General features: G+C 32.5%; 1 protein-coding gene across 1 annotated transcript; it reads left to right on the top strand.

Moving 5' to 3' along the window:
• Window positions 1–41860: 41860 nt before the first annotated feature.
• On the top strand, window positions 41861–67383 carry LOC129952010 (zinc finger protein 235-like). Its single transcript, XM_056064422.1, has 7 exons — window positions 41861–42880; window positions 59702–59984; window positions 60113–60469; window positions 60786–60955; window positions 66086–66251; window positions 66383–66466; window positions 66580–67383. Exons 1-7 carry the CDS (start codon window positions 42689–42691, stop codon window positions 66774–66776), a joined length of 1449 nt encoding a protein of 482 aa, XP_055920397.1. The 5' UTR covers window positions 41861–42688; the 3' UTR covers window positions 66777–67383.
• Window positions 67384–72089: the final 4706 nt, after the last annotated feature.

Here is a 72089-nt window from a genome sequence, read left to right as displayed (position 1 = left end):
CGTTTTATTTAGGTGGCACAGGCATGGATTGATCTCAAGAACTCTGGAAGGACAGTCCTGCGCACTAGCCTTCACGTCACGGGTACTACTGAAATCTTACAAGTTACTATAAGCAACTTACCTGCACTTAATATGGTTAGAGAAAAGCTATGGTTTCATTTGTTTTTTAAGATAATCGAAGCCATTAATGACCAATTATCACAGACGGAAATAATTTTGACATTAGAAAAAAAAAAAGTGACCAGGAGGTCCAGAAAGTCAACCTTACATCAAGAAGAATACCATTAGAAATATTATACAGCTAAGCTTCTATGGTTTGCGTTTGAGTATTCTTAATAGGTTTTCTCATACGCTGGAAGAACCCTTGCGTATCTTTTCTGTTCCTGTAGGCTCATTCCTAGAATTAGGAAAACATAATTTTCTCAGCAATCCTAAAAAACTTGAATCTTCTTCTCCCTCAAATTATCGACTGATCACACAAACATCCCTTCTTAAAAAGCCTAGTACCTCAACTGGAGATTGGGTTCCAACCACAGTGGAAAGTTGTTTAGGGCAGCAAACGAGACAGGTGGGGAGAGGAGTTTCCACTAAGGCACCTCCCCTTATCCACACGGCAGCGGAGGAATTCCCATAGGTTGTGCAGTTAGGGTAGCTTTCTGGCCACGTAAAAGGGAAGCACCAACAAGACTCGGATAAGGACGGATTTACTGTTGACAACCAACGCAAACGAATAAAGGACAACGAACTTCGGATATGCACGTGAAATGTTAGGTCCCTTAACCACGTGCCGCCGAAGAATTAGCGGAGGCAAGGGCTAGACCGATATAAAGCAGATATCACCGCCATCCAGGAAATACGATGGGATGGGCCGGGCAAAAAGAGGATGAAAAACTGCGATATTTACTATGGTGACTGCTACCACGGAAACCAACAGTGCTTATTTGGATGCGGCTTCGTCATTGGAGCCAGACTTAGGCAAGAAGTCTTGATCTATAGGTACATCAATGAGCGCCTCATGACCATACGCATTAAGGCTAAATTTGGCAACATAAGCCTGATATGCGCGCACGCCCGCACAGAAGAGAAAAACGACAACACCAAAGATATGTTCTTCGAGCTCTTAGACAAAACGTATGAGCAGTGCCCTAGCTACAATATTAAAATAGTCCTGGGCGATTTTAATGCCAAGCTAGGAAGGAAAGACATCTTTGGTGGAATAATCGTTAAGAACAGCCTGGACGACAACACTTCCTACAGTGGATTCAGGCTCATAGATTTTGCTGCGGGGCGAAACGTCATGGTAGCCAGTACGCGTTTTCCACACCTCAACATCCACAAAAGAACTTGAACTTCTCCAGATCAATCTACCGTCAACCAGATTGACCATATTGCGATCGACGCCAGACACCCTTCCACCATGGATGTCCGAACTTTCCGAGGAGATAACATCGACTCGGACCACTACCTCGTTGTAGCCAAGGTAGCACTTCGGATTTCCAGACCCAAGGCAAAACAGGGAGGTGCTGGTAGAAGGTACAACGTCGAACGGCTACAATCGCAAGAGATTGCCAAATTCTTTTCCGACCGAGTTACAAGTAACCTCTCTCGAAGTTCTCTGCCGCCAACACAATGTATCGAAAAATAGTGGCAACATTGCCAAGATGCAAACAGAGAAGCCGCCTCTGATGTGCTGGGTTTCAAACAGCCACCAACAAGGAACCCCTGGTTTGATGAGGAATGTTGGCAGGCAAATGCAGCCAAACAACAGGCACGCAAAGTGGCGCTGCATAAAAGGACGAGAGCTGCTCATGAGCTCTATGAGCAGAAGAGGCGAGAGGAACGCCAACTTGTCAGAAGGCAAAAGAGAGGGCATGAGAAGCGTGCGGTCGAAGATGTTGAGAGGTATAAAAGCAGGATTGGGGTTCGAAAGTTTTATGAACAGGTGAAACGAAATTCACAGACACATAAACCTAGAACCGAGGGCTGCAAAGACGAAAGTGGAAACATCATAGTGGAACCGCAGTTAATGCTGAGGATATGGAAGGACCACTTCTGCAGACTGTATAACGGCGATGAAGAACTGAATTCCGTTGTCAGGCAGGATGATCCGTTCAATAAAGACGCCGAAGCCAACAATCCCGTCCTCCCGACTTAGACGAAGTAAAGATTGCCATATCTAAGTTGAAGTCTAATAAAGCCGCCAGAGCGGATGGCTTGAATGCCGAGCTTTTTAAAGCAGCTGGATATAAGTTGGTTAGAAGCATGCACCAACTTATCTGTAAGATATGGTCGGAAGAAAGCATGCCCGATGAATGGAACCTCAGTATTGTTTGCCCGATCCTGAAAAAATGGGTCCCTCTAAACTGCACCAACTATTGAGGAATCAGTCTACTTAATCGTCAACCACCTGATAGGTCCTTATCAGTGTGGTTTAAGACCAGGAAAGTCCACAGTTGATCAAATATTCACATTACGGCAGATCCTGGAAAAACCAATTACATCAAATCGACACCCACCATCTTTTCATCGATTTCAAGGCCGCATATGAAAGCATCTACAGGGACGAGCTGTATAGAGCCATGTCTAGTTTTGGCATCCCTGCCAAACTCGTCCGTTTGTGCAGGATAACCATGGAGAATTCACGCTGCTCCATAAAGGTGGGAAACAACTTAACAGAACTTTTCGATGTCAAAAAAGGTTTAACACAAGGTGATACGCTGCCATGTGATTTTTTTTAACATCGTCCTTGAAAGAATAGTGCAGAGCTCAAACGTCAACACTAGGGACACTATCTTTCAAAAGTCTGTCCAATTACTGGCATATGCTGATTACATTGACATAATCGGAAGAACTCAGGATGATGTCAATGGGGCTTTTGTGAGTATTGAGGCAGAGGCGGCAAAAATGGGTTTAACGGTTAATTAGGGCAAAAAAAAGTACATGCTGTCGTCTAGAAAGGACATACAACACCGACGTCTTAGTCAAAACGTCACAATCGACAGACGTAACTTTGAGGTAGTCAAGGACTTCGTCTACCTAGGCTCCGCTGTAGAGCGCATGGAAACCAATGCTCCGGCCCGGAAAGTCTTGGAATCCACACCCACAGGACAGCGCAGTAGAGGAAGACCGCGGATCAGGTGGTGCGCACAAGTGGATTGTGACCTCACCCAACTTGGAGCGCGAAACTGGAGACATCTAGCTAGGGACCAAGCTAGATGGAGAAGTTTGTTGGGTAAGACCCTAGTTCAGCGTAGAGCCATTTTAAGTAAGTAAGTAAGAAGAAGTCAAAAAGTGATTCGTGAACACCTCCAAAGATGAAGAACTTTTTCGACGTGGCATCCGTATTTTGTGGAAATTTGAATAATACATGTGTTAGCACTTTTTTTCAATAAAGGTTCAAAATGGCGAAAGCAAAGTTCTATACACATTGTAGGTAAGTTTGAAAACTAAAAAAGGATTTCTTTACCATCGTTACTCTTATAATCACCAAGCAACCATTCAAGCGAATTCCAAAGAAAAAACACCCTTTACCTTTAAAAAAGACAGATGAAAACACCATCTGAAAAGATGGCCTAAAGCTAGATGTAGTGCAGCCGCTTCTGATGCAACTACCTTATTTTCATAATGCACAACAGATTGAAGATTGATTGAAGGCTATTAAACTTAGTAATTATTTATAAAATGCGAGCTCATTTCGCTGGAAGCCTGGAAGGAGAGACTTATCGTTGGCTTCCATCTTCGCCGGCCGGCCACTTGCGCCGCGTCGAGGCTCCACTATATATACTTGGTCGGTTGTCCGATGTCCGTCCATTCGACTCTATAGGGCTTGTCTTATTTCGAAGCAGCTTCTGTGTTGTGTGCTCCATTTTAATGTCTTGTCGTTCGTTTGTCTCCTCGTCATCATCATCGTCGTCGTCGTAGTCATCGTCCTCAAAAGATGTTCCTCAACAACCTACTCTTGTAGATAGCCACTGTTAGTAAGTGTATACCTGTTGTGGTTGATGTTGTTGTTGTTGTTATTATTATTGTTAGGAGGAAAATGGGTTTTTGGTATAAGGCTGCTGCTGCTGCCTTGGATCCCCGTCTCAGTGGGTAATTATTGTAATTTGTATCTGTAGAACGAAATGAATTAAGGGAATTACATGCAAACATAGAAAGAACGATAAAAAGTTAAAAATAATAATAACAACAACAAAAAAGATAAAAAAATCTTTTATTTTTTTTTGAGTAAAACAAAAAGTACGGATAGAGGTTGAAGTATCCAGAAGATTGTCTGTACTTTGTTTAATTTACTTTTGGAGGTATTCGTATATAAGATCGGTGCTATTTTCTGAATGGAACGGATGCTTAAACCATCAATGGCGGCCGGCAGCAGCGAGCCAGCTACCAGCAGCGATTTGAACTCACAGATTTTTATTTGGTCATTGTCATGGTCAAAAATAATAAACATTTACTTCTTTATTTTTTGAAATGTGTGTTTTTTTTACTTTTTTATGAAAGAAAATAATTGGAGAGTCGATTATCTTTTGGGGGGATTGTGTGTTAAGTGTTTGCTATATACCCGTCATGGAATACAACAACAACAACAACTGGAATTAAGTTCTTTATATTATGGTCAATTTTCGGTTATAAGTATTTACTTGTTCGCATTTATTTTTCTATAAGCATTATGAATGAAATTATGCGTAGAAATTATGAATGATTCGGTATACATCCGGTATTGGTGAAGTTATTTACCTAAGTAACTATCTGGAAGTATTTTTATATGAATTATTAGAACACAACATACATTTACAGAGAATAGAAAAGCTTTATCTTTTTCATACTTTTTCACTCATACATTAAATTAAATTTCAAATAAGTTATTAGTAACTAAGTTAATTTAAACATACCTCAAATATTAAGCTTTGGCCTTGGCGTTAGACCTGATTATTTTTGTAAGCTTACAATAAATTATTTCCTTTCTACTTAAATACTAATAGATAGAGATTTGAAAGCAAAATTGTATAGTCAAAGAAAGAGTACTTTTAATGTACTTTATCTTAACGCCTACGACTCTGGGCCTACAGTTTTAAGCCGAATCAGAACGGCATATTTGAGAATGCACTTTTTATGACAGGAATTATTTTTACAGAATTTGTCAATTCCTCGTAGTATGCAGTCTCCCTGAATAGGCAGGGATTACAAGTGAAGGCGTTTACAAGTGCGATATTTTAAATCTTTTATATAGAGCATCTAAAAGAGTGTTGAAACAACCGTTTAAAATTAATATGAAATACACATGGGCCTTGGGTAAGATAAGATAGGATATAAGACTCTCATGAACTGAAACCTTAATTCTACAAATTCCACTCTACCTAGCAACTAATTAAGGGCAAAAAGCTGAGTATCAGCCAGAATAACAGAGGTTTAAAGACTAATACAAAAAAGTGATACTATCCAGTAAAGTGTGTTGGATGATTTTTTTAAGAAAACATGTTACTTGGAGCAGTGAATAAAAGTTTTACCTTGACGGTCCGTTGGTAATTTCTATAAAGGATGATTTTGTAAAAATATCATATCTGTACATCAGGTGTAATAATTTGAGACGGTATAACTTACTATGGCACAACCGACTTTTAGTTTTTGTCCAGAATAATGAACGGGAACGGTCATTTTTAAAAACTAAAAGCTCTTTTGAACTTGTGCCTTAGATTTTATAAAAAGACAATATCCCCATTCATACTTCGAGGGTTATTAACTTCCCATAGGAAGTTATTGTAATGGGTCCGATTTGCCCAATTGAAAATTTTGACATTTATTGACGTTTCAAGGTCCTTAGAGTCGAAATAAAAGCTTTTAGAAAGACGTCTGTGCGTGCGTGTGTACGTATGTTCGTACGTCCGAAAGTTCGCTACGTTTTTTTCGTCGTCCATAGCTTAAGAACCAGTAGAGATATCGATTTCACATACATTTTGTTATACAGATAATAAAGCAGAAAGATGCAGAAAGGGCTCTCAAGAAAATTGAGTGGGTGGTTTTTTTACCATATCATTTTAATTAATCCTCAATATCTTACGAACCAAAAACGCTAGAGACTTGAATTAAATTTTAAATTCATAAAAACTGAAAAAAACTTTGTCACTTCCAAAATTTTAAGACTAAAATATGATTTCATCTGTAAAACAATTTTGTGCAACGAAGAATAATGTTTTTGACATCTGATAAAATTTTGAGAAAAATCGAATTGACAGTTTTTTTTACAAAAAATTAAAAACCTAAAAAAAATGTATAAAAGTTGGTAAAAATTGATTTTCGACTCAAATATCTTTTAAAAACTTTAAGATATTGGCTTTTATTTACTTTTATCTTTCAAAAAATATTGTTGTCAACATTCAGTAAAATTAAAAACCGTAAAAAAATTAACAAAAGTTGGTAAAAAATGATTTTCGACTCAAATATCTTTTCAAAAATTTGAGATAATAGCTTTTTACTAATTTCACTTATAAAAAATATTGTTTTCAACATTAGGACAAAGTTTGAGAAAAATCGAATTGACAGTTTTTTTTAAATAAAACCTAAACAAAATTAAGAAAACTTGCTAAAAATTTACTTTCGGCTCAAATAGCTTTTCAAAAATTAAAAATATTGGCTTCAAACTTATTTTTTTTTTCCACAAAAAATATTGTTTCGATGTTCAGTAATTTTTATAACGAAATCCAACAGTCCGTTTTTTCATAAAAAATAGTACGCAAATTTGCTAAAAATTGATACGAGTACTTATAGATAAACTTTTAAGCAAGACAAATCGACAGACGGAATGGGAAGTTATTCTTGTGGTCCCAGCCTTTTTTTTGAAGTTGAATTCAATCAGAAGACGTGTAACTTTAACCATGGCGCCATATTCACCGCATTTTAACTTAATTGAAAACGTTTGGACATGGCTTTATTGTACAGTTAAGGACAAAGACAACTTAATCGGAGTTTTCCGCGATCCCTGAGTCCAAAATGCCTGTGATTATTTAAAAAAAAATTAATGTTTCTATTCCAAACCACCTTATAGAGGGTGTATCCCTAAATGGCTAACATAGTCATAGTTTATTTTTTGATCTTGGAGAAGTCCAACGCTCGTTTCCATTTTGCCCTTTATTTTTTTTAAATTTGTAATGGTGAAATACGTTCCTATTCATAGGTATAGTAAACGTTTGTAGGTATAAAACTTCCACCAGTTATAAGAAACGTTCGTCTGCTCGCACGTAATGGCCGTGTTTGAGACAAAAATTGCATCAACTTTACCGAAAACTTAAATAGGAAGGAAAACCGCTTTGAGTGTATTGTATCGACTTACTGATTTCTTTCGACAGACGTACACGTGTCCTCATTGGTCCTGCAGAGGTCTCCTTAAACGCCTTTTTTTGTGTGCGGCCGCATTCTTCTGACCGACGTGATTAAAACAAATCTTTGGATCACAGATCAAAAAGCGGGAGTATAAACTTATTGAACAAAACAAAATAAGTTTACGAGTATAACCCACTGCAATTTAATTTTAAGAAATGTGATTTTAAAAGAACAATCTTTTGTTAAGATAAGACTAAGATATCCACAAACATTGGTTTTCGGGATTCTTTTTTTATTTGTCCAGATATCATTGACTCACTTAGATCTCAAGGGTCTATTGTGATACCACTAATAAGGTTACTCATGGGAGAGTAATAAACTTAAACAAACCATTTTGTAGTTTTAATGAAGTTAAAAAAACATTTTGTGTCAATCGTTGCCAGTTCACTGGTATTATCGAAGAAGGGATTACCGAGAAAGTTATTCTTTATAATGGAGAGTGCTTGACATATACATGGAAGGAGTTGGACTGTTTCCTCTTCCTCCTCGTTCATGAAGCTTCTACATAAGTCATTTGTGTGGACCCCTAGCCTCAGAGCATGTCTTCCAATGAGTCAGTGTCCTGTTATTACTCCAATTGTAGAGCTTATACTTTGTCTGCTCAGGGATATCAAGCCTTTTGACCGTTTTTAAGTCTATGCTTGGCCAAGTTTACTTGGTTGCTAGGCAGGTGGTACTCTGTGTCCATCTAGCATTTGTTGATTCTAGAGCATATTGTTTGAGTAGATATTTTCATGTAGCAAGTGGAGTTCCTATGTTATGTTTTTGTCTAACATTGGGCAGAAGTGTTCCGTTTTTATTTGTTTATAGAAGGCTCCCGGAAATTACGCCAGAATTTTTTTTTGAAAAAACGCCAGAAAATGTTTTCTGCTTCAAATTGGAAAAAGAAGCAGATTTTTACAAAAAAAGAAAAGAGCAAAATATTTTCACTAAATGTAAACTTGCAAAGTGTCTGCTACGATTTCCCGGCAGCATGGACATTTGTAATTTTCGTTTGAATCTGCAACTGCTTGAGCTTGCAACTTGAAGTTGCACTCCGAGTATATTTTCATATGTCTGCACGGCAACAACACAACGTTGCATGTTTTTTTTTCACAACGTCAAGTCTCAATGATGATTTCGCGAAAGCAACTAAACAATAATTCTTCAACATATCATAGAGACAAAGAATGTGTAGTAAAACGGTTTTTTTTATTACAACAATTTATACAAAATACAGTTTTCTTGCGTTTTTTCCTAAACATGAAAAGGAAAAAACTCCAGAAGTTTTATTTCTGGCTTTCTTTCCAAATATTTTTGTTTGCCTTTTTTCATTTCTGTAAATGGAAAAAACGCCTGAAAATTTTTAGGAAAAAATGCCTGAAATTACGAAATTTTGCCAGAAAAATTTGGGATTTTTTCCTAGGAAAAAAAGCCAGAATTTTTTGGCGTTTTATCCAAAAAAAATTCTGGCGTAATTTCTTCTGGCAGTAATTTCCGGGAGCCGTTAGAAGAAGATCAATTGAATTCATAATTTCATAATATTATTTGTTATAAATTAAAATAAAAAAAACTCCATATTATCTCGGTTCAAAATCTTTTGAGTTCTAGGAATTCTAGATCTCTGTTGAATGGCATTAGTTCTAATGTGTTTTTCGCTATTTTTGCTGGCTCTGACTCAAAATTGTGCAAAAAAAAAGTCGCGAACATTACAAACGTTAATATGTATAGAGTCCATCCAATCCTTTGATGTTATAAATATGTAAAGTAAAATAAATCGCACAAAAATTTATATGTAATGGGTTTAAATGCTTATGTTAACTTAACACTTTATTAAACTGTCAGCGTCCACAACATTTTACATTATGCAGCTTCTATTTATGACTTTTGGTAAACCGCCCATGTTTATGTATTATAAAAAAATATTTAATTATTCCCCATAAAATGTCATTGTTTTCTGATTATTTTTTAAAGAAATGAAAACATTGATAAATAGGAGTCTAGGGATTCTAATAAATCGAAGTTCTATCTTAAACTGAAATCTTAATCAGAGTTCTAACGCTTAAGAACTTGATGAAGAAATGAGTTGGAACTTAATCGAGTTCTAATTCATAATAAAACAAGCTTTAGAGACTAGAACTTTGTAAAGAAATGGGCCATAAGTAAAACAATGCTTTGAAACGAAATACGAGGCAGAGTCTTTTTCTTACCTCATGAAATGCCTGAGGAGTTTATTTAACTGAATTACCTGTACGAGTATGTGTTCAGACTCAGAAATACCCGTTTTCAACACTATTTTTATATTTTTTACTTCCCATAGAAGGTTATTGTAATCATTCCGATTTGTCGAATCAAACTTAAATCGAAGATTTTTAGATAGATGTCTGGTATGCGTGTGCACGTACCTTAGTACCTATATCCGTACGTTCTGAATTCAATTTTTCAAGAACCATCAGTTGAGATAAATTTTTATGAAAAAACTGACAATTTTTTTTACTGAATGTAGAAAACAATATTTTCTATAAGGTTGAAATAGTTTGAAACCAATAAATTAATTTTTTAAAAAGATATTTGAGTCGAAAAGTAATTTTTACCAAGTTTAAGCAATAGTTTTGTTTGTGTTTTTAATTTTTGTAAGAAAAACTGCCATTTTGATAGTTCTCAAAATCTTACAAGATGTGAAAAACGTTATTCTTCATTCCATAAAATTATTTTGGAGGTAAAATCATTTTTTTTATTTGTTATTTATAAAAAACGTTACCTAATTGAATTTGTTTTCACAATTATATTGGTTGCAATATGTAATATAAAATTTGGTTCTTGAAATATTTTGTGTTTCGACATTTTTACATTTTTTAAATTGCAATGGTAAAAAAACACCCACTTGACATATGGATGACGAAAAAAGGCTCCCCGGACGTCAAGACGTACGTACGATCGTTCGTTCACACGCACACACAGTCACCTCTCTAAAAATCTTTCATTTAAACTGTAGGAGTTTTGAAACGTCGGGAAATAGTTAAATTTTCAATTCGACAAATCCGACCGATTACAATATAAAATCGGAGTGCGGGGAGTTCATCTAGTTCGAGATGATTCGAATTTTGTTTTCAAAAGCTAAAGTTTTTGGAAAGAATAGAAATATAAAAAGTCTACAAGTATTTATTCAGCAAACCGGAAGCCGATTTTGAAAACTACGAATAATAAATTTCTACAACCTAAAAAATATTTAAAAATCTTTTTGGATGCTGTTAACTACAATTTATCAGATTAAATTTGTTTGATTCAGCAACAGTGTTTGCTAAAGTAAGGGACCTCAGAAATACCCGTTTTCAACATTAAAATCATTTTTTTAATATATTTAAACAAAACTTAAGATTTCGCAATAGGATCCAAAATAACTTTTAAACCGTTCAGCGTGTTTCTGTTAAGATCTATTCTTGCATAAATGCTAATGAGGATTTTTTGAAAAATAATCAATGTACAGTACATTTTTAAACGCAATATCGAAATCTTTCCAAAATGCTGACATGATAGATTGATTTTGAAATCGGATTCGAACTAAAGCCTTAGTAATTTTTAACTTCCCATTGGAAGTTATTGTAATGGGTCCGATTTGTCAAATGTTGACATTTCTCGACGTTTCAAGGTCCCTAGAGTCAAAATAAGAGAATTTTTAGAAAGATCCCTGTGCGTGTCTACGTACGTTCGCAACGTTTTTTCGTCGTTCATAGGTCAAAAACCAGAAGATATATCGAGTTCAAATAAATTTTGTTATACAGATAATAAGACAGAAAGATGCAGAAAGGGCTCTCAAGAAAATTGCGTGGGTGGTTTTTTTACCATAGCAGTTTAAAAAAAAAGTTGAACATTTTGGTTAACCCTAAATATCTTACGAACCAAAAAAATCCATTTAACGGTTTTTTTATAATTCAAAAAAACTGAAAGAAAAATTTTTCACCTCCAAAATTTTACGACTAAAATATGATTTCACCTCCAAAACAATTTTGTGCAATGAAAACTAATTTTTTTGACATCTGATAAAATTTTGAGAAAAATCGAATTGACATTTTTTTGTATAAAAAATAAAAATCTAAAAAAAAAAAGTTGGTAAAAATTGAATATCGATTCAAATATCTTTTCAAAAACTTGAAATTAAGGCTTCAAACTTATTGTATCTTATAAGTAATTTTGTTTTCAACATTCTGTAAAATGTTGAGAAAAATCGAATAGACATTTTTTTTACAAAAAATAAAGACCTTTAATAAAATTAATAAAAGTTGGTAAAAATTGATTTTCGACTAAAATATCTTTTCCAAACTTTGAGATATTGGCTTTAATTTACTTTTATCTTTCAAAAAAATATTGTTGTTAACATTCAGTAAAATTTTGAAAAAATCAAATTGACAGTTTTTGTACAAAAAATTAAAAACCAAAAAAAAAATTAACAAATGTTGTTAAAAAATGATTTTCCACTAAAATATCTTTTCAAAAATTTGAGATAATAGCTTCTAATTAATTTTTGCTTATAAGAAATATTGTTTTCAGCGTTAGGACAAATTGTGAGAAAAATCGAATTCACAGTTTTTTTTACAAAAAAAATTAAAACCTGACAAAAAAAGTATAAAAGTTGGTAAAAATTGATTTTCGACTCAAATATCATTTCAAAAATGAAAAATATTGGCTTCAAACTTATTTTATTTCACAGAAAATATTGTTTTTGATATTCAGTAATTTTTATATAAAAATCCAAAAGTCCGTTTTTTCATAAAAAATAAAATCTACAAAAAATAGTACGCAAATTTGGTAAAAATTGCATATAAAACACTTTTAAGCAAGACAAATCGACAGACGGGATGGGAAGTCATCAGTGTGGGTCGCATCTCAGCCTCTTTTTTTTATTGCCACCTTCTTTACCTTTTTAACAATTCTTCAGGAATATTTAATTTGAAATAATGAAGATGAATTTTGTTGATACATTGAATTTTATCAGTCTCTAGATTATTTGTATATACTCTCTTAGAAAGACTGAATAGATCCAGTTTAAGAACCTCACGATTATTTAAGGTAAGGTCGTTTTCGGAACTGTTAATATTTGTTTAGCAGCTTTTCATGGCTAATACAAAATAATCATCATAGAAGTGAAAGTAGGAGCTCTAATGAATTAGATCTTTTGGTGTTCACTACTCACTCTTTTATGTGTATTTTTATGTATGACTTTCATAGGTCAAAAAAATTTAGAAAATACATATTCTACAACAACTTTGAAAAAAAGTTAGTCTTAGACTTGGCTTCAAGCAATCATATATTAAAGTAAAGCCCATCATGTCTTAAGAAATATTTCCACATTCAAAAAATCTACACCACTCGGGAACTAGAAAAATACCAAATTTTATTTCGGAAAGACCCGTCCGATTAAAATCTAATACAAAACTATCTTTCGTTAAAAGGTCATATGAGTTCTCAGAATTAATTTAAATTGAAAAAACCAAAATAGATACTTGGGTACTTTAAAAAAATATTATAAATACGTTACGTGTTCCTTCATCAAATTTAGATAGTTATACATAATTAAAATTGATAATTCTTGAAAATGTTTTTGATTTCATTGCGATATGGAAAATTTATGAAATTTCCGGTTTTTAAAATTAACTAGTTCTCGAATTGTTCTTTATCTGTATCTTGGAAATTTTACACGTGTGCTTATATTTTACATCAACAAAAATAAATTATAGCAAACAATAACGATCAATATTGCTTAATTTGTTTAATTGTCTTATCAACAAAAGATTTTGGGCTGAGATAAAAAGCTTAACTTTTGAAGTTGGGTTTCTTCTTCTGATAGCTGTTATCTCAATTTGAATAGATATTTTTTTCATTATCCATAGAAAATATAGCTTAAGTCGCATTAATTTCCCAGAAGTTCTATTTCAGTTCCCAAAATTACCTCAAGTGTATGACTGCTTAAGACTGATAAACCAACAACTAAAATATGTATGCTTTTCTGATGCATATCTTTACTGAAAACAGTGGGTTTTCAGCCAAGTTTTAGGTAATCTTAAGTAAAACATAAATCGTTGGATATTCCGCCTTGAAGAGGTCAACTTTTCGACATAATTTTTTAAGGGTCAAGAAGACCTGCTATCTTGATTTTGCATTTATGTTCAGAAATTCGATATATTCGTTATATACTGTGAACAATTTTCTGTTCATATTAGATGCACTTAACTTAAAGCCTCAAAATTGGAACAGAATTGTAACAGCTCGATCATGATTGAACAATTTTATTTCAAAGAAGATCAAAAGCATATATTTTTTTTAAAATGTTCAATAAAATAAAAATATCAAAAATCTTATGTAATAAAATAAACATTCCCACCGATTCGATACAAAAATTCACAAGACTAACAATATGTCTTCAAGTTCAAAATATTTACACCCATTGTGTCCATAATTTTAAGAAAATATTTTCTCTAGTGTCCCAGTAGCCGGCCAAGAAAAAACAACATCTGGAATTCCCACACAGTTGTTATTGGGCGACATAGCATCACATTTGGTGAAGTGTCATTCGAAAACGATTATCATCATCTTTGTGGACCATCTTCAGCTCCATCCAAGAAAACAACATTCCATCAGCACCCAAACCCGTCATAGGCACTTGAGGTTGACTCTTTACCATCTTCCTCTCTCGTCCAGGCTGTCGAACCTTAATCAAGGAAAAAATAAATAATGATAGATGCCACAATAAAAGAAGAATGAGAAACCAATTGGACAATACCTGCTGTTGCATCAATCACAAATAAGAATCTCACGGATCTATAACCAACCACGAGTATAGGTACCTACGAGTATAAGTTGTGTTACAAACAATTTATGCACAACCACTAACAACCAAATGGTTCCTTAATCCTAATTATAATCCCTGTGTTCTCTAACCTCAAGTGGAATTGCACCCTAAACGAAATCGAAGAGCTGAGCTGTTTCGAAAAAAGGAGAAACTATGAAAAAAGGCTAAACAAAACAGGAAGGACTTTTCATTTTTGGCGCTAAATCGTGAATCACCTTCCCTCATATAGACACGCAAGAGGAACAGGAGGCATGAGTGTCCTGGCCGGTTGACTCAATATATGCGCAATCAACCAAATGCTATCCTTTTGTGTATAATAAGGATTTCGAAACAGAGGTTCTTCTCTTCCTTATTGACGTTGTCGTCGTCAGCGTCTTCTTCTTCCAGTGAGTCGTTCCTTTTCTTGGTATGTTGTGTATGTTTTGTTGTTGTTAAGAATTTCGTTTAACGACTTCTTTCCTGCTGACCCTTATCACCCTTGATCAGGTTGAAGAAGAAGAGTGGTTTCACTGCCAGTGCCAGAACAGGTGCCATTACCTGTGCTGTTGTTCTTCTTCTGCTGCTTTATTTCTGTGTATGTGGAGAGGGATTAAGGCACTTCTTCTGCCACCTTATATCAATTTTGTTCCTCCAGAGGATCGCATCGCAATAATGCTGCATGCAATATTCACCTGCTATCAAAAAGGTATATTTTATTGGCCAAGAAAAAGGAAGAATTACGTCTTAGACCGTTCTTATGCAGAGAATGCTCATTTTTTCAGGACTCTACTGTAGATCCTTTGTTCAATTCCGCGCCTTTTTTCCCCTTTTATGATGAGTATAAGAATCATCGCAGGATTGTAACGATTTTTCTTTGTTGTTGTTGAGACAAGTGTAATAGGGTCTTTTCGGGGCTGAAAAATGTTGATAGGGGGAAACATTTCTTAAGCGACGACTGTGTAACAAGTGCGCGCGCAAAATTATTCAAGGGTGACTTCCTACTAGGGTTTGCGCCAAGGAACAACAACAGCTAGGGATGTTTCTAGAAGATGTAACGGTTGGATTTTTTGAATATATTTAGGGTGCGCAGCGACGACAACGGGAAATAATTTGCATATTAGGGAATCTTCCCATAGAACGAAAGGGTTTCGGAAGTTATGTGATAATTAAATGTGTGACCATGTAAATCACTCTGATTTAATTTCATGCTCAATATGCCATGAAGGTGGACGGTTACTTTTAACTGTCAGTAGTTTTAATTAATTTTAGTCACAATTTATAACATTGAATAAAGTTTCTGTTATGAAGTGTAACGTTTTCAAAAAATTGATTTTCTTAGATAAAAATTGAACAATGGCCCGGATTTGAAGTTTGACGACATTTTAAGAAGTTGGATACGGCGGCAGCGCTTTCAAGACTAACATTTTGTTTATAGCTAAAAAGATGGAACCAATTGAGCAATGCCAATACCAACCCAGTTCTTAAACGTTTTAAAAATAACTATTGTAAAAGCCTTAAAGATGTTTGTAGTTACGATTTAAAATCTTCTTTTATTTAAGGAATTAGATAACCGTGTCGTGATGATAAGTGTTCTCGTTGAAATAGAGTTCTCGGAGTAAATCGTTTTCAATGTTCAGAAGAGAAAGTTTCGATAGACGGTTTTGTCTCATCCTGTTTCGAAGCCTATATTTATGGTTTTCATTTTTGAAAATGAGCGTTCTCCAGTACTTTTGTTACCATCAAAACCAAATACATTCTCAATGCAATTTTGAGGTTTGGGAATGTAGCTCTGAAATTTTGATTTGCGAGAATTTTGTAGAAAAATAGTTCCGGCGATTGATTTGTTCCATAGTCTTGTTCCGTTTTGCATGAGTCAATAAAAGAAACAAATCGAACCAACTCATTACTTAGACTAGGCTCTAAATCATCCGGATACACTTTCCCCAATTCCTTTGTTGCAGCGTGTGCAAATCTAGAACGTACAGCTACATAGGCATGCAATCTTTCAGCAAAAGAAACGGATAACTGGTCAATCACTGGGATGAAGGCGGATACTTTGTATTTTTCCTTGACTTACAGATTTGCGTCTTCTGCTTTCCCGTAATCGAGCGGATTCAGCCTCACATTTCTATTTCGGGTGTAAGTGCGTACATATTCATCAGTATGGGATATTTTTTTGGCTGCTTCCTCGTATTTATCAAAATCATTTTGTTTGGATTCCACCATTGATTTCAATGATTCTAGTGCAGTCATTGCCAATTCAAGAATCATTTTCGGGTCTTGCAACATCTTGTTTGTAGCATTGAATCCCTCCAAGATATCGTTCCAAAATTTTACAAACAAAGCGGTTTCTTCACGATATCTTTTTGCTCGTTATTGGAAGATATGCTGGTTAGAGCTTCTTCAACTTCCGAATAGCCGTTGACTAAGGCTTTCGTAGTTTCAGCTCGACAAGACCAACGAGTGTCGCTGAGCTTTTTCAAGAATAAAAACTGGCTGCTTTTCATTTTTCCAAGCCTCTATTGCGGGGGTCCCCCGTTTGTGGAGGCCCCCGTTTGTGGACGCCCCGGGGCTTTTGGAACTTAAGATGAACTTTCACATTTGGACAAATTTTAAATTTATTTAATTTAATTTTTTCCAATCAGCTAACGCATCAACTTTTGTGTATTATTTTTTTTATTATGCATTTTATCTATTTCTTGTTGGTCCTACAAAATTTTGCAAATCCGTATTAATTATCAAAACACTACCAATCAGAATAAAACCTAAAAGTTTCTTATTAAGTCATCCGAAAAAGATATTTTTTTTTTGACAGGAGGAAATCTTCAAAAGACACTTGGCAGGCACCAAGTAGTGTGGGATTTTTAACCACTAAAACCACCTCTTCATCAGGACCAATCTTGAAGGATCGACTTCCGATTTTTCTTTCTTAACTTTGTACAATCACTTTGGGGGAAGTTTAAACTTTTAATACTTTCCCATGTTTTTTTTAGACCATAAGCTCATGAAGCTTGGTTCTTCTTAATCTCCGAACATGGTTTCTTATATTCAAGACGGACTCCATTTCAGAATTAGTATGACGTTGCAGTCTCTGGTTGTGCGATACAGCGTATTTTTTAACAACTTCTGTAACCATTTCTATTTGTAAGTCACGATGTAGATCGGTATTTCTTATGTACCAAGGTACATTAACTATTCCACGAAGGACTTTTTTTTGGAATTTTTGGATGATTTCGGTATTTGTTTTCTTTGTACAGCCCCATAATTGGATTCCATAGGTCCAAACAGGCTTTATAGTACTTGATTATACATAATTATTTTGTTTTGGATTGATAAATCAGAGTTGTTACCAAGTAACCAATACATTTCTCTAAATTTCAAGTTTAGTTCTTCTCTTTTCTTTTTGATGTGCTCTTTACATTTTAGCCTTGCATCCAAAGTCATTTCAAGGTATTTGGCCGTATTGGCGTAAGGTACAGCTTGATTATTAATGATTATTGGAATATTGTTTATCTTTTTATTCGTAAAGTTTATATGTGAAGATTTTGTTTTATTGAGTTTGATACGCCATTATTCGGTCCAAGCTCTCACTGTGTCGACGGCATTGCCTTAGAGACACATTTGTCGGGTACCAAAATTGCGGTATCATCTGCAAAAGGAGCCATTATGGTGTGATTACCAACTGGAATATCCCTTGTGTATAGTAAATACAGGGTAGGACCTAGGACACTTCCTTGTGGTACACCGGCTTGTAATTTCTTCAATTCCGAGTTTTCTTGATCGTACCTTATTCTAAACAATCGGTCTGAGATGTACGATTTTAATATTTCAAAGTATTGCCTGGGAATATCCCTTTGCAGTTTGTACTCAAGTTCCTCATGCCAAACCTTGTCAAAAGCTTGATCAACACCCAAGAAAATAGATGAGCACACTTGTTTTTCTTCTAATGGCTTTTCTATTACATCCGATATTTTATGAACTTGGTCTATCGTGGAATGTTTATTTCTAAAGCCAAACTGATGGTTTGGGATTAACCTTCTTTCTTCTATGATTTTGCTAAGTCTCTTCAGAAGCAGTTTTTCAAAAAAATTTGCCATAATTGGTATAAGCGATATTGGTCTGTAAGCTGTCACTTCTGTAGGTGGTTTACCTTGCTTTGGTATGACAATTACTTCAACGGGACATACCATGCATGCTTAAGGTATGCATTTATTATATATTGGAGTTTTATGGAGGCTTTCAATGGCATTTCTTTCATAACCTGAGCAGTAATTAGATCGTAACCTGGTCATTTTTTATTTGGGAGTTGATGTAAACACATACTTTTTATTTCTTTAAGTCTTAGGTACAATTGGTATTTCACTTTCATCTATCTTATCAACAAACTGTTAGTTATTTTCAGCGGCGTTTAATGAGTATGGCTTAAAAACATTCGCAAGATTGTCAGCGAAAAGTTTAGCTTTTTCTTTCGGGTTACCGATCCATTTCCTATCTTGAGATTCCAAGGGCGAGTTTTGTAACTGTGGTCTTTTCAGGCGCTTGGATGCTTTCCATAGCGAAAAATCGGTTGAAGCATCAGTCGTTAAATTATTTAGGAATGTACTAAGTGAACCATTTTTGAATTTGTAAATTTGTTTTTTAAGATTGTTGCTTATACGGTTAAACGTTGTTTTATCATCCGGAAATCTACTATTTTGAAAAAGATAATGATACAAAAATTAAATCATTTTTCTAAAATTATTCAAAAAATAGTTAAAAATTCAAACGATTTGTTTTTTTCAAAAACTAATATCGTTGCTCAACAATTAAAACGATCTTTGAGTTTCCAAAGCTTTCTGTGTTATTAACTTCCGTCGAACGACTTTTAATACAAAAATGTAAACAGATAATAATTTAGAAAGGAATCTCAAAACTTGAGTCGCTGGTTTTTGGTCAATAGCGCCTTGAATTTATAATAAATTTTGGAATACCAAACTAATATAATTTAAAAAAAAATAATTTCAGTTTTTTTATAAATCAAAGAACTGATACAAAAATAATTGCCACCTCGAATATTTTACGAACCAAAAATGTGTTGGACATCTGCTGAGAAAAACCGAATTGTCAGTTTTTCTTATAAAAAATAAAAACCTGAAAAAACATTATTAGAAGTTAGAAAAAATTGATTTTCGACCATTTATATACCATTTTAAAAATTAAAAAAATATGTATCAAACTAATTTCATCTTATATTATTGTTTTCAACATTTAGCCAATTTTTTATAAAAATCCAAGAGCCAGTTTTTTCACAAAAATTAAAATCTACTAAAAATAGTATGCAGAATTGGTAAAAATTGATATTTTGCTCTCGATATTTCTTGAATGAATAAAGATACTTGAAAATGATTTCATTTTGCTAGAAAAGTCTAATCTGTATTTGTTTATAAAAAACATAGAAACTTTCAAGAAAAGCTTCTAAAACTGGTAAAAATTGATTTCGACTAAAAATCTGGTTAAAAAACTAGATTTTGAAATCAAAGTTTTCATCAGATTGTTGGGAATTTTTAGTTATTTTTAATGGAATACTTCAACTGACAAAACAGGAAAACTTATAAACCTTTTAAGCAAAACAAATCAACAGATGGGATGGGAAATTATCAGTGTGGGTTGCGTCCCACCATCTAACATTTTTCCTTCAGTTTTTATTTAAATCAGATCAATTCACGAAATGGATAAAAAATGAATTAATATACTCAAAATTATTCCCGGTTTTTTTTTAAACATATAATTTTAAAAATTTTCCATTTTATTAAGTTGAAAATAGTTCTATTCTGAATTTTGCTAAATTTTGTTTTAAATTTTTCTGTCATATTTTTAATTTTATCAATTTTCAAATATAAAAGCCGGACTACTGCAGATCGATTTTTTTTCTCTCACAGTACTTTAAAATGATTTTTAGGTAATATCTAACCATTTTTCCGCACTTTTTGAGACACCTCGGCCAAAACATGAGTCGAGTTGATTAAGTATGCATTAGTCTTCAGAGACTATTCCCGTAAACACGATCTTTTGCACTGTCAAATGGCATGATCTTCGTGGCTAATTGACGCGAATTGGAAAATTCTTAAGCAATTAAGGCATAATTGGTTGTGTAAAGGGTGGTGCCCCGTCTTACAGCAACCGCAAAATTCTCCGAATCGATTTTATGACCTGTCATTTGCATATTAGAAGAAATGACACCTTTTGCGCAAACGAAGCAGTCACTTTGTCTGGACCCAACGAAACCGAAAGGCGTATTCAGACTTTTAATTATCAGTGTTACAAACTTAATATAAAGACCAGGTTTTGAAAACCGGCTAAAAATGTTCTTTAATGTTCTGTTAAGAAGGCTGACAAAATTTATATTTACATATTTTATGAAAGCATTTACTTATGAAAGCATTTCTAGATCCCAACAGTTTTCTAAATACGCTATGTTTAAGAGCTAAATCACAATAGTTAAGAGGGTTCTTGGTGCATATCACACAGAAATCTTAGAAATTGTGTTGAAACGTAGTTTTTTCCAAAAATAAAACGTTTTGCTCTTGTTGGAATTTCTATAAAAAAGCGCTACAAAAATGTAGTTGCAAAAATACAGAAAATATGAACGTTTGCCAGAAAATGTGATCTGTTTCAAACCAAACCTGATATGAAGAATTTCATCGCTTTTTTACGTATTTTTTTCATCGTCAATTTTTGTTAGTCTGTTATTACTAACGTTATCAATTTGCTTACTCGATGATTGGAGCTGATGCTAGAAGACGAATTCTGATATAAAAGTTTAGAGTGATTCTTTTAAAATTATTTTAATGTCAAAGGTCAACAAAACTTAAAAGTTGTGAGAGAAAAATGTTTGGTTCTTGAAGTAAAAGAAATAGGTGAATTTAAGTACATAATTTTTCTAAACAAAAAACAAAGTTAAATAAACAAATAAATTGGGAAGAAACTTTAGTGTGGCACTCACAAATTACACTTTGCAGAATCTCTTTTCACTTCAGCTGCAATTAGATGAAAAACTTGTAAATTCAATTTAAAGATATGAATCATTTATCATGTTTTTAAATTAGTGTGACTTTGTCTGTTTTTGGGACAATTATATTCTTTAAATACTTGTTTAAATCTCAGTTCTAAATCATACAAAGCAAATTCACTTCAAAAAGTAGATTTCCTTAATTTTTTTGTGGTCTTAAAATCTTTTGTATTTGATAGAAAATTATTTTTTTAAGAAAAAAAAAACATTTCAAGAAAAGGTTCTTCTTAAGAGCCTGAGTAATTGCTCTTTCTCTCAGAAAGGATCTTATGAAAATAATTGAAAGCATTTCTAAGGTTTTACAAATTCTATGTTTTGTAAAAAAAAGTGTTTTGCTTTTGAATGGATATCGTTAAACTACTAACAAATCTTTAGATGAAATATTTACTTATACAACTTAAATGTCTAAGCTTTACGACCTCGATCTTCCAAGTGTCAAAAGTTGCTGAATTTGCATTTCGTGATCGGAAAAGGTTCGAATTTCGATTCATATTACGTTCTTGGCCATCAACACTTACCATGCAACAGCAATATTTTTGACTGAACAGTTAGTGTGGATAGTGGTGACGCAATGCACAGGCTGCATTAGTATAGCACTTTCACTCTTAAAATTTGTTCACAAATTTTTCGATTGCTTGCGTAGTCAGTCGATTATGATGGCCATAGTAATCGTAAGGTAGGTAAGTTCAGGCACTTCATTTGAAGGCAACTGCATTCTTTGAACGCAAAATAATGCTGAGGCAGCTAGTTAACTCCCGATAGGAAGTTATTGTAATGGTTCCGATTTGTCGAATTGAAAATTTTGACATTTCTCGACGTTTCAAGGTCCCTAGAGTCGAAATAAAAGATTTATAGAAAGATGCCTGTGCGTGCGTGACGTTCATAGCTCAAGAGCCAGTAGAGATATCGGCTTTAAATAAATTTTGTTATATAGATAATAATGCAGAAAGATGTAGAAAGGGCTCTCAAAAAAACTGCTTAAGTTTACCATAGCAGTTAACAAAAAAAATTAGTTAACCCTAAATATCTCACGAACCAATAACGCTAGCGACTTGAATTAAATTGTATTTTATATATTGCAGCGTGATACCAAATCAGTACATTTTTGAAAAAAATACAATCAACAGTTTTTGTATGAATCAAAAAAACTGAAAAAAAATTGTCACCTAGTAAATTCAACGAATACAAAATAATTTTACTCAAAACCAACAAAAAATAATGTTTTTAACATCTGGTAAAATTTTGGGAAAATTACTTTTTCTCGGTGTTTTTATTTTATAAAAAATAAAACCCTAAACAAAAACATTACTCAAAGTTGGTATCAATTGAATTTCAACTCAAATATCTTTTGAAAACTTAAGTTTATGGCTTCCAATTTTATATTATAAGAAATATTTTTTTCAACAATATTCAGAAAAATTGTGAGAAAAATCGAATTGACAGTAAAAGTTGAATTTTGACTCAAAACCTTTTCAAAACTTTGAGATATTGGCCTTATACTACTTTTATCTTTTATAAAATATTGTTGTCAGCATTCAGTATAATTTTGAGAAAATAGAAATTGACACATTTTTACAAAAAATAAAAACCTAAAAAAAGACTATTAGAACTTGGTAAAAAACTACTTTCGACTCAAATAGCTTTTCAAAAATAAAAAATATTGTCTACAAACTTTTTTTCCCAGAATTTGATTTCACAGAAAATATTGTTTTCGATATTCAGTAGTTATTTGTATAAAAATCCATCAGTCCGTTTTTTTCCTAAGAAAATAAAATCTACAAAAAATAGTACCCAAATTTTGTAAGACTTGATGTTCGGTTCTTGAAATCTTCTAAATTAATTTCATTCATCCAATATATAAAAACTTAAGAAATGCTACTAAAATTGGTTAAAATTTGTTTTCGACTAAAAATCTATTTAACAAAACAATATTTTCAAACTAAACTATTTACTTATATCAATAATATTGTTGGTAACTTAAAAATGTTTAAGAATAACTCAACCGAAACCTACGAACTTTTAAGCAAGACAAATCGAAAGACGGGATGGGAAGTTATCAGTGTGGGTCGCATCCCATCCTCTTTTCTTTTTTTTGGAAAACAATTATTTCAAAGTTTGAACTTTACTTTACTATAGTTTTATTGTAGTTTGTACCGACAACATTATTATTTAAAGTCTATGATGAGTTAGTTGTGTTTTATTATGTAAAGAAAAATTAATTATTCCATATCCAATCTATAAGTACAGAGTTTTAAAGCCCTGCTTTCAGTTAAACGAAAAAAAAAATTAAACATGCTGTAAGTTGCATAATAACTTCAAATGTCCATAAAACGGCGTTACTAAGGTATTAAGTATAAAACAAGTCCCGAAAGCGTTGAACTCATAAAAGTAAATACCAAAAACATTTATAACTTAAGTTTTATTTGAGTTAAATGACTTGAAAGTGACTCAACTTAAGTCAAATTTGATAACTATTGGATCGATTCCGAAGAAAAACCTTGGCCACAGAAACATTTTTGTTAATAACAAGAACAACTATAAAATTATAAGAGACCAATGTAACTTAAACTCATAAACCATGTCGAAAACAGATACTTCTCATATAATCCATAAAGCTGCAAATTTAACTGAAGTTAACAAACCTTATTAAGATAAATCTGCTGAGAACTAAATCTCCCACACATTTCTTGAACAAAAGAATCTTTTCATATCATAACTGTTGTTTACGATATTATCCAACCAAACTGTCAGCTTCCATCTAAACAGCAACAACAAAGCCGTATTATATCTTCTTTCTTTTCCGGAAACCATAAGAGATTATTATACTCCACATATTCTATCTAACTTCAGAATCTTGTACCTCAGAGTCATTAAAAAAGCAATACCAGTGCACCAAGAACACCATCAGCCATCAAAAGCCAGAACCGAACCAACCAAACAAGCATTAAATGCCAAAACAAGCATTGAGCAGACGTAATGATGAACTTGAATTAAGTATCATTGACCGACCGCACGAAATGTCAAACAGTTGGTATCTTATTTCCCAGCCATACGAAGCGACGGACTACGACGACGACAACGACGGACGGCCCCAACGACTTGTTCTAGTAGGTCTAGGTACTCAGTCAGATGGTTCTTCATGGAGTTCCTCTCACTTTGTCGTCTGTCCACCAACGCATGGTTACTCCAAGAATAATCATCTGACGTCTATGAGAGAAAATACTCACTCAGCACCTTGTCCCGTGATTTTCATTCAGATTGTTCAATCTTCGGAGCCGCACATCACATAACATCAGATGCGGTGATGCACAGCGCAAAGACCTCTCTAGCTGTAGCTCTAGCTCTGGTTCTGGTTGGCTTAGACGAACTTGAAAACAGGTAAATCTATTTCCTATTCTATCTTCTCAACACACACACACCCAATAGAGCACAAATATGGACGACTGGTAGAAACTCACACACTTATCCAAATCAAAGTACAAAATCACGGCCAACCAATCATGGTCGCGGGATTGAGGTCTTCAAATCTGGTTCGGTCGCCAATGAGGGTCTTTATTGTGTGGCTTTGTTTAGACTTTTAGAGTGAGCTCAAGCAGGTAAGGTAAGTCAGCCGTCTTTATCCAAGCCCAGACTTTAAGAAGGTAAACCCGCAAAAGATTCATGTTTTTTTTTTGCTTTGCTCTTTCTTGGAAGCAAAATGGTAAAACACGACTTCATAAATGGATGGGGGCGTAGCTTATCGGAAGTCTCGTGTGGGAACAATCTTTTTGTGGACTATGGAGTTTCTGAAGCGTAAAATTGTTGGTATTGTTGTTTACTTGTTGTTGTTTTTTGTTTGTTGGTTGATGACCGGCCAATGGAGTCTTAATTGGTTGGGAAAGGTATACGAGTATAATGTGAGCAGCGATTGTTGGTTTTGATTTTGTTCGGCTCGTCGCGGCTTGACGATTAAAATGAAAGTCATGCTCTGTTGTTAGTTTGGTGTTAAAGAGGTAATTTTTGAATTTTAAAATTTTTAGCTAACGTGATTATATAAAGCTGGGAAAAAGTGTTACAAATAAAGCTGCTTCTAATTATACGCACGTGTAGGTAGATATACCTTTCGACTTAAGTCTCATTTGCTTTCCGGAAATATAGCTTTAGGAATATATATTTTTGGTAGTTTTGTATTACAAAACCACTCTTAATTTGGATTAAGGTTCAAAGCTCCCAATTTTGTAGGAATAATTGTGAAAATATCCAAATTTGACTTTTTTCTTGTATAAGCTGAATTAAATGTTTTCACACGGATACTTTTGAAATTTAAAAGAACTTTCTTACTTTGATGACAGTTTTTAAGAGATCGTGAAAATATGTTTTTAATCGTTTCTACGAGTAATAGAAAAATAAGCGGATTTGAGTATTCGGAATCCGATAAGGGTACAGAGAAAATATCCAACTTTATTTTGCAAAAAAACAAAAACATTAGCGTCCAAAATTTTGAGAACCATGTCAAAAAACTATGCAATCAAATAAAATAAGAGGGTTTTCTTTTGCAAATATGATACAAATGAAATGAATTTTTAGTTGAACTTCAAAAACTATGTGAGTTGAACTAGTTGAACTTGAGAAAATATGCGTACCATTTTTGTGGTTATATTTTATAGGACAACATTTATCAAGATCTTACGTTGAAAAATGCATTTGCAAAAGTTAAAAATGCTTCTATCAAAAAGAAGGCTAAAAGTAAGACGTCTTGGACACACTTTTTGGTCATCAGGAATTTGTTTTTGATTTTTGATGCATCACTCATATGATTCTCATTTTGACATCAAAATCATTCACTATCATTTTCGATCGCTCAGCCCTGACCAACATCTTAAAGAAAGCACTTGTTAATGAATTTTAGTTATCCACTCTCAAAATCTGCTGCCGGCTCTTAGACTAAAATTTGTTCACAATTTCACATTTCAAGGGTAATTAAAAAAAAGAGGATTCAAATCCAGTCTGTCGAATTGTCTTGCTTAAAAGTTTTTCAGGTTTTCGTGTTTTGTTAAGAAAGTTATCAATTAAATTATTTTTTTAAATTTTGAAATCACCAATAATATTTTGCATGTGATGATAGTTTGATTTCAAAATCGAGATTTTTATTTAAAAACCAATTTTTACCAATTTAAGTAGCATTTATTAAAAGTTTTCGTTTCTTAAATAAACAAATACAAATTGGATGAATTAAATGAATTTAAAGTCAATACCTTCTATTTTTCAGCAGAATCGAGAACCGAACATCAATTTTTAATAAATTTCCGTACTATTTTTTGTACATTTATTTTTGTACGAAAAAACTGACAGTTTGATTTTAATAACAAATTTACGGAATGTTCACAACAATAATTCTTCTAAAATAAAATTAGTTCAAGGCCAATGTTTCAAATTTTTGAAAAGTAATTTGAATCGAAATTCAATTTTTTCTAATTTTTTGTTTTAGGCTTTTATTTTTTGTAAGCTGTTAATTCGATTTTTCTCAAAATTTGACCGAATGTTAGAAACAATACTTCTTATGAGATAAAATAAATTTGAATTAATTGTCAAAAAGATATTTTTGGCGAAATTCAATTTTTACCAACTTTGAGTTATTTCTTTTTAGGATTTTATTTTTTACAAGAAAAACTGTGGATTCGTTTTTTCTTAAAATTATGCCATATGTCAAAAACGTTATTCTTAGTTGCACAAAATTATTTTGTAGATCAAGTCTTTTTTTGGTCGTAAAATTTTTAAGGTGACAAATATTTGTTTTCAGTTTTTTATTTATAAAAAAAAACAGTAATTGGATTTTTTGTTTTAATATATATATGTTTGGTACCACGTTACAATATGAAATTTAATTCAAGTCGTATTATTTCGTGAGATATTTAGGGTCAACCAAAAGTTGCACCTTTTTTTAAATTGCTAAATGAAAAAAAAACAACCGACGGAATTTTCTTGAGAGCCCATTCTGCATCTTTCTGCAAGTTTTTAAAAACGTACAAGAAAAATGTATATTACTTGTTTTTTATTCAAGAAAACATTTAAGTTTAGAAAATTAAAACATCGATTAACTTTATACATGATAGAAGCTAGTAGAATATGATAACAGGGTCTGAAAGTGGATTCAATACAGTAAATTGAATTCAATTAAGGACTTATACAAATTCTTTTACAACCTTTCCACACAGACAACCAGCATCAACCCTCACTTCATGTTTCTGTCTTAAAAGAAAGTGATGGCTGCGATTTATCGGATTTGTTGAATTTTGAAATTGTTGGCTTTCATTTCGTCAGGTTTGTGATTATTTTATTTATGGTCAATTTTGCTGCCCTGGAAGATTGCCAACACCAATATTTTTTCAATGAAAAACAATTTAATCTTTAAAAATCTTTTTAAAACGGAATCTTTTCAAATTCTAGAGAAATAAAGAAGCTGCTTCTGGAACAGAGAAGAGCTTGAAGGAAATGGCAAGCTGCTGAAAACCTTTTAAAAAATCAATGAGTTCAAAACTGATTTACTTAGTGGATTTCTGAAAAATCCGGCGAAAAAGGCTTCTATAAAAAATTTTAATTGAAAACAGCAAATTGTCTTAAATACTCCAGACACAAAAACCCACACATTCTATATCTTCAATATTACAGTAATAATAATTTTTAATATTTTGGAATTTTATGTAATGATGAAAAATAATAATTTAAGTTGGCAATGGCGTTGCCGTCTGCCTGATTGACGTGATCAAATATTTTTTTTTAAATATACAAATATATAATAAATTAAATTACGTTATAATTTAATTTCAAACATCTTGACTTGATAATAATAACATTTTTCACTTAAAAAAAAGAAAAGAAAATAGAGTAAAATAAATACGATATTATAAAAAAAATTAAATATTACAAAAACATGACATTAGTTTTTTTTTTTACTATACAAATTCAGTTAAAATGTTATGTCTATAGGTGTATGTATTCTCAATGAATTTGAATAGAGAGAATGAATAGAGTAAACCAGTTCTCACCATTTAGGATGTTCTTCATTTGTTCCATAGTCAATGATAACTTTCCGAAGTGAGATAGTCTCAGATCCTTGTAGATAGGACATATTGCCAGGAAATGGAATGTGTCTTCTTTGATTCGAAGATTGCATATAGTGCAGAGATTTGTCGATGATTTTTTGAACGGTGCGCCATTCAAATTTAACATCTCACATCTCGCTCTGCAAATCAGAGATACCGCTTTTATGCTATATCGATCATTAAAATAGTTTTTATGCATAAGGTCATAGTTTAACTCAGGGTATATCAGCCTGTTATTTGAAGATATGGCTTTTTCTCTGCTTTCATTTCTGTGACTAATATCAGATAATTCCAACACTTTATAAAGTTGTTGTTTCAACATTCCAGGATGACCATAATTGTATATTAAGACTTAAATCATGTTTCGCTTAAAATTCCCAGATATTTATAGTGTGTTACTATTTCAATCTCACTACCATCAAAGAACCATTTTTCCGTTGATAATACATAGTTTTATTTCTCAGTTTCGAACAATCATTATTTTTGACTTATCTAGGTTTACTTTCAAGTTCCAGGTTTTGCAAAAACTGTTCATTTTATTTATCATTAGCTGTAGACTATGTGGGGTTTCCGCTAATAGTAAAATATCATCTGCGTATAATAATGCCTTTATGACTTGTCCTGCTATTCTTATGCCTACAGGAAGATGTGCACTTATATCGTTTATAAATAACGCGAAAAGTGTGGCACTCAGAAGACATCCTTGTTTCACTCCAGACTTGGTTTCAAACCAGTTGGATACATTTTTGCCGTCCCACACTTTTTGACGTGTATTTGTATATAAACTTTTAAGAACTTTAAGCATTTTGTTGACATTCCTAGCTGTGACAATTTATAGAAAAGCGCATTTCGGTCTATACAATCAAAAGCAGCTCTAAAATCTACAAAGAATATGTAAAGTTTCCTATTTTGCCTTAGGAAGAACTGAGCTATGGTTGTTAATGTAAAAATGTTATCTACTGTAGAATAGCCTTTGGGAAAGCCCCTGGTATTCACTAGTATTTTGTTGTTTTCTACCCAAGTGTTGATTCTATTCAAAAGAATAGAGCAGAATAGTTTTGCGGTCGAGTTCATGAAAGAGATACCTCGATAGTTGCTCGGTGCATTGACATCACTTTTTTTGTATATTGGATATACAATGGCATCTCTGAAATCTTGAGGTATATATCTCCCAGTCTAAAAATGGAATTAAATGTAGCTAGCATTTTATTTGAGAAGACCGGTGGAGTATTTTTGTAAAATTCATTTCCAATGCGGTCTGGGCCTGGTGCTTTATTGTTTTTTGAATTAAGAAGTGACAGTTTGAGTTCACTCATAACTATTTCGGCGTCAAGAAGATTATTTGTTATATATGGTTCAGCAAATTGAATGCTTTTTCTTATGTCATTGGGATTAAGTAATAATTTGAAATACTCGGCTAGTTTTGATGCGGATACATGGATACCACAGACAAAGTCGGTACCCTTAAATATCTTTATTTTTTCCCAAAAACTTTTACTGTTGGTTGCGGTTGATAGTTCTGCTTCTAGGGACCTGAAATAATTTTCGCGTTTGTTTATACATAGAAGTTTATAGTTTCGATTGGTATCTATATATTGTTTGTTTACATTTTTATTTGGGCTTGTGGAATCTCGAATTCTTCTAAGAAGGGTAAATGAAAGTTTTCTTGCTTCAAAACATTCTTGGTCAAACCATTTTTGTCGAAATTTTTGATTATTTGATCGCGTTTGAAGTGGAGAAACTTTTTTGATGCAGTTATTTAGTAATCTTATCTCTTCTGTGGAATTGAGTTGTGTTGTAGTGGAATTATATGTGGACTCTATCTCATTTGTTAGTTTTTTACATATGCATTTCTTTGTGTTTCTTTCCAAACAAATTTTGGTGGCAAGGTTAAAGTGCAGTATTGTGATTTAAAATCCAAATCTGCATCTACTTCAAGAGGCATGTGGTGTGAAAAGATTTGGGTTCCTACTTTAAAAGAAGAAATTATTGCGTTCCATTCTCCTGATATTGCACAAATGTCTATAACAGATTTCGTGAGTAGTTCAATTAAAATTTTTTGATAGGAACGAGGAATGTCAAATTCCTCTCAAAATGCCCAGCAATAAGATAGAGGAAAGAAGACTTATCTCGAACAATCAGTTTTGTTTTAGGAATAAACGTTTCACTATAGTTTGAGTACATCGAATTAAGGATGTGTTGGAAAAGGTATTTGAAGAAAAAGAAATGCTCGGCTATATTCTCAGATGTTGCTAAAGCCTTTGACAAAATTTGCCACTTGGACTTAAGCGAAACACTGAAATATTTTATTACGAACCGACTCCTTAGAGTACGGTACGACCAAATTTACGGACCTAAAGAAAATAGAAGCCAGTGTACCAAAAGGAAGTGTGCTAGGACCAAAATTTATTATTTTTTTTATTAAAGAGGTATTTCTTTCCCAATGTTACTTCAATATTGATGCCAGACAGATCCGTCCCAAGACCTATACAAATGTTGTAGAATGCAGTGTATAAAGTAGATAAGTGTTTAGATGTCAAAATGGCGTACCAGGCTAAACGAAACAAAGTCGACGTATATACATTTTGTATATAAAAACATTAATAATATTCCAATTTCTTTAAACAGTACAGAAGTACATTACTGCAATACTGCCAAATACTCTGGAATGACTTTACATACAAAGTTTAAATGGAAAGAGTATCTAAAATTGAAGAAGACATAAGACTATACTGGTTTATAGGAAAGAACTCTGACTTTCTATTCAGAACAAACTACTGTGATACAATGTAGTCCTGAATTATTTTTGGACTTATGGCTTCTTATTTTGTGGCTGTACACACCAAACAATGGTGAACCTATCCAAAAAGTCTAAAAGAAAGTCCTTCGTGGAATAATAAGAGCAACTTGGTATATAAGAGAAAGTGATTTAAATCATGGCATTCACATTAAAATGGTTACAGAGGTGGTTAAAAAACGCTAGTCATACAAACACTAAATTATCAAAACGTTATCAAATGTAAGAAACAATGGGCCATATGCAAAAAAATGAGTTCAAGCTCTTTATTCACTTTTCTGAGAACTTTCTTAGAGTGGTATGCAAACACATTATAGAGGCGAAGATCGATCTCAAGCTGTGATTCGAACTCAAAGTGTTGAGATCTATCTCTGGACGTCTATGTGAGAAAGTTCTCGTTTTGATATGCAAAAGATGAGAAAATGCTCGATTGCATGAGTTCGATGTCACAAATTTTTGAAGATGGGTTTTCTCTTACTCAGTTGATAAACAACTATCAAAATGGAAGAGTTTCTGAATAATTTCGATGCAAATCGTGTTTATAAAAATAGAAGATGTCCAATTGTTAAAGGTTTTCGAAAATTGTATAGATTTAGTGAAACAGGTGAGGTGACTCATCAAGAATAAATGTTGATTTTTCTGTTTTGTGTAGCAGATCCTGGGTTTCAATGCGGTGTTGGTAAAGACATTGGTGTCAATGAATCAACGATATCTAGAGCGTTACAGCAAGTCGCAACAAAAATTGTAAGCCGTTTAACTGATTGGATCATAATCCCGCACAGTTCTGAAGAAATAGAAGAGGCGCAAAGGTAATGGAGCGGTAAGTATGAGTTTCCTTACGCCATTGGTGCTCTGGATTGTAGACATGTGACACTTTTTTAGTAATTTTTTGTTTTCACTTATGTACCCCCGATTTTTTTTTAACTGCTTCTATGATCTTAAAAATAGCATCTTTTTTCTTACCTTTAAAACTGGTAACTGCGACTTTTAAATTAAAAGTTTATTTAGTTTCAGTTACTAGAAATTAAATAAGATTGTCAACATTATTGTTTATAATTACACTTTCATTTTCGCTTTCAGAAGACATTTTTCCTTCTTGACTCTGCTGACCGCACAGAAATTACTGATTTAACTAGTACAAGTGCATACAATGAGTTTTGAGATCGTTCTCGTATCACTGAGTCAGAACTGTAGAGAGTGAACTCGTTTTTTTGCATATAAAACTGAGTCCGAGTTCAAATCTGCTCTCTCTCGATCTCTCATGCGAGTTCAAGCTCGTCAGCTCTGACTCTGAGAACTTTCTCATCTTTTAGCATATGACCAAATGTTCGGAGATTAAGAAAAACCAAGCCTCGTGAGCTGATTATCTAAAAGCTGTGGTAACACATTTCAACAATAGACTTTACCTAGAGTGAATTTTAAATTAAGATAGAAGATGCATTTGTCAATATTTCATAGATTCGATCTTTTAATAGGTAATTTCCAAAAGAATTTCTTCTATATTCTTATTTTTAAGATTTCTTATGTACTCTATCTACACTAATATCTACACTAGTCTACACTAATATTATAAAGAGGAAAGATTTGTATGTTCCGAATAAACTCAAAAAATATTAGACCGATTTTAATAATTCTTTTTTCATTAGAAAGCTACATTATGACTGAGTAACATAGGCTATATTTAGTATCAGTGGACTTATATCCTCAAAACTGCTTCAGATGTACTTATGTACCGGCCGTTGAAATAATGTTTTTCCCAGGGACAAACTTTTTCCATTGCTGGTATCGACTTAAGAAAAGAGTGCTTTTCCCACGGGCTTGTATGTGGCACTTTTTCGAGTAGGATCTCCTGAAAATCAAAACGTTTTGTTGACACCTACAAATACCACAGCAAACGTAATGTATAGGGAGGCTTTAGGATAAGCATAACATTTTTTCTATTTTTGTGATTCATGGTCGTTTTAATTAGCTTGCTTATAACTTAAATATCTGAACCTATTTATGTCTACCCGTGCGAAGCCGGGACTAGTATCATATATCCATGATTGGTATTATATTAAATCGGTCGAAAACTAAAAAAATTAACAAACAAAAATCGTAGAAAGATCACATTTTTGTTTGGTAATAGAGTTCCAAGCTCGAAAAATCGAATGCTTCCACTTGAGAACAAGGAAGACAGCAGATTTCATTTTTGAAAAGTTAAACATTGTAAGTAAATGCCTAAAGAATTAAACCTCAAAGACAAGAATTAATTTCTTATACACTTTCGTAAAACAACAAAATTAAAATAATCCATACATTAGATTATTACAATGTTTCACTTAAGATTATATATTTGAAATAGAAATATAGCCTTGAATTTTGTATTGATTTTTATGTTTTTAATTGGCAACATACGTCTGTACATATGTCTGCGACGACTGCGTAAATACATTTTATTTAGACGAAGGTGTTTCAAATGTTAATTCTTTCAGAAAGTCTAACTATAGTTAACATAATACCTGAAAACAGGTATCAACCGTACATGTCACTTTGTCACTTAAAAACATTTGCAATTGAATTTATCACTTTATTTTATCTGCATTCAATTATAATTGTGGTTTGATTATAGAAAGCCTACTACCTACATAACATACTTACATTTTATATATATCGAATATCTAGAATACCGTTGCGTTGGTCTTCTACTTGTCCTATATATATATTTGTTTTATTGTAAGCATATTGGAAAAAAAGAAACCAATTAAAATAAGAAAAGCTTAGCCTTGTACAAGAAACACCTAATTGAATTTGCCACTTTTGACAGGTTAACATTTCCTTTAACGCTGGTGATACCACAACTACTGACATGTCTAACAACCCCAACAACACAATCACATTATCTATTTATGTTAAGTTCTATAAAATAATTATGCATTCAGTATTCTAGAGGTACTTTATATGCTACGAGTATATTATAGGCTTTAGACAATAACTCTTACCTTTCCATAGCGATTTTAATGTGTTTATTATGTTTTGATTTCCTTGGTTTTTATTAAATTTTATGGAAAGCATTGGTATAACTTAATATCGTTTGTAAATTGTGTTTTATTTTAAAATTTTAGTACTTTGCAAACATGATAAAGACCAAAGAATTTATTGAGTTTAAAAGCCTGATTGAAACTTAACTTGTCTTGTTAAATTCGAAAAATGTAAGCCAAATTTAATTTGTTGGTTTGTTGGTGCATTTCGTCAGTTCAAATTAAAAAGAATTGACAGAATAGGATATTGATAAAAAGAGAGGGGCCTGCCTGACGTTGTGTGGGTTTATATAAATAGGAATCTTTTCTAGAAGAAATGGTGAGTCTATGGTACCGACCAGCTGTTTTGGCATTGAGTGAAACCCAAGAGGGTGAAGATTCCGATCCTGCTGAATTTTTTATTCATGGGTATTGCTTAGTGCCATTATTCTTCTCACACCATGGTCTCGCCATATATATTAGGAATGATATTGCATATCAACTTTTACTACAATACGGTCATTGTACCAACTCCCTTTTTAATTTCATGTGGTTAAAACTTTCCGTGAATAAGCACATCATTCACTATTGTTTTCTTTATCGGAGCCCAAACCTGGACAGAGTTTCAACTTCTCAGGAATTTGATGCTCTGTCTGACTCCATACAAAGAATTGTCTCCCTGTATCCTCACACTGAAATCGTTATTACGGGCGATTTCAATGTTCACAATTCTTCGTGGCTTCGCCATTCGGGCCATACAACGCCCGAAGGAATGTGTGCTGAGATATTTGCTGAGTTTAACCATCTTACTCAGCTTGTCAATGAGCCTACTCGTATATCAGATGTTAACGGCCGAGCAGAAAATACCATTGACTTGTTTCTCACTTCTGATCCTGATAAGTACACAATCAGTGTATTGACGCCTCAAGGCACATAGGACCATAGTGTTATATCTGCTAATTTCTCGTGTCAAACAAATCCAGTTAAAGAAAGAGCTCCAAAGAGAACCGTTTGGCAGTACGATAAAGCCAACTGGGACGGTCTCAATAATTTCTTCAGGATCTTTAACTGGTCGCTATGCTTCCTCGGTAGCGACGTAGACTCCAGTGCAGATATGATTTCTAGTATGATTCATTTGGGAATGGAAACGTTTATCCCGAATGGGGTTAAAAGTATTAAACCCAAGGTTAAATCATGGTTCGATTCGAGCTGCAAAGAGGTTATCAAGGAGAAAGAGGTGAGAAAACCGGAAAAAGTTCAAGCAAGCCAGGAAGGCCTGCAACGCCTATATTCGAAGGACCAAATTTTTACATGACCAAAAATTGCGGCGAAAAATACTGCAATGTCCCAAAGGCAGTAAGAATTTTTGGTCATTTGTAAAAAACATGAGGAATTCTTCCTCTTCCTCGGTTCCTACGCTTGTTGTCAATGACATTCCTTTAGTTAGCTCTATTGATAAAGCCAACTTATTTGCAAATCAGTTCGCCGAAAACTTTACCTTACCAGATAGTCATGACTCCCCCAGTTCTTGAACGCGTAAATGATTCTATGGGACCAATCTTTGTTCGTACTCGAACTGTGGCGAGAGTTCTTAAAGATCTCAACATTCATAAATCCGATGGCCCAGATGGTATCCCCGCTATTATTCTGAAGAGGTTTTCTTCCACGCTAGCAAAACCACTGCGTAAGCTTTTCCATCTATCCTATTCTTCTGGGCTCGTACCGAGTAGTTGGAAAACTGCATTTGTTCAGCCAATTCCAAAAAAAGGCGGATCTTCTTCTCCCACAAATTACTGACCGATAGCACTAACGTCCCTTCTTTCTAAGGTCATGGAAACGCTGATTAATTATCAGCTTAAGAAATATCTTGAGGAACGGAAGCTTCTTAATGACCGGCAATACGGCTTTCGTAGCAATAGGTCCACTGGTGATCTCATGGTTTATCTCACCGAACAGTGGAACAGATCTTTACATCGTTTTGGAGAAAGTAAGATTATTGCACTTGATATTTCAAAGGCATTTGATAAAGTCTGGCATCTTGCTCTCTTATCGAAAATGCGTGCTTTCGGTATCGACGTATCTCTTCTTCGTTGGATTAGAAATTTTCTTTCGAACCGTTGAATACAAGTTGTTTTGGACGGATTCAAGTTCCGTTTTGTCTCCGACCCTCTTCCTCATTTTTATAAATGATCTCCTGTCTGCTACTTCTAATCCAATACATTGTTTCGCTGACGATAGCACTCTTAGCTTTTCATATTCGTTTCCAAACTCACAACCCTCCTCTTCGGATGTGGAACTGCAACGGCTAAATATGATTAGCTCATTAAATTCCGACCTACACAGCATTGTACAATGGGGAATAGAAATCGTGTGGAATTTAATGCTTCGAAAACGCAATGCTGTCTTGCATCGTTAAAGCGAGATAAACCGTCTTTGCCACTATCAATGAGTGGCACTTGCATCAACGAAACGGAAAATCTTGACATCCTCGGAATGTGCATCAGCATTCAGCAACCACCTTTTGTGGAGCGATCACATACGCGATGTTGCCAAAAATGCCGCAAGATGTCTATGTTTTTTGAGACGTTGCAAGAAATTTGTCTCTCCGTCTGATCTGAATACAATCTACAAAACCTATTTACGTCCGAAACTTAAATATAACTCTCATCTCTGGGCTGGTTCTCCAGTAACTTATTTAAAGCTCTTGTAGGTACAGTATTTAAAAAAGAGCTTTTAAAATGATTGTTGGCATTAACATCATCTACTCGTTTACATCACTCGAACATCGACGCAAGGTTTCTTGCCTCACCCTTTTTTACCATTATTTTAACGGACTATGCTCTAGTAAAATAATTAGTTGCATTCCTCCCCTAAACAATTTAACCGTTATACCCGCGCTTCTAGGAATGCCCATAAGTTTACCCTTGAGCCCAACTTCCACCGTACTATGAAATACAGAGATTCATTTTTTAGCCGTACTACGCGAATGTGGAATGCCTTGCCATGCTCTATCTTTTCATGTCATTGCAATGTTCAGGAATTCAAAACCAATGTACACCGACACCTCCTATCCAACCTTTCTCTCTTTTCCTATTGCTCACACTGTGGCTTTGGCATATTAAAGGTATACAAAACCCTTTTAGTGTTCGCTAATTATAGAAAAAAAGAGGTTTAGTTTTAAAGTTTATAAATTAGTAGAGGCGTCTTGCATTTTGTCAATGTATTCTAGATATAAGAATTTACAAAGATATAAAAATCTGCATTGAGCTTGCTGATAGTTTGAGAAGTCAACACTGGGCCTGGTTTTTAAATATGTTTTAGACAATACATTTTCGACATTTCGAAGAGTTCGTAGATTTTTATTATAACAGAGAGAAGTATAAGACACATTTTTGCTATGCTAGTGACTTTATTTAGAAACCTTATCTCAACTACTTACAATCACTGGAAATTAAAAAAAAAACGTTGGATCTAGTAAATTAATGTATTTTTTAACAAAATAAGCACTAAAAAGCCAACAGTTGCAGCTACAAAAACAAAAGAATCAAATAATTTAAAATCTATACATTTAATTTCTTTCAATATTTAAGGTCTTTCCCCCTAACTTTAGAATTATTTTTTTCTCAAAAATTATCTCAGGTACAAACTTAAGGTTCGCGCTACAGGTGTGCATTTGATCAGCTCAAATTTTTGAGATTAGAATGTTTTGATTACTAAACAAAGTGTCTGCAAAAGTAAAGGACATTTACATTTTAATTTATTGCACTCTTGTTACAAGCCAAACTTAAAACTTAAAAACAACAATTTAAACTAAAGTTATAAAATTTTAAAAATAAATTTTACAAAATAAGCAGGAACTTATCGAAATTTCGTTAAAGAAAGAAGATATTGGCATAAATTTAGTTGGAGGGCAAATTGTAAAAACCCTACGATAAACGAATTCGATCCTTTTTATTTGAGTAGTTTAATAGGCGGACCAAACTTGAGAAGCATATTCAAGAATCGTCAAGAATAAGTGAGACGAAAAGAAATTTCGTTACTCTTTGGGTCAGAGAACTCTTTTGACTAGATTTTTATAAATCCAAGTGCTACATTGCCTTTATTGCTAATGTTTCTATGTGGCAGCAAAAGTTGAGTTTTATCACAAATGATACCATAATCACGGGAAAAAGTAACTATAAGCACAAAGTAACACAGTTCCAGCTTTAGGAAAATAGGAAAGGATAAAAGAGGAGATACCGATGCACAATCGTCTTAAAGTTTTCAATATCAAAATGACAGGGAAAAACAGAGTTGAGTAAAGCATTCCACATTCTCGATGTGCGGTTAAAAAAAGAATATCTTTACTTCACAGTAAGTCCAGAATTGAGCTCAAGGTTTAACTGATGTGCATTTCTAGAAGTACGAGTATTACGGCTGAATTGTTTGGAGGGGTAATGTAACTTGCTAACTCGACAAACACTGTTTATAAAAATATTGGTAGAGTAACGAAAGGCATGAAACATTGCGGCTGTGTTCGAGTGAAGTAATGGTTACATTTTTAAACCGTCTAAATATTAATGGCTAAAATAAATAACAGTGATCCTAGATTCTTTGCGGCACATTGGAAAGTGCATGAATAGAAAGAAACGATCTAAAACGGTTAATATACTTTTTCATAATAAATAAGAGTTCAGCCAGTTTATGAAGAGAGGAGAAAATTCTACGTTTTTAACTCTTAACTTAAAAATAGTGATTTTGTGAGACATTTTATCAAAGGCTTTGCTAAAAGCGTAAGCAATCACTTTATCTCCATCATATATTTGGCACAAAACATCAGTGAAAAATTCCACTAAATTGGTTACAGTTGTCCTCCGCAAAACCATGTTAAATCGGAGACAGAATGGATTGTTTTCGAACATTTTCGGTGCTCACGATATGCTGGACCAAAAAAGTCTGACGAGACCATGGAATAATAACTTCTTAAGCCTCTGTTTCATGAGGCGGTTTCAATTTTTTAAAAGAAGAACTTAGAAATGTTTAACTTTTAACAATTAAAATTTTCTAATATTGTCTACAATTTTAAGCTTATGATGCTTATAATATAATCATGCTTTTGTTAAATAAAGCAATAAAAGTTAAAACTCCTAAAACAAACAATGAGAATTGATTATTTTGTTATGTTTCTTTCATTTTTTTTTTTCAAATCAGTTGGATTTTCGCTAATCACAGCAGGTTTCAAAATCGACAACACAATCGTTTTAAAATTGAAATCTCTAGCTGTAATAAACATTGACTTATTTTTCTCAAAACAAAGTTAACTTTTAATCAAATAAGACCAAAGTCAACACAAACCTATAAAAGTTCTATTGATTGGAAGGCATAAGCAGTTTTAAATAAAAACAAAACAACTGAAGCTTTTTTTGTTTTTGCAATATTCATTCCATGACTTCGTGAAATTGAGTTCTATTGTTTTAAAAAGGATTAAGGAAGTAGCTTAATTCAATTATTACAACGCATTTACTAATATATTTTATAGACATAAGAAACTGCAAATTTTTTGCGAATTTTTGATGTAATCTCCTATTCATTGACTTGAAAAATATTAGAAGAAAAATATCCTACATAATTAAGATCGTATGAAAATAAATAAAATTTTAAAAAGCAATCTGCTTAGATAATTCAAGTTCAAATAAAAAACATCAACTATAGACCTATTTAAAACAACAATCTTATATCTATCTTCAACTCATATACAATCATTTAAACTACATCAATCTCTTAAGTTCAATTTTGTTAGCAATTCAATAAATCTTTTTCAAAACCACACTCGCCATATTCTTCTCCGAGTGTGTGAATAAAGCATTAAACTTATAAAAATATTCACCACTTAAATAAACAACAATTATAATACATTCCAACTCATGTAGTCATGTAATACATGTTGCTGATTTAATATCCCTGGGATTAACAACACCAGGTAACATATAGTCAAACAATATTAAATCACGTAATTCAAAAACAACGAGTCATACCTGTCTCCGCCGCCGCTGTCGCACCGTACTCTTGATAAATACACGAGAAAAAAAACATTCATTGATCTTCCTTTCTGTCAGTTAATTACTGAATGTATAAATTTGATGATGACCATCCTAAATGAGACTCTTAAGCTGCACTGAAACAAAGCAAACAATAACACAAAAATAAAACCTCAAATGCTAATGTTGCCGTGTTTGTGTGAGCTGAACTGCATCCAGTTTTAATAAGGCTCCCGCAACAGTATAATAAAATTGAAGACAAAAGAAACGAAGAGAACAACAACAAAAAATAAATACCAATCACGGCGGCTTTCAGAGATCAGAGCACATCTCTAAGCCCATGAATGAATTTCAAGTTCGCTACTCAGCTCTTTCGTTTACATACCACCAGGTACATGAAAAAAATCATATAAGATCGAGTTCAATGGCTAAAATGCATGCATGAAATCAAATCGTATAAATTGATTAGATTCAACTTAACACAATCATTATTTTGCATTTAACTATTGAATTTAACGAACAAAAAATATATCAAATGAAATTAAATCCTCTCTCCCTTATTGCCATGCCATGGAGATGCAATGGCGATGTGATATGTGATGAGTGTGTGATGCGAGATAGGTGCACCTGACTTTTGTCCAACAGCAGATAGGATAGATAGAAGAAATAACATATGTTTTTTGTGGTTCTCATTACTTACGTCTTTTTATTATTCCAAGGCACATGCTACTAAAGGTACAAAACATACCTATACCTTTTGAAATGAAGGGATATAGTCTGTTTTTTGTTAAGTTCGTTGTTTTTAAATTCTTCGTCGTTAAATAACCGTCATTGACTTCCTTCTTGTTCGACATGAACTACCGTGGTCAGTTGAGGTTTTTTTTACTTTTTTTTCTTCTCTCGCCATAGTGATGATGATGATGATGTTACCTCCTTTTATCTCAAGTTGTCTTTTTCTATTTAAGATGGACTCTCTCTTTTGCTCGGTCTTGAATATTTGGAAGTGTTGAGCTCACATACAACCACTACAATCCCCCTCTCATTTATACCTACATCCAAAACACTTGTAAGTTAAAAGTCTTAAAAAGGCGGAGCTATCTCAAAACCTCTTTTTCTTCGTCTTATTTTGTTTTCTTTTTTTTTTCTTTAAGAAACAAAAAACAACTCTCAGATACATAATCGGATCGATTTGTTTACTTTTTCAACCCGCACACACATACACACATGCACTGACGGATGTTATAAAATACCGGCTTTGGATAACAGCCCGGATAAGACTCGGATAAAAATTCACCATTGAAGCTGAATGAAATTCAATACAAACGAACAGGTTGCTACTAGTGTATTGGAATTGCATGTGCAGGCGCACTTGTATCGCTCTTTTACATAGGTACAGGTCCGCTCTGATCAGCAGCGATCAGGTGGTGCGGTAATAAGTGTATGCTTGTATTGGTGTTTGCTCCGCAAGATCTTCTTTGGTTTTGTATTCTTCTAGGTTTTGTTTTGTTGTAGTACCTACTCCCAAAAAAGAAGATACCTACGAAAAGAAAAAAGTTAACGAAGAGGCGCGCGTTCAATAAGTGCTCAAAAGGAAACAGCAACAGTAAGAGCGGCAACAACAACAACAACAAAAAAAGGTACATGCCGCACAATCAGGCATAAAGAGCTAGTTTTACGTTACCGTATATTCTTGCACGCGCTTCCAGCTCCCGCTGGCTGGCTGACTGGTCGGTCGTATATTGGTTGTTGTATTGGCTGCTGCTACCTGTGCAATAAGATACAAAGATACTCGGGCACTCTGTAAGTATCTTGCTCGGGGTGATTTGGTGGAAGAAGTATAGAAGTAGTGTATAGAGTGTATATACAATAAGCCGCCTGAGTCTTGGCCACTATAGCTCAAGCACAAGATACTCGCTCTTATAGAGGTATCTGTGTGTTTTGGTTTTGACTTTTGCCGCACCACATCAGAGTTATAGTACTCGTAGTCGTAGCCTCGTAGCCGTGCTCTGTTTTATCCAGTGGTGTGTGTTTTGGTGCGCTATTTTCCTCCAGAAGGTCATGGTTAGATATTGGCGATCCCGAACGGACAGTATTAGTTGATCATTGAATGAAATGGGTCTTCTTCTCGCTAGCGCGCTGAGAATTTTTTTTGTGTGTTATATTATAATTTTTTAAACAATAAAGATAGAAAGTATATCTTTTAGATAGTTTTTTTAAAATATATATTGTTGTAGTTTTGTGGACTTTATCGGGATTTTATAATTTCTCAAATATACGTTTCGTAGCTCGTTAATAATATTTCTTGTTAATTTCGCGGACGGAAAATAATGCATAAACGGTTAATAAGTGAAGGAAAAATAATGACAAGTCACTTCTGAAGACCTAAATTTTATAGTTTTATTCAAAAAATATTTCAAAATAATTTGTGAAAAATATTGGAATATTTAAATACTCCTTATTCATGAAAAAAGTGTGTTTTGATATTGAATCAAATTAGAATCTTAAGTCAAGAGGAACACATTTAAATAAATAAAAATAAATAAATAAATAAATAATTGTCACAATGGAAACTTGTGTATTAATACCACAAGAATTTTCCCTTGCTTTGGCCTCAACACCAGCGGGAATTTTAAACGAACAACAAATAACAGTATGGACAACAATGGGAATTCCACAAGGAACATTATTTTATCCATTTCAAGGAACAATTCGTATTGACACATTGGATACATTCAAATATTTAGAAGATGAAGATGTAAGTAGAGATTTTTTTTAAGAAACATTAAAGCAAATGTCAAGACTTTTTGATTTGATTTATGACAGAAAAATGACAAAATTCTCATTTTACAATGATTACGAATATTGATTTGGAGGGTTTTTACGTCAGCTTGTTTATTTTTTGTAATGTGTGAATGGATCTAATTTTTTTAAAAGTACATATATTAATGAATCAAAACAACGATTTATTTCTTTGATCATGTTTGATCATGTTTAAAGATGTGAAAGAAAGAGAATTAATAATATTTGAACCAATTTTGAATTTGTTCTTGATTATCCACAAGTGAAAACAATTAAATGGATAATAGAATCATCATTTTCTTATTGAATCAAATTAAGATCAATCATGAAAGTTCTCACAACAACTCTTTTGCTTTGTGTTGAGTAGAGTTAATTAATTTAAGTGATCATCTCATGTAAGAATTATGCAAGCTTTTTCCGACGGAAAATATTGTTTTGATTTAAACTTTATTTTATCTTAAGAATAAGGTATCCAAATAAGTTTCTAATTGTATTTGTAAGGCAGTAAAAAAAAGAGAATTCAAATACAAGTTTGAACCATTGTTGTTGACCTTTAGTTAAAAGAATGAGTTCCTTGTTTTGTATTGTTGGTGTCTTTATTTTATGTTTACAAAAAATAATGGACATTTGGTGAGTTCTTAAGAGTCTTCCTAACTTTTAAACGAGTAAATGAATACTTGGTAAAACTAGATCAGCTCCAACTCTTTTGGAATACTCATTGTATTAAGATAAAAGCTTCAGTTGCTTCTCATAAATCAATTGACTTCTTAGATGAAAAAAGCTTAAAGCGATGGAGTTCTGATCTGATAGTTCTTGTAGGGTGTAAAGATTTATTGCTTTATTATCTTGATTCGTTGAAAATAAGAAAAGTGAGTTTGAATTTTGTCAAAAACTCTTGGACTTGTCTCCCAATGTTGTTGTAGCTCAAAACTTGAATTATTATAAGTACTTTTTGGTCTCTTTCCTCTTGGAGGAAGTATATCACTGAGTTAAAGTTTTTAAATGGACAAATATACTTATACGAAATGACCACAAGCTGGACTCTTGTATAGCTTTCTTGACTCAAGAATATAATAATATAAACATGAAATTGAGTAAAAGTATGTACTCTAAAGTTAACATTCTGTAAAACATCACGTAATTGATAGTTCAAAAATAATTATTTATCTGAGAGAAATTGTCGCGTTTCTTGGGAACTATTTTCTTTCTTATGATATTTTATAATGCCTGTTGTCTACCTTGTGAAAACTTCCTAACTTCAAGGGCATCTTCTCTATTCACATGTTTGGCCAAGTTGTAAATTGTCCAAACTCACATGTCTTACACTATTCGATTCATATACTTGTTAAAAATAGTTGTACAAAAGAAATAAAGTCCCAATAATTCACATATCGAACATGTTTTATAATATTGCACCACAACCGCAATCATATAATGTCTAAGTGAATATAACAATCCACCCACCTTGTTAGATAAATATCAAATTGTTAATAAATCCACATGATGGAGGTGCACCCTCTCTCTTGATCTTCATGCTTTGTATTTTACTATTTACCATATTCACCCTCGCTGTAACCTCTCTATCATTATAATAGATATCGTCGTTGTCGTTATGTGTCAATGATAGACACACGTTGTAGGTGTCACTTAATTGCACGAAACCATAAACTCAAAAATGTGACAAGCTATCAACAGCAATAACAACAACAACAACACTATGAAAAAAAATGCATTTGTAAACCCTCTCTCTTGCACAATGACGATCGTTAATCGTTGTTTTTGTTGTTGTTGTTGTAATTGTTGGTGTCGTAGTCGTCGGCAAGTCACTTAGTGTATTTAACACTCGTACCATATAGATTCCTGTTGAATATTGTGGTCATTACCATGATAAACATATGAAAAGAGGGTCAATTCTATCAACAGGTTCGCAGCTCAGCTCTTACGTTTTAGTATGTTAATTCATGTTTTTTTTTTTCTTTTTTCTTGTTGATTATTTAATTCGCTTTTTTATGATATCCTGTTGTTTATGGGTTCAATATGGGATTTTGTTTATATCGTAAACCGATTATAATGATTGAAATACATAGAAAATTACATCAGTGACACTTTGTATATATTTTTGTAGTCAGATTATTGGATTACGATATAAATGAGATGAAATATGTTTTGTTTTCGAATGAAATATGACTTCCTGATTTAAAAACCGAAATAATATTCTATAAATTTTGTATTTTAATTGCAAATTCAACAAGTAATATAACCTGCAACACACCACCATCTCTAGATCGAATGAAAAACAATAATTAAAAAAACATTTTTTTTCAAGTTCGCTCTCCCATAACGCTGGGAAAATTTTCAAGAAATTCCCATAACATCTTCAAAATAAATATAAATATACAAAAAAATAAAGTTAAACGCTACATTCACCCCTCCTTTAGGTATGAAGAGAAGATGATATATTTAAAATTCATTAAATTAACATATTGTATAGTTGTTTTCAACTGCAAAAGAGGCCCTAATTTTCTACACTTGTTGCACACACGACAATTTATATAAAAGAACGGAATAGCAAACTGACGACGAGTCACATGAGGGTGGCAAAGCAACAGTTTATAATAATTTTCCTCTTCTTAATAAATGTTGCGAGTTGGGTGTTTACGAGACCGTGAAACCACACGTTAACTTTTTTTAAACTCATCTTTAAAATGTTTCCACTGGCAGTGCGGTTGGTGGGGTGAATTAATTATTCTTACCTGTTGAGATGGATGACGGTGTAACATACCGTGGGAATTTTCTCACGCTTTTGGAATTGTTTAAATCGCACAAAGAAGTGTTGAAGAGGGGAGAAGGGAGAGGCAAAAGTTAGGGGGAGATAAAAATTGCTATGATACACAAAGTTGATGCGATCATTTAAATCGTCAACAAATGATATCAGCTCATAGTTAGGAAGAAAATAGCTAAATTATAATCCTATTAAGATCATTTGGTCCTTTTCAAAAACCTGTGAAAAAATCCCAATTGACTTCTAAAGCCTCCAGTTCAATTTGGTACATTAGGTACACTATTGGAGGCTGGTGTGGAAAAAGGTAGAAGACTCAAAAGATATATATAATCTGATTTATCAGATTTACTTGTCGCCAGGGTTTCGCCCTTCTGTCTGTACAATGTCCTTTTTCTATCCTCTTATCCTCACTCTGGAACAGGTATCTCCTATAATTCTGCCTGTGTCCGCCTTTTTTTGCCTTTGCACATTGCATCCCTATAAAAAAGTCAGCACGTCCAAAGGACTGAGAAAATAGTGCGTTTGTGCGATACCGATACAAAATTAATGATCCCATAAATTTGATTCATTTTTATTGCCATCCTTTCGAGTGCAGAAAGATACATAACTACACAACAAAAAAGGATATCTAAAGTACTCATCTCTAGCAATAGATATAAAGACCAAGAGAAAGAAAGAAAAATAAAACGATGTTATAAGAAGATCAAAGGCGGATACACAGACAGACAGGTGGATTTTGATTCAGATTTGGATTCGGAATCGACAAAAAATCAGGTCTTTTCTTTTGAGCTGATTCAACATTTGTTTTTCCGCATTTTTATCATCGATAAAACTTTCATTTTCATCCATCTGTAGTTATGTTTGTATTTATGTAGACTAGATCTCGTTGTATCTTTTTGTCTGTCCGTCTGCCTGTCTTGGGTGATTTAATTGGATTACGCGCGTTTATATGAAACTCATATGTGATAAGTCCAAAACTGAAGACTTATTCCCATAATGGACGACATGGAAGCTGAAGTCGAGCAAGTGACGACTTTAGCCATGGTGGATTATTTGAAAATGATTGTGGTGCGTGCTGTGCATTTGAAGTCAAAATGTAAAGAAAACACAACAACGCAACAACAAAAATTAAACTGATCCGAACATTGAACTAGATGAGGATGTTTTTCTATTTCCATCATCATATCCAACCATGTTTGGTTTTTGCACCACATCCACATGTTCAGATACAAATAGAGTCTAGTCAGTCAACCCGGCACGAGATGCCACTTTGGATTCATGTTTGTGATCCAAATTAGATGCGGAGACTCTCTGGAGATCTGTACTTGTCGGTTTTTAGTTTTTTTTTTTTCATTACATATTTTTCTTGCAATTTTACAAACGAGCGAGTGGTTTTTAGCTTTCGCTTTCACTTTGCTCCATAAAGTGATTTTTTCTATTTCAAGATTATGAAAAATTATACTAGAGTGTGCCGTCCGTGGCTGCTGCATGCCGTCCGCTCTGGATGGCCTTTACCATAACAGTCGTTTTAAGTTGTTACCAATATCAAATCAATATGGTGTAAAAATCAAAGAAATGAAACAAAAACTAAACGAAAGTTAAAGTCAAGTGTATTGCGTTGATGGAGGATTTTATTTTTTTTCATTCCAAATTGATTGGATAGTGATGCTGATGTGATGCCGATATAGAAGACGCCAAGGAAAAAATTGCGTGAGGTAATGATATTTATTTATCTTTAAGTTTGCAGTTTTTTTTATCGTATTTCTCTTATTGTGTAATGTGGAAGTTAAAAAAAACACTGATTAGTTTATTTTTGTAATTCACGGAAAACTATCAATTCAACATCATGGTTAATGTTGATGATATGGAGATGGGATTATGGGGAAGTATGTAGTTTTCGTTGTTTTTGCAATTTCTTTTTGGGTTGGGTAAGTGTTAAAAACTACATATTTGCAGTTATAATTAAAGAAAGAGATCAATATTTATTATTTGGGTGTTTGATCAGAGTCAGGGTATGTCGTTTCCTGATAATGTGAGTGTGATTTTTTTTTAGATTTGATCGAATAAAATTTCCTACTAGTTTACGGGTTTTTGCATCAAGTCTTTCATTTTAGTGATTAGAAATCGAGGGCAAAATAATGTCTGGTTATTTTTATACTTATAATAAATGACGGAAATTTGTTTTTATATGTACATATGCAAGTTGTGAATATATTTTGCTTTACTTTTTTTTTATATAAATTGAAAGTTGGTTTAGTTAAAGGTCCATGAGGAAGAGGTTTTGGTTTTTTTAGTTTGGAATGTATAAGAACTGTTATTTTTTGTGCTTCCTGGCTGGGTTTGTGTGGTCATGCGTTTTGTATAGAAAGTGCGTGCAAAGTTGCTCATAATACTGGAAGTATGTCTTCCTTATTTGCATGTTGTTTTTCTCTACTTGTTAGTTTTGTTTGTATTTCTGGTTTTAGTTTGAGATTGAATATTATGATCAGCTTATTTTCTGAACTTTACTCAAATGGACTTCTTCTATGTAAGGAAGAAATAACCAGCTATAAACGTTATAGATACTAACATTGAAGAACTTAGTTGGTTTCATCATGATACCACATTTTGTTAGCTCCATTTAAACAGACTTTTTAAAATAAATTTTAATTTCATTGGTCACTCGTATAAATGTGAACCTTCTGATAATTCTGTCAGAACCTCAAAATTAGAAAAAAAAAGTATTTCAATGAGTAGTAAATAATAATGATATCAAATTAAATGACTTTTGAAATAAAGAAGACATATTTGTATGAGTTTTAAATATTCTGATTTAAAGTGAACGAGTATTTCAGGTTGACGTTTTAGACTCAGGTGTTGAGTGTTGCGCGTTAAAAATAGTGCACTAAATGAAAATTTGACATTTATTTTCTGAAGTATCGAGTGCTTGAATATAAGATTTAATAGAGGACGTCTTGGTAAAGAAATATCACTTCTTGTTGTTTCTGCATTATTTTGCAAACTTGTTCTACAATAAATTCTCAGTAGAATTTTCTTTTCAAGTGCATGAAAAACAATATTCTTCTGATAGTCATCTTTAAATTGGCATATTTAACTCCTTGTATCGGACTTTTTAATACCTTCTTGACAAAGGCTTTGAAAAGTTATGAAAATGATCTGTTACTTAAATTTTTAATGAAGTTTTTGTATTGGTTTCAGGATTCACATTTCTAAACAAATATTAATGTCAACGTTATGTCTAAACTTTTTTTATTTTCCTATTCTTGTTCAATTTAAAAATCTTGCACTAACGTGCGTTGAAAATTTACAAATGTAAATAAATACAAAAGGTGGTGGAACCGTCCGTTGATAATTTTGGTCTAGTGACTTACTACTCTTAACCATTCCTGTGTGCGAGGACAGTTGTCAAAGAAAGTGGGGACCTACAGTTTTAAGTTGAATCAAAACATCTGATTTTATAAAAAACTATTTGTGACAAGAATTACTCCTGGAGGATTTGTCAATCCCTAGAGTCAAAAGGCATTACCCGTGTAAAAAAAACTTAACATGTCCCAGGCAGGGATTGATCCCAAAACCTCTGGCATGACAATCCAGCGCAGTAAATATCATGCCACGGGTACTACTATTTTCAAAAAAGATTGTTATTTAGTCAATGTCATTAAAACATTAAATTCTCAGTTATGTATTGGAAACTTATGACTATGATATTAAATTCTTTTATAAATAAGGACCTTTTCACATTTTGCTATTTTTAAATTGAAAATTATAAATGTGAATTGAATTGACAAATTCAACATTTTGGGGATATTTTAAAACAATAAGGTTTATATTTAAAAAGTTTTTTCGTAATTGAATGAATATTTCCAATGCACCATTAAACCATTGTTTAAATGTAACCGAATTAAACTGCTTGGTTCTATTAATTTATTAAAATATTAAATTCTTATATCCTTCTTATATTTTCCCACAACTCAAAATCAAAATTTGACTTCACCTTATTTCCCAAGACGCTCGCGCTCACCCAACGACAATCCCATATAAATAAACAACGAAAAACTACTATAAAAACATCATCACTTTATAACCATCACACCCACACCCACTTACTACAAATCACCTCAATGTCCAATAAAATAACCTCATAAAAATATAATCAATATAAAAAATCAAATAAAAATCAATTTAACGAGCTCTAAAACAAATTACGTTTAACCAAAAATCAAAAACAAGTTCTCAACTCAACTCTTTTGTTTGTTTTTGAACAAAATTATCATACAAATTATGTAAAAGCACGCAAAACAAATTTTAATAAATTTGTTTTTATTTTAATTTCAAATGATCTTGATGACAAAGAAAATTATACCAACAAATAAAATTGATGATAACGGTAATAATTATTATTCAATGTTTTATAAAAAATCAGTCACTTTAAATTATACGAGTAACTAGGAAATATTAATGAGAGGGCTCAATGAAAATTTTAATTAGGAAGTGAATGTCTTATTGCAATAATTATTATTTGTTAGCCTTCATTCATGTGACATTAGGAGGTATAGTTGAGGTGAGAAGCTTCAAAATGTCTGCGCCTGGCGGCCTGCCTACATATATTTTATAGGTGACCCTGCTGTGATCTGATAACAAACAAACAGACAAATAAACTAAATTAGGTTAATTGATTGCTACACAAGAATATTTGCTGTGGTCATCTTTTATTTTCCCATCGACATCAGCATCATCATCATTATCGTCGTCGTCCACCGAAAAAAAAAGATATGTGACATCCATTAGCATTTTTGTTTTAATTTTGTGCTCCCCTTTTTTGGGTCGACTACGACGACGACGGCGGCGGCGACGGTTGACGACGAACGATGAATCCAAATTTGGTACACATCGTTTAAAAATTAAAGACCAAAGGAAATGAAAAACAATAAACACTCAGCATGATACACGCCGCAATATAATTTGATTGATGCTACTTTTGCAGCTTCTGCTGGGTGATAGATTTCTGGGGCTTGGAATACAGAGAGAGAGAGAGTGCCGTTTTTTAAGCGTGGATAATTTGTAGAAGAGTTATATGATGGCGGCGGTGGCGGTGCCGATTATGGTGGCTGCGGTGGTGGTGTCCGTCTAAGCGGAAATGCGTAGTGTCTGTCACACGTCGTTTTCGAATTTATTGTTTATGTGGCGCTGTGCTTAGCACCATTATAATAATCCCCCACGGAAATACACATAAAATTCAATTTCACGATTATGATGATGATGATGAGTTGTTTTTAATTTATTTTGTTAAGAACTCGAATTCAAGTATGCTTAGTGCGAATCAATTTAGAAACTGAGAATTTGTTGAAGTCTTTCGTTGCCTCTATTAAAAGACAATCAAAAATAATTTTTTCCTACACGTTATTCACAAAACCAAAAACCCAAAGGTACCATCAGAGGTACCATAACCAATTTAGAGACCTAAGGACAAAAAAAAAGAAGATTGAAATGATGATGAGATGATTATGAGCATCAAGTGTTGTTTCTTTTTTCAATTTTTTGTATTTTTATTTTGGGATAAAAAGGAAATCACTTTAGTCATGCGATTTAAATGACCAAAAATCTTCATGGGTGCCGCTTAATTTCGCTTCAGTCACCCTGCAGCGTGTCTTTAAGAGAACCACACACAAAGTGCGGTGTTAGGTAGAGATTAAGACTCCAAATCGGATGCCGGGAATGGGATTACACCATCAACATGATGAGTATTGTTATCTATATGTATATATATATACTTCGGACCTGGATTAAGGGATATGGGTTTGTTTTTCTTGAGTGTGATTTTGCATCAGTTCTATACATTTTATTTTTGTTTCTTTACGATTTCTGTGGTGTCTTTAGATCTGAACTTGATATATTTGTGTGTTACTTAACATTATAACACTATTGGTCCAAGACCTTGAGGAGATTTGGACTGGTTTTTTTGATGGCTGTCTGAAAGATTTAGTTTTTAATGCAACAAGTGTGCACTAAGTAACCTGTTGCAATATTTTTCTTTAGCAAAACAACAACAACTTAACGGACAACATAGTTTCCGCTCTGTTTGCAGTCAATGAATCAAATGATTTTTGACACCCAAAACAAGAAGTGGTAGAAAACTTAAAAACTGCGACATACTACATAACCAAAGGTGGTAATATATATGTAATTCAAATTTTACCCAAAAGTCAGGTGTTCATTTTTATACATATATATTATTTATGCAACCTATTAAATTTTAATATAGGAACACCTTCCAATTTATATTCACTCGCACTTATATATATTTAATGTAAAAGCAGGTTTTTTGTTTTCAATTTTCATAAATCATTAATATAGTTTAACAATTTTGCAGACAAGTTTTTCAAAAAAGAAAAAAATAGTAATAGAAGTAGCAAAAACATTGCAAAGTGTATATTAAATTAAGGCAAATCTGAAGCTTGATTACCAATCATAAATTATTATTTTAACTTTATTTATTTTTATTTTTCAGAAGTATGTTCCACATAGTATAAAGATAAACTAGATAAGTCAAAGTTGTTTGACAGATTCAAGATTCCATAAATTTTATTTTTTGTATATGGTAGAAGTTTGAGTATATTGAGTTTATTGACTATATCAGGGGTGTAACTTTTAATTTGTCAATCTTAAAACAAGAACAAGAAAAAAATAATAATAATACAAATAAAATATATGAGATTTGTACAAAATGAATCATGTGTTTGATTGAAATATTGGACAAATTTCAAGACAATAAATCATTTAGGAGTAGAACTTATAAATAGATTACATATCTTAAACTGAGTTGAGCATTCTATCAATATCTTGTTGGAATTTATTGGTTTGTTTCATATAAAGAAAAACATAGAAAAATGTTATCAATTTTAATTTTTAATCTTTTTTTCATTATTTTTTGAATAAGATGTGAAATATGCTATGAAGCTTTCACTTACTTCTTTCTTTCGTAAGATTCTGAAGATTTAATCTTAAAAAGGCGTATTGAAGCAGTTTAATTGTAGTTTAATTGGCATTAAAAATATAGTTACAATAACTTAAAATTCAGTGAATAAATAATGATAACAAAGAGTCAATATTTCTACCGAGGACGTTGACTTAAAATAAATAAAACTATTCTTCAAAAATTTGCGTTTTTTAATTTGAAAAAATTTTCTTCTTTGTTCTAGAATTTTAGCATTTTAAACCCACTGTAAATAGCAAAACAAGCAGAAATGTTTTATAAGTTGATAGAGTTTCCATTAATAAATCTGATTTTAAAGAAATAAATAGTCCATGGATATCTTGTATTTTATCACCTTTTGACATTTTTCTTTGGTTTCCCGTGAAAGTTAGGCCCTATGCAACAATCAATTCAAGACCTTTGAAGATGAAATTTCAGCCAAACACTTGAACTGAACTTAGCTATAAATAACGTATAAACTTTAACTTAAGTTCACAAGATTTTTTAATTTATAAAATTGAAAAGATGTAATATTGAGTAAAATAGATAACAGCTGTCTTAACTAAGAGTGGAGAAATGAGCAAAAATCGCAGTTGAAAAACTAAAATTCAAAAATAAAAGAAATAAATTTGAGATAGTGGTAACGTGATGAAATTAGACTTAAAGTTTTAATTGAATGAGACAAATTAAATTGTTTATTCACATAAAAGGGAGTCTAAGAAGTTGACAGATTGGGTAAAAATGAAGATTTTGTAATCAATATGGTGATTTAAGGACTGAGCATACTGTAAATTTACGAAGGCATCCATCTTTCCTACTCATAGGTAAAATAGTTTGCACGATCATATCCTGATAAGTTACAATTTGAGAGCAAAGCTTAGACTTGTTACAGTTTTATATAATGCAAGTTTCTCTATAACTAGCTGAGCCAATAACAATTGAACATCATCAGCATAGAGGTGTAGAACGGAACGTTTGCAAAAAGAGGGAAAGTCATTAATAGACTTGCAAACAAAAAAAGGAACTAGGATGGATCCCTGTGGAACACCAGGTCTTAAAGGCAAGACGTTTGAAAAAGTTTCTCTAAAGACAACTTTCTGAAGGGTGTCAGAATGATAGAGTAATTTGATTGCTCAATTTATATAACCAAACAGATTTTTGAGTTTATAGCATACAATTTTATGGTTGACTTTGTCAAAAGTATTTGAAAAATAAGGCATGATAAGTTCTCAGGAATCTGTTTAGCTAACAATCTCTAAAAGACTGTTAATAAGCACAGTAAAATACTTACTGGTCTAAAATCACTTGCAGTTACAGAAACAATTTTTTTGGCAGTAAGCATAACTCTAGTTTTCTTGCATAACGTTGGGAAGGTTGAATAAGTTGTAATGAAATGTTTAGTAATATGTGTAAGACTAGGTAACTATGTAAGATAGAGTTAGAATGCCATACATATCTAATTTTTTAAGCTACAATTCAAAAATCTTAAAAGCATAGAAATCTCGAATAAACAAAAATCTCCCATGACAAAATCTTGAAAAAATAATTGATTCTACATTTTGTTTTTACCTTTCTAAGGGTTTTAACATAAGGAAAGCAAAGCAAAACAAACTATTTACCTTCTAAGCTGAAGAATAATATATTTTCAATAGTTATTGATTTTGTAGAACTATTTTAGTTTTTGATGAATCATTTTTAAATTATCTTCTACTTTCTATGAACAATATTTTGTATGAGATAAATAATTTTAAGTCAATATAATTTCTTTGTTAACCTAATACTTAAATCGAAATCCATTTCTTATCAGTTTTTGTTGATTTGTTGAAATGAGAAAAAATTAACAACAAAGTTTAGCACATAATTAAATCAATTTGAAGTCAATACCTTCATTTATTCACGAGATATCGTGATGATCTTAATTTTTATGAAAATTTACAAAAAAAAATTTATACAAATTTTACTGAATGTCTTAAAAAATATTTTTTATAGGATGAAATTTATTTGAAGTCAATATCTTACATTTTTTAAAAAGAAATGTTTGCATTGTATCTCATAGGTAGAACATTGTTTGTCTGCGTTAATGATTTATTTTTTGAAGTAATTCATGTAACCTTTGATGTTCCCCAAGGAAGTCACTTGGGACCCCTTTTATTCCTGATATTGATCAATGACATACCAACGGTTATCAAAAATTCTCTCTGACTAATTTTTGCTGATGATATCAACAATTTCCGCTGTATCAAGTCGTTGGACGATTGTCTGTTACTTCAAAGTGATCTTGAGCGCTTATCTGTATGGTGCAGTTCTTAGTCCAATTTGTTTGGAATACGAAATAAATAAAACACAATTTACTAAGCTTAGAGAAAAGAAAGACCAAGGTGTACATTTTGACTACAAACTTAACTTCAACTCCCACATTGATTTTTTGTTTGCTAAAGCAAATACTATGCTAGGGTTTGTGGTTCGCAACTCAAAAGGGTTTCAAGATCCATTTACTCTTCGGTCATTAATTTATGCTTATGTGATATCTTCCCTAGAATACTGCTTAGTAATTTGGAATCCTTTTTATAAATCCCACTGTTTAAGGATTCGGAAAAAAATTTCGGGAATTGTAGTTCACAGGCTAAATTGGAACATTGAAATGCTTCCTTATGAAAGCAGATGTAAACTGCTCGGTCTAATATAAGTTGATATTCCCCTTCGGTATTTTTCAGTGGTCTTCATACGTGATATTATTACTTCTCATATAAACTGCCTTTTACTTTTGTCCTTAGTCGATGTATATGCTGCGCATAGGAAAAACGCGATCTTGCACTCTATTTCATGAATTCTATCATTGAGTAAACTATGGTTTCAATGAGCCTCTAACTCGATGCATTAGAGAATCTTATATGATTTGTAATCATGTTGACTTCTTTTCCTACCAAAGTTGAGAATCTTTTAAACAATATTCATTATACTTATTACTTAACTCCTAGACTGGTACTTCAAGTTTTAGCCTTACATAATTAGATATATTTAACTTTTTTATTACTAAAGTTAAAAACCTTGTTTCTGTAATCTGTACGATTACATTTCATTTGTTAATTATATTATATTAATCTGCTTGATGAATAAATGAATAAATACATTTATTTGAAGCCAATATCTTACATTTTTCAAAAGAAATTTAAGTCGAAAATCAATTTTTACCAACTTTTAGTAATATTTTTGTAGGTTTTTATTTCTTTTGTAGAAGTAACTGTTGATTCGATTTTTCTCAAAATTTTACCAGATGTCAAAATCGTTTTTCTTATTTTGGAGATATAATCAAGGTTACAATTATTTTGTTCAGTTTTTTTATTTTATAAAAATGAGAAATGCCAGCATTTTCAATTCTATAGATCGGACCGATTACATTAACTTTCTATATGAAGTTAATAAAAAGTTCCTCAAGGTTGTCATTTAGGACCTCTACTCTTAATCTTAGCTGTCAATGATGTACCCCTTTGTGTACGCGATGAAGTGAAAATCTTTAAAAGCATCAAATCTCTAAAAACTCCAAGAAGATATTAACAGTTTTGTTCTTTGGTGCAAAAAGAATGGACTAAACCAAGTTAAATGTCAGGTAATGAATTAGTAAAAAAAGTCTATACAATTGGATTGAAAAATGTCTCAAATTCTATACATCGTATTCATAACTTAACAGATTTTGGAATACATTATAATTCTAATCTCACGGAGCATATTAATTCAATTGTTAGTAAAGCAAACTCAATGTTTAAGAGTTGGTCTAAAGATTGTCAGGATGCTAATATTACTCTCACTGTATATAGCACTTTAGTCCGAACCGACCTTAAGTATCCCAGGTATGGACTCTTTTTTTACGAGATCCACAAGAATAGGTTAGAATATGCTCATGAACATCGGAAAAACTTCTTCAAATTCAGCCTCTATCGCAAAGGAGGGTTAATAATGATATCTCCACCTTTTAACTGGTGTAGTTAATGCACCTGATTTATTAAGCTGTATAAGTTTTAACCACCATTGACTCGCATGTCTAAGCTTTTGAATAAGAACTCAACCTTCTATGATTTCGTAAAAATGGGTATTAGATATCTTTGAAGAACTGACCATAAATTCTCAATATTCTAATCCTCTTTATTACACCTTGAAAAAGGGTTTAAAAATATATCCCATTTCTAACTGAAGGATAATGACATAATAAAATACATAAACATTTCATATTTTAGTAAATAAAAATCAAGAATCAAGTTCAGGTTTTTGTGCCTTGGATATTAAAAATGGTACAATAAAATAGTAAGTCTTATTTTAAACCATAATTTTATAGATGTAATAATATCTCATAAGCAATTTCAACGGTAAGTTCTTAAAATGTCCATAAATCAATATACCTCCTTTTTTTCTCTATAATCCCTCTTCAAGACTATTTTATGAAACCACACTTCTCGAGGCTTTCAGTTCTGGAATGTAAAAGTAACATAGTTTATAATACTTTTCGCATGTAATTTGTTTATTTACGACTTTGAATTAGATATGCGCGTGTGCTCAAAGACTGAGACTTAGACAACGACGACGGACGGGAGTACGCGTCTGCGAACGGCTGCGGTAAGGCAGGCTTCAGGTGATGACGGTGATATGACCAACACGTTGAGTGTTTGAACGCATTCCTCCCATCTATATATATATTAGCAGGATTATTATTTTGCAATTTGTTTGAATTTATAAAATCGCACAAAAGCATTTTATTTATTCTTTCACAAGGGGTGTTGGTTTGAACTAGTTATCACCTTTGTTTATAAAATTCAGATGCAGATTTCTTGAATTAAGTTAAGTTTTCTTAATTAACCACAAGAACCAGAAATAGATAGACGATCTTTAAATTTAAATAGAGAAACAAAATACAGAAAAACAAACTTAAAACATTCACTCATAGAGTTTTATAATTTAAGATACAATCCGGTTAATAAAATATCTATAAAAGTTTTGTTATTTTTTTTTATTAAGTAATGATTGATCTAATCAATGTGTGAGGTGACAATTATTGTGAATTTGCAATCTTTATGGAAATAATTGAGATCAAGTTTTGTGTAACTGTCGAGGCGCATGTAACTTATATCGAAGTAAAGTAAAGTTTGTACTTTTTATTGAACGATTTATGTGCAGCGCATGCGGTTTTAATTTAATTAATTAGTTAAACTCAATTAATATAAGGCGTAGACATTAGCACTATGGAATTTATATAAGCCAAATTGAAAGATTTATGTTAATAGAGAAATAAGTTTAAGATCAAAAAGAAAAAAAAAACAAGTAATACAACACAAGTAACAAGTTGAAAGTACAGGAAGAGTTTAACGCAGTTTGACAAGAAAATTCTAATAATAAATTACTTTTTATTTTTAATTTAATGTTGTTCCTTTTATTGTACAATAATTGCGTTCTTTGTTGCAAAAAATGTTGTTTAAATGTTTTTTTTTTGTTTAATTTGATAGTTTTAAATGATTTGTGAAAAAAGAACTCTTGTGAATACGTTAATTTGCTTTACCAGTTATAAGTAAAGACTTAACGTATTTTTACAGAGGAAAGATCTGCACATGTTTTCTTGTAGATATTTAAAATCATTGCTGAATTTGAAAAATGATTTTTAAACAGCAACAGGATGCCTCAGCAGATGGCAATTGTTATAACGTCATTGATAAATAACACGGTTAGGGGACTTTTCTTGTAGCACAAAGCGTCTTGCCCTCATCAATATCTTCCAATTTCGGTCAGAATATTCATTTATCATAGATTGGTAACGCAATCCATTAAACGAAACAATATAAGAACTAAACTACTAAACAGAGACAATTACCATCTCCATACAAGCACCAAAGGTGACATCTAAGCTTATTAACGTATAGCTTTCAATTTGAAAATAAAGCCTCATCAATGAAGATGAATTTTTAAAGAAAATCAGGAACAATTTGAACCTTGTTTCAGAACTCAATCAGCGAATAATTGACTGATATGCATTCTTGTTTTTATGCACTTCACAAGCCTAAAAAGACTTCAATCCTTATGCAAAATACTTTGTAAGGTCGTTTGTAGAATGCTTAATTCCAAAGCACGATGAGTGATCTATAGATGTTAAAAGAAAAATTTAATTAAAACCAAAAAATCAATCAATATTCATCTATACTTATATAGTAACACAGAAGAGTGTGTTTGCATGTTTGTTTGTTTGTTTGTTTGTTTGAACCCTATTATCTCAGGAACTACCAGTCCGATTTGAAAAATTCCCTCAGTGATAGATAGCGTATTAATTAAAGACGTCTATAGCTTATATAACATCATGCTAAGACAAATGAAGTAAGAGAATCAATAGAGAATGTTGCAAAATCGGAGATTTTTTTTCGCTTTTGAGAGCTTCTTGGGAATGGGTCAATTAAGTCTGTCCAATGTCAAAATACACTGAAAGTTGTAGCATGTTTCAATTTATCAAAACTTTTGTATCTGATGCTGAGAAATCTTTGATTTTGGTTTTATTGTAGGAAGCAAATCATCCAAAAGTTTAATCCAACCTCATTTCCATAGAGGCACACATAAATATATCTTGTGGGCAAAGAGTGGACACTCGAGAAAAAAAAAACAATAGTATCTATCAATCACGATTCATTAAATTCACCATCAAATGATTTGAGTAGGCGATCTTAGAGATACTATTTTGTAAACTATTCTCTTGTTTGGAATACAAAATACAGTCTAATTCATTATCAATCAATCAAAAGTCATGGAATTTACAAATATAGATATTTGTGTATGAGCACAATCTTTAGGATATGATTATTTTCATTTGCATAAAAATGTCTCTGTCTTAAACGAACACTCGAAAGATACACATTATCGATCAATCAGAAGTCAAACAGTCATATAAATACTTGTACCTATATTATGTGTATGGTAAACCTTTACCTACCTGTGTTACCAGTAGCTGATGGGTTTTATATTAATCGTTTTAACGTTTTTTTTTCTGATTCAAGGTTCGCTACCGTTTCGGGCTGTACGATGAAATCTCATACACATTCGGCAAACGTGTACGCCATTGTAATTGGATTCGTTTCTTACGGGTATCGGAATCGTATGGATCTCAAGTTAACATGGTCTGCACCAAGGTTAAGGGTGAACCGATCTATGAAGTTGTCAAACCGATTACAACCCATCAAGAGCTTGTTGTGTACTTTTTACCCGAACGTCCCGAAGAATTGCTATTTATGCAAATGCGAGCCTCACTCTATCGCCAGACCATGGATTCAATACTTGAAGGTGAGTTTTACAAAAAAACATCATCGATCATTGTTCATATCGATCGACGATCATGGGTTTAACGATAACTTTAACTCTATATCAATATTTTATACTGATTGTGTGTGTGTGTATGTTTTTGAAAACAGGTTCACCATTAGATCTCTCAATGTCCTTGCTAAATCGTGTGATCCTGCCAATCTCACCGTCATCCAGCAGCGAAGACGAGCATAAATCAATTTCGAGTGATTCATCAGCGGGATCGATATCGTCGCTGAACGAGAACACCAGTGATCATCTGATCAGTACGGCAACGGCCCATCAGCTGGAACGTGATATCAACAATGGCATTCACCATCATTCGCATCACCATCATCATCATCATCAGCGGACACCGCAACGTGCTCGCAGTGGCCGTGGTGAACGTTCACTTTTACCATGCGAAGTTTGCGGTAAGGCATTCGATCGTCCCAGCTTGCTGAAACGTCATATGCGTACGCATACAGGTGAGTTCTGATCTTAACATTTTTTTTTTTCGTTTTTGTTACTTCTATTTGTCACACTAAAGATATAAGATACTCTTTGTGTATCTTGAAGTTTTCTTTTTTGTGAGATTGATCGGTTGTATGGAGGATGAGACACACGATCGAAGATCATAACGATTACGATCGCGTGTAAATTTTAAAATTTGTCTCAAACCATATTGCCGTACATACATGCCCTCCAAAAGCTGCATATATATACATACATCCCATTCTCATATACAGTTTTATTGATTGAAGTTTTGTATCTTTTTATTTCTTTCTCGATGATGTTGTATAGGAGAAAAACCTCATGTGTGTATGGTGTGCGGCAAGGGCTTCAGTACGTCGAGCTCATTAAATACACATCGGCGGATACATTCTGGTGAGAAACCCCATCAATGTCAAGTTTGTGGGAAACGTTTTACGGCCAGCTCGAATTTATATTACCATCGAATGACACATATTAAGGTGAGTGAATGTTATGGGGATATTGTTAAAAATATACCAACTTCTTCTTTCGTTTTTCTTTTAAAATATCTTCTCCGTTGTTGATTGGATGTAAGAAAAAAAATATAATAAAATTGATATGTGGTGATATTTGCATTCGATTGTCATTGATACTTATTTTTTTATTTTTATATGATTTTGTGTTTGATGGGGCGACGACGACGGGGAGATATTGATATGGAATAGTGTACTGATTTTATATATGAGTGCAATCATGCAAACATCACAGATGAGGGTTAAATTATAAGTATCTATAGAAATCATCATACCTTACACAGGTTGTGAATGTCAAGTGAAGAAATTATAATGTAATTTGATGAGAGAGAGAGACTATCATAAGTTATGAAGTGATGAAGTGTACCTCCGTACATTTTAAGTGTAGGTACTTAAGTAGTTAGAAAGTGAAAATTAGTGTCAATGAGTTTGACAAAATTTATATAGGCGAGTCTATTTATGCGGGTGAAGTTGGCTTTAGCTGATGATTTGGCGTCTAGTTTTTGGGACGTTTCAATACTTAATTGTACGTGTTTTCACTTCCTTCAAGTTATAAAAATGTGAATAAAAAACAAAATATAAATGGTATTTCATGCAACAAAGTTTAGGAGATTTTAGACTTTTGAGCATACTTTACAATCTTACAGTGCTGCATATGTTAATAAATACTGTACAAAATGCAAAAAAATTACTCTTAAAAATTTCTAAAATCTCTATACTTAAAATTAATAACAAGTTATTTTTAAGTGAAAGTCTTGTTAGACTAAAGTTTATCATAACGCAAACGGTATAAGCTTCTCTTCAACACTTTTAAAATGGTTCTTTAACATCGAAGTTGAAAGTTCTATGAAATTGAACAGTCGAAAACAGTCGGTTTCTAAGCATCTTCGCTGAAAGATTGCTGTTAATTAAGTCCGAAATATCAGAGCACGTCACAATTGAATATAACTTCAGAAAATGTTCTTCTAATTCCAAATAATTTGAACGTTATACTATATGCAGGCATTTCTTTGTCTCAGAGAAGCCTTTTAAAAAAAACATTTGTAAGACGTTTTTGGATGTTTTCAATTCCATAAGAGTGGACTTCATGCACATGGTAGTACAGTAATTACAGGAGTTTTAAAGTAAAAGGTTCGCTGAGTTCCTGAGAATTCCGCAAAATAAAACCCAGCATTGAATTACCTTTGGACACTATAAGTCCTAATGTTTCAAGAAGCTTAATTTTTGATCAATAATTAAAACGAGGTCTTTTTTAAGAGTTACTGTTAAAAGAAATGATCTGTTTATTTTACCGCCAAAATTAATTGATAAACGATTTCGTAGAAAAGTTTAACATCAGTATTAAAGTGTAAGGAGTTTATAATGTTTTAAGATCTTCTTGTAATAAAATGCAATCATGCTCAGTTTAGGTACACCGATAGACTTTCAAATCATCCGCATACATAGAGCACTTGAAATTTTAAAATTCATTATAATTGTCATTGACAAATAGCAAGAAAAAAAGAGGACCAAGATGACTGCCTTGCCGCACATCTGAGGGAACATTTATTGGTGCAGAGATAAGGTTATTAAAACGAACAGTTAATACGGCAGTTCAAGAAGTTGCAGTGGAATCCAAAATAGCGTTTTTTTAAAAAGGACGGATAGATGTTGTGTGTTGATATCGTGGTGTTTGCTGTGTGGCAAGTAGCGTCGTCCTGCTGGAACCACATATGGTTCAATTTGGGTCATAAGAAATTTCTTATCATCGTTATGTAACGCTCGCTGTTTAAGGTGACCGCCTCACAAAAGTCTTTTTCAAAAAAATGCGGACCAATTATCCACACCAAAGGTAACTTTTTGAGGATGCAATATCACCTGGTGAACCTCACTTGTTAACACAGCCTTTCATCCAAAAATGCACCTCGTTACTATAGATGATATTTCGGGAAAAATTGGGGTCCTCTTCTAAACGATTCAAAGCCCAGTCAGCGAACAAACGGTTTTGTCAAAAAAACACACAGATAAATGTTTGATACAAAATTTGATTTCATTATTGAATTTGGACTTTGACAATATGTGTGGAGAAGATGCTCTTCTTTCGAAGTAATTTCTAACCACTTCTTCTCCCATTTCTGAAGTTAACCTGGTAACAACTTAAGAAATGTTGGTTTGAAATGCGACTAAAATTGTCTTAAAAATGGTTTCTGTGTAGACTCACGAAAAAAATCAAACGCTGTCAGAATTCATGATCTTGACGTTTCCAAAACGTTAGATTACGAAACTTCTCATGTAATAAAATTGATCGTGCTGTTTAAGTTGTTGATCCGTCGAGTTGGAATCACACTTCGTATAAGTCATAGTCTTCAATTCTGGTCAAAATTGTAGGTACATCTATGTTATTGTTCGAAAATACCAACAAATCTATAATTTCGAATCATCTGCAGAATTTAAAATTTTAGCAGCAACGTTTTCCATTGAATTCAGCAAAACTTGAGATTTATGAATTAAAATGATTTCCATTTTTGGCAACAAAAAGTTTGTTAGCATTGAACGATAGCGATCGCCATTCACCGTAACGTTGCGTCCAACAGCATCTTTGAAAAAATACGGTCCAATGATTCCACCAGCGTACAAACCACACCAAACAGTGCATTTTTCGGGATGCATGGGCAGTACTTGAACGGCTTCTGGTTGCTCTTCACTCCAAATGCAGCAATTTTGCTTGTTTACGTAGCCATTCAACCAGAAATGAGCCTCATCGCTGAACAAAATTTGTCGATAAAAAAGCGGATTTTCTGCCAACTTCTCTAGGGCCCATTCACTGAAAATTCGAAGTTGTGGCAGATCGTTCGGCTTCAGTTCTTGCACGAGCTGTATTTTATACGGTTTTACACCAAGATCTTTGCGTAAAATCTTCCATGTGGTCGAATAACACAAACCCAATTGCTGCGAACGGCGACGAATCGACATTTCACGGTCTTTAGCAACACTCTCAGAAACAGACGCAATATTCTCTTCTGTACGCACTGTACGCATTCGTGTGGTTGGTTTAATGTCCAATAAAGTAAACTGAGTGCGAAACTTGGTCACAATCGCATTAATTGTTTGCTCACTTGGTCGATTATGTAGACCATAAATCGGACGTAAAGCGCAAAACACATTTCGAACCGAACACTGATTTTGGTAATACAATTCAATGATTTGCAAGCGTTGCTCGTTAGTAAGTCTATTAATGATGAAATGTCAAAGCATATTGAGCATCTTTCTCTTTGACACCATGTCTGAAATCCCGCGTGATCTGTCAAATACTAATGCATGAAAATCCTAACCTCAAAAAAATCATCCTTTATTTGTTTTTATTTCAGAAAATCAGTGGGTGCAATTTATAAAAAATGAGAGTGTGAGTTTAACTTAATTTCATCGAAGTGTCAATCATCATTTTGTTTCCATAAAACTTCCTGAAGTTCAAATTTTCCCACAGCAAAATACCTACCCTATATTTCCAACCATATTCCCAACCGCCAAAAACCACAATTATTGCAGATAATGTCACACAACCTCAGACTACAATATCCAATATCACAAAAAAGTAGTTTCGGTGATCTACCACTATAACTCACGAAGCTGGTAGTAGGTAGTATAGAAGATAAAATTTTAGACTTACTAAAACAACAACAACCAAAAAACAACTAAAATTTCCAGTTTATTTTTTTAAATTCATTCTGGTTACAAACCACCAAACTATACCAACCCCAGCCAGCCAGCCTTTTATTGAATCTCATATTACTGTGTTGCATCGATTTCGAGTTAAACGAGTAAGGTTCTCTTTAGGTATATCTCTCAAAAAAAAGTCTCAGTTTAAAATTAATACAAAATTAAAACAACAACAAACTGAAAGTCACAGGAAAATACCAATCCGCCCATCAACAAATACCTGACATTACTTGACGTCTGCATTTGCCACACTAAAACTGCTTTGAGATACAAGAGACCATCGCGACAGAGCCGTGGACCGGAAAGACACAAACCAAATCGAACCAAACAACCAGCATCAACAACTAAATGAATCAACTCATTTCGTCCCCAATGAAGAGACAAAACGACAAAACAAAACTAATTTATCGGTTAAGGCAATTAGATGCAGCTTCCATTCCAGCCACTTGTTTGGCAAAAAAAAAAATACAAGATATACGAGTGCAAACAAAAACTGCACCCAAACACTCGAAGCATCCTAAAACTGGCTTGAGCTGAATTGCACTCTCTATACCGACCGGCAAAAAGCTTAAAGTATACAGATATGTGCGCTCTCTGGTCACGGGTAGTTAGGAAACTGCTGAGTAGACCTTCAGCCCCGCGCTTATGCCGAGGCCGACCGAAAATTAAAGAGACGAACCGAGCAAGATGATTGCTTCCGAATCCCAACCAGCAGTGGCTGGACATTTTTACATGAGTTCGTTACGCACATTACGCCGCCGCGCTACCACCGCCGCCGCCACAACCAGCCGCTCCAACAGCTCACCAATATTGCATCGGTCTTTATAGGTATAGGGCTGGGAAATCCGTATCAAAAGATATTCAGCTATTAGTGAAATATGCTTTGGCAGCGGCCGCTGACAAAAGGATACCGCATTGCATACGTGGAAATTCTTCGAATGCTCTCTTGCTCTTTCTTTGGATGGTGATGGTCTCTGTGCGGGATTCCTTTATTGTTTTAAGGTTTGGTGTTCAACTCTTTTGTTTTGTTGTGTATAATGCGAACGAAAAGGAAATACGCGCCTCGTGAGTGTGTTTAAGATGGAAGGTGCATTGAAATCATGCGGGTAATGTCACTAATTTGTTTCACCTGGTACAATTGTTGTGTCCTAAAGGGCTGTTCATGTTTTTGCTTCTATTGTCTGACATACCACAGGTGACATGTGGTAGAGAAGAGCAATCGCTAGTTAATTGAAAAAAAATTGGTCTAGGATTGAACAAGCTTTTACGAGGTTTAGGTAGATTGAAGATATGTTTAACTTGTCTTTGAGTTATATTAGGGTTTTAGTGTGAGACATTTTCAATATCAATCTTCAATGTTTTTGAATTTAAAAGTTAATAAGATTTTTTTTTTATTTTTAGGAAAAACCCCACAAATGTAACCTTTGTGCCAAGTCATTCCCAACACCAGGTGATCTTAAATCTCATATGTACGTTCACAGTGGTTCATGGCCCTTCAAGTGTCATATTTGCTCCCGAGGATTCTCAAAGCATACAAATTTGAAAAATCATCTCTTCTTGCATACTGGTAAGTTAAACTACACTTGGTTGTATTTTTGTTTTTGTTTATAGTCATAGATTGAATTTGGTCACTGATTTTGACCTTTATTATTTTCAAGACTCTAACTAACTCTTTGATGTCATGTCTTGTGCTTACAGGTGATAAACCTCATGGATGTGAGCTGTGTAATAAGAAATTCGCCTTGGCGTGTAATTTAAGGGCGCACATGAAAACTCATGAAGGTGAGATTTTGTTTCTTTAGTAATTTTTAAAAATTTTCATTCTCAAAAAAATGTCTTAAGAACTGTGAAGCTAATTTAAATTCCTATCTTCTTTTTGTTTTTGTCTTCTTTAGGAGACCCACAAGATGAATGCGTTCGGTGTGGTAAAGTTTTTCTAACATCAGCAAATGGCTTAAATCAAGGTGTTTGCACAAAATGCTCTAAAGATCCAGCGGCGACTGAAACTGTTAAGACTGGCTTCCGTTCAGCGGGTGAAACAACCACTGAAGATGAATCATCAAATGGTGAAACTGAATATAGTGACAAGTGAATTGAATAAGTTCACCATGACGTGGTGTTAAAATATTAACTGATTCTCCTCTGTGTAAATTATACTTCTGAGCCATTGTATATTTTTTCTCTCTCTCTTACTTTTTGTGTTTTAATTTTTTGTTTGTTTGTTTTGAAGCGATCTCGTCTTGAAATTATTATTATTTTGTTTAATGATTTTTACTTAATAATTCTTATGGTTAATTAACTGATTCTTTGTTTGATGATTATTATTATTATTTTGTCGTGTGCACCACCCACCAACCCACTTTTTCCACTCATGTTGTCTGTGTGTTTTTATTCTTTATTATCACTTTTTATTTCTTATAGCAATTGTCCAAAGTTATGTATTATTATTATTATTATTATTATTTTTGTATGATTATCTTTATAACAAAAAGAAGAAAATAATATTATACAGTTTTAATTTTTAATTTTATTTTTTTTAATAATTATTATGTTTTGTGTCTTTGTATATAACACCAAATCATGTTTTTTTAAAATACTTTTTTTTTAAGTTTTTCTTTTTTTAATATTGTATTATTGTTTATTGAAAATATTTTACTAAGTTGAAATACATAAGAAACAAATAAAACAATAACGAGTATTGAACAAAAAATATCACAAATAAATATAATAATATTAATGAGATTATCTGACTTTTATAATAATAATATGTTATAAGAACAATAATAATTTAAAAACAAAATAAAGTCTAACATGAATAAATGAATGTTTAAATATTATAATTATTATTATTATTTATTCTAGTCAAAATTTATGTATAAATAAGTTTGTAATAAAAATAAACAAATACAAATTATCTGATCTTTATAAAAAATATATGTTTTTGTTTTATTTTTGAATGATTGATTTGAAAAAGGGGTGAAAAAGAAAGTTATATTTCTCGAGAAGACTTTTCAGGCGATTACTAGCAATAGAATAAGCCATGGCCCAAAAGATTGTGAATGATCAAAAAGAGCCAGAAATCTTCAAAGGTTAAGTATTGGTTAGGTTGGTATGGTGTAAGCATTTAAAAGAACTTGATCAACTGATTTTAAGAAAGTTGTATGGGCTTAAAAATTTCAAGAATATTTTGAGCTTTAACTGTTTGTTAAAACTTACTTAAACTTAGGTATGGTATGAAATAAGACAAAACACAAAAAAAAGCTTAAATTATTCTCCTACTTTGAATTTAATTTTCAATGACTTTAACTTTAGCTATCATTATTTAGTTTCAAAGAAGCATATAGGGTGATCTTAGTCAATGCAGCAGCTTTTTCATTTCAATAGAAGGAGTCCTTGCATTGAATTCGGAATTTTTGATTTAAGGCTACGTATCTATGATGTTGGCCTAAGTAATAACACCTGTCGACAATTATATATTTTCAAATGATTTATTTTTCCTTAATTCGAATGTCGCTTTAAATTGTTTGGAACTTTAGAAAAACTACAGATACAAAATTGAATTTATAAGCTAAAACAAAACATACCCCTTAACAATAAATTGTACTATGATTTTTCAAAGTACAAATTATTATTTTGAAGAAAGAGTTTAAATCATTTTATATCTTACTAAGTTTCTGGAAATTAACATTAGTTATTTGTCTTCATTTGGATCCAAAACAAGTTTTAATACGCCTAAAATTAAATGTTTTCGTGGGTTTGACAAATATATTTTGAAACTAATTTTTGGAATTGATTTAAAATACAAACTTCGATTTTAACAATCTACTCAAATTTTAAAAATACCCGTTTTCAACACTATTTTTATATTTTTGAATATATTTCAAAAACTTGATATTAAAACAAAACTTGCTTTCAAACCGTTATCCCTTTTTCATTTTAAAGCGTTTAAGCATGCATTAGCGTTTCTTCCAAAATTTTTCGTAAGACACTTGAAATTTAACAACTTTTCAAGATTTTTCAAAAATTTCATAAAATACCATAAATATAAATAGTGATTATAGATTTGGAAAACCACCACGTATGTATTAAAAAAACGACTTCATGAATTAAGATTGCCTCAATAGATATTGTATATATGTTATTTAGGAATTTTAAAAAGTAATATATCGAAAACCTTATATGTAAAAGTAATGTTGAAGGCGAATTTGATTTAAGGCCATCAAAATCAGTTGAAATATTTCGATTTGGTTGTCAAACAAAACCTTGTCGACCATTGTGATACCGGTCTCTGACCTCAATCCCCGAATGCACCATGGTCATAAGTCAGAAAACCTGCGAATACTTATTTTAAGGAAAATAAATTGATTGCAATTTGAGCCTACAACAGTGTCTGTAATTTTAATTATTTAAAAAAAAATGTGTTGTTCAAAAATTGTCTAAAATACGTTTTTCACAAAAAATTAAAGAATTAATACTGAAATAGCAAAAATGAAACCATTTTTCATAATTTCAGAATAAGTAGATTTTGCCAAATAAAAGACAATAGGGTATGGTATGGTTGACTGGTTCTACTCATATCGTAAACTATTCGGTATAAAAGATGGAATTAAAATGAAGAAAATTTAATTTGCCTAAAAACGTTAAGTATATTTTATACCCATCAGGGTTGAAAACGCTTTTTCGCCTTATTATTTTAAGATCTTGAGGTTTTAAAAAACTTGAATATTTATAAGGTCAAAGTTATATAAGCCTCTAGAAGAGAATTTTGTTTCTACCGTATCTAAGCAAAAAGCTCTTTTTTAAAAGTCAAAAAATGGCAGAGTAAATTATATTCGTTCCAGTTTTTTTTTTAAAACTGAAAAACGTTTGAATTTTTAAAGTTAAATCAATTATAAATTAATTATAACATTCATTACGAAGAAAAAATGCCAGACGGAGTCGTACGAACTTATTTCCTGTTTTTAAAAAATGTATCTGCAATAAATGTTTGTTTTCAAAAATGTAATTTAATTTCTCTAAAAAAACTCAATTTTTAAAAAACTTTTTTTGAAAATTGTTAGAGCGATTTATTTTCAAATTAATTTTGTATGCATACAAATTTTTTTATTTGTTTTAAAATATTTTTGGAATGCAGTTATTTAAACCTTGTTAATATATGTATTACATTTTAATCTCGTATAAAAAAAGAGGCTGGGACGTGACCCGCAATTCCCATCCCGTCTAAAGTTTGTAGGTTTTGGTATTTTGTTAAAAATGTTGTCATTTGATTTATTCTTACAAATTTCAAAATTACCAACAACATTTTGCATTTAATGAAATAGTTTAATTTTTTTTTATTTATTTATTTATTAATACTATTTTTATCAACAAGATTTTTAGTAGGGAACCACTTTTTACAAATTTTAGTAGCATTTCTTAAAAGTTTTTTATAGCTTTTATAAACAAATACCAATTGGATGAATTAAAAATTGTTTGAAGTCAATATCTTTTATTTTTCACGAGATCTAGAAAACCGAACATCAATTTTTACCAAATTTGCGTTCTATTTCTTGCTGATTGTATATTATATGAAAAAAACGGACTGTTTGATTTTTATGAACAAAATCACTGAATGCCAAAAACAATATTTTCTATGAAATTGGTTTGAAGGCACAATCTGAAATTTTTGAAAAGATATTTGAGTCAAAAATAATTTTTACGAACTTTTAGTAATGTTTTTTGTAGGTTCTATTTTTTTATAAAAAAAAACAGTCAATTCGAGTTTTCTCAATATTTTACCGAATATGGAAAAAAATATTTGTTATAGTAAAATTATTTTGAACCACCCACACAATTTTGATGAGAGTCCTTTCTGCATTATTGTCTGTATAACAAAATTTATTTGAAGTCGATATCTTTACGTACTGGTTCTTGAACTATGCACCACGAAAAAAACTTTGCGGACATACGGACGCACATTGGTCCTCCGATAGGTCAAAAGTAAAAATTTCGGGGTTAGTCAAATTGTTCATTTTTAAAGCAGAATTGTATTGTTATTATCTATGAGAACGGGACAGTTAAGTGACAGTAAAATTGTTCATTAATAATCAGTTGTTGGTTCTCAGTTGCGTCACGAAGTTGAGTGTTTTTCGCGCAGTTTAGAAAAAAAATGAAATTTGAAAAAACGAACGAACGTACACACGCACGCCCAAACATCTCTCTAAAAATCTTTTATTTCCACTCTAGGAGCCTTGAAACATCGAAAAATGTAAAAATTTTCAATTCGACAAATCGGACCGAGTACAATAACTACTTATGGGAAGTTTATAATGATCCATACGATATCGAATTTCAAAAAAATATTTTAATAATTTTCTTGAAAATCAAATTGAAACAATATAAGCTTGTGTTAGATTGGTTAATTAGTTCTTGAGAAAACTTAAACACAACAAATTTTTATGGGGGTAGCCTTCTGGAACAATACAAAAATATTTTACCGAAAATAAAAAATAGCTGTCGGTCTGTTTTTGAGAAAATTGTAATTTTTGACAAAAAAAAATGGTATGGGGCTAGTCTTATTTTTAGTCTTAAGAAAACGAAAAAAAATACCTAACTCGAATCGGTTAAAAACCTTAATTACTAAATTCGAAGTCAATAAACCAAATGGTTTGCGCATTAGGGGCCACGACAAACAGACAGACGGACGGAACCTGAGGACCCACTTTCGTAATGTCTTGTTTCATTAAAATTTCTAATTCGAATTTTCTTACGAATAGAAAACTTGCCATATAGTTCATATGTATGTGTTGGAAGTAAAAATTTAGAGGAAATTTAATACAAATCTATTGGTTTATTTCTGAGAAAAAAATTTAAAACCTTAAATTTTAATCGAAGGACCACTTCTTTTTACATCGTTAATTCATGTTTTATTAAAATCTCGAGTTGGATGTATCGCAAGTAAAAAATACTCTTAGCGTAGTAAATTTAATTGTTTGCAGTTGTCTCAAAAAACGAAAATACCTTTTTAAAATTTTCTTTTTTTAAATTTATTCAGTTATTGATAAGAACATTGATTATTAAAAAAAAATAGTACTGAATAACAAATAATTTCGAAACAAAATCTTAAGGTAAAAAAAAATGTTTTGGAAAAAGTGCTATGACAATGCTAAATGAATAAATGCACCTCTATTTAGTTAAGATTCACTTGAATTGATATTTGAAATTTAATGCAATACTAGACTTTTTATTTTTACATGAAAGAGTTCATTTTGAAAACTGATGTACGAGTTTAGAAAACTCTAACAATGTAATCATCTAATTTTTCTGAAGCAATTATAGATTTTTTTAAATTGATTTTAAATTCGAGACATTTTTTAAAATCTAAATTATTTTTTATTCTAAATCCTAAAAATCTAAGTCAAGATCT

The sequence above is a fragment of the Eupeodes corollae genome, chromosome 3 (assembly GCF_945859685.1).
Source record: "Eupeodes corollae chromosome 3, idEupCoro1.1, whole genome shotgun sequence".
Lineage (NCBI taxonomy): Eukaryota > Metazoa > Arthropoda > Insecta > Diptera > Syrphidae > Eupeodes > Eupeodes corollae.
Note: the sequence above shows the minus strand (reverse complement) of the source record. Positions and strands in the feature narration are given on the sequence as shown.

Excerpts from the sequence above, each read along its gene's own strand:
- LOC129952010 (XM_056064422.1), top strand. The coding sequence starts at position 42,689 with ATGGAAACTTGTGTATTAATACCACAAGAATTTTCCCTTGCTTTGGCC. Across the intron at positions 66,252-66,382 it reads TCATCTCTTCTTGCATACTG|GTGATAAACCTCATGGATGT; the intron begins GTAAGTTAAACT and ends TTGTGCTTACAG. Across the intron at positions 66,467-66,579 it reads GCACATGAAAACTCATGAAG|GAGACCCACAAGATGAATGC; the intron begins GTGAGATTTTGT and ends TGTCTTCTTTAG.